Source organism: Humulus lupulus, chromosome 7, assembly GCF_963169125.1.
Source record: "Humulus lupulus chromosome 7, drHumLupu1.1, whole genome shotgun sequence".
Taxonomy (NCBI): domain Eukaryota; kingdom Viridiplantae; phylum Streptophyta; class Magnoliopsida; order Rosales; family Cannabaceae; genus Humulus; species Humulus lupulus.
This window is the reverse complement of record NC_084799.1, coordinates 80,042,042-80,114,130: the sequence shown is the minus strand read 5'-3', so window position 1 is coordinate 80,114,130 and position 72,089 is coordinate 80,042,042. Positions and strand designations below refer to the sequence as shown.

Genomic DNA, 72,089 nt, shown 5'->3' with positions numbered 1-72,089 from the left:
ACTCCTCTTGCATATTCTCTAAGGTGGTTTCTAGCCTTTGATTCTTTTGGTGTAACTCGCATATCTCCTCTTTGTAGAATCGAGTCATAGAGCTCGAGCTTATGGAATGTACCCGTGGAATCTTGTCGGGTCTGCACGTTGATGGACCCGAATCTTGCCAGGTGGAGCTCGGTACCTGCGGTGGCCTTAGGGGCGAAAACTCTCCAGCACCTCCCATAGCAGCAGCTGCTGGTCTTGGACGGTTCTCATCAGGCTAAACAGCTGGGGACGAAGCCTCCATTTCATCTTTAGGAACCCTGGGCTGTTAGGAACAAGTTTTCTGATACGCAGCGGAATGGTGGTGGGGTTGGCCCAGTGTACAACAAAAATTTTGTAACATATTTAAACTACCTTTAAATATGTGAATCCATTAATATACATACATTAATCATAAGCAAGTTAAGAATAGAAATCATACATCTTGAAGCCTATCAAGTGTCCTTGCTATCTTTTCGTAATTAGAACGATCTCCCTACCCAAGCTGCGTACTCACACCAAGATCTTCCAAAGCATTCTCTACACATCAAGAAGTGTGTGGGCACTTAGAGAATGAAGGATAGTTTATTAATGATTCTACTTTATGTACTCAACACATGAGATCAAGAGAATAGGCCTGAGAATTGGTTCTTTATTTTTCAGGGATTGAAAAATATCGTTCTGTTTTTCACAGAACGAATAGACTTAGTTGTCTTGGTTATCTGAGTTATCTGTATATTTTCTTATTAGTCATACTTGAAAGAAAATATTCAAATTTAAAAGATAAATCTGCAACCAACTTACAATTTACTTTTTAATTAATTATTTATTTTTATTAATGAAAATATCAAAAAACTAATTTTTTGAATTATCCATTAATTAATTAATTAAATAAATAAAAATAAAAATCCTATTCCTGAAAAATAGCAGTACACGCCACTGTGTGTGCACGTGTACCACCCCTATTTTTAGGGATATTTGATTTTTATATTTTTATTTAATTATTTATTCAAGATAAGATCTAACAACCTGGTAACTAATTCAAATTTGAATTCAAATTTAAATTAAATATCTTTTTAACTAATTATCAAATATAATTAATTATTTGAATAAATATTAATCTTTTAAATTCAAATCCAATTTGAACTTATCAGATTATTATCTCCCACTCAAATAAAGATATTTAATTAATTCTACTAATTAATTAAATCCAATATTTTCGAAAATAAATATTTAATTCATTACAATTTCGAAAAGTATAATTAATTAATTATTTAATTAAATTTCAAAATTAATGTAATTATTTAATATAATTTCGAAAATTATACAATAATTAAATATTAATTAAATTTTTTAACTACAACTAATTTGTAATTAATTAATTAATCACTATTATCATATAATTGCATATTTCGCCTGAAGAACAAATTTCTTCTTAAATATGTCTTTAAACTTTTTTCCATTCATATCAACTCTTACCTTGAATAATGTTGATAGAGCCGCTATGGGGACCTATGGACCTATAATTCCAAGTTCCAATAAATTTGAGATTAATTAATTAAACTCCTTAATTAAATAATATTAATTTATTAATCTCATGATTATTCCACTATAAATATGATAATGCACTCTTGTAATTATAGACATTTCATTTACTGAGTACTTTATAATTATAAAGCGTCCATTGATATAATCATTGCATACAAATTGACCCTCTAATAATGGTTCATAATTAATTGGGAATAAAATTACAATTTTACCCTTTTAATTATCTCTTGTTTCCTTAAGTACCATTGGCTTTACTAGTGAAGGTTAATTCATAACTTAATTATGAATTTGAGCTCAATAACCTTTCAGTTCCAAAAGTCTACCCATAAGAGAACTATTATTCAATCTCTTACAAGAAGGCATAGATTCCATCTCTGTATACTATGTCCCCAGCCATCTACATTAATGAGTTCCCAAAACAAAAGTTTTTAGCCTGATCATTTTGACAGACTCTAACGAGTGAATCAAAGAACTCATATAACATAAACATGAGTTCATAGCAACTTCAGGATTAAGATCTATTTGTATTTGATTACCAGTTGATATATTTAATTAATACTTCGAAATGGTATTTAACTAAGTATTAATAAACATATCTGGTCTAGTTCTATATATTCTCTAATATATAAAGCACCTCCACTAAAGTGTCGTACCACACTAGTGATCCGGATATAGATCACATATATTCATAATACTAATGGACCATACTTGCAGTAATTAATTTAAAGATTCCATAACTTTATTTTACTGCGAACTATTCAAGTTCATTTATCTCAAACGCAATCCTCCTATACCAATACGTGTTTGAGATCACATATATGAACTTAGGAATTTTTTTGATATTTACTTAATATTATCACAGAATAATATAGTCCATAAAATATATGCATAACATATTCAATTCATTTATTTATTTCATAAAACAATGTCTACTACATATGCTTTCAGGGAAAAATTCCCAACATGGGCTCCTTTGGTGCATACACATTTTTGGGTGGTGGAGGATTCTACATGGAGGCCTTCAGGTGATCTCCATCGAGGTGGACCTCAACCTCTCGTGGTTCTCTCAGACGCTTAGAATGTCTTGGCATCTTTCTCTGTCGTAATCAATAGAAGAACAGTGGCTTGGCACTTATCCTTCCCACAGACAGCGCCAAACTGTTGACGGTAAGAACTCGTCAACTAAGTTAGATCAAGAACTTTTGGAGATGTAAAAGAAGTGAACTTAAACTCACTAAACTTCAGGGAAACTTCCTTACGATTTCAAGAACATAAAATGTAAATGCTGGAATTCTAGAGTGAAAAGTGGAGAGAATGTTGAATATCTCTTTTTATTAGCAATAAATGGTTACAAAATTCTCCAAAAATTCGACCCCCTTCTTAGGTGAAGGGAGGTCATATTTATAAGGGAGAACTATTGGCTTACTGTACATGGTGGTCCCTGGGGGCACGTCCCTGCATATGCAGCCTACAGATGGCAGTGGTCCCAGGATCATGGTGGTCGGCTCCAGTACACGCCATGGGTCTGCGAGTACACCTCGACTCTAGCACCTGGTTGTACCTCCACTATATTCTTAACACCTATGTCAGAAGCTAGCTGGGAAGGACCACATCAGGTACCTTGCGCGTACGACCACCATTTGTCTGGCGTGGAGTTAGGGTCTGTCATCTGGGGTTTATAGGGCTGTACCTCTATATGTATTTCGTACTTGGAGTAGACAAGGTTCGCCACTTGTCTGCGCATTCCTCACACGTACGTGCTCTTCTGGTCATGCGCAGGCTTTCATCCTCACAGTGCATCCTATTCTCTTTCCCTTTATATGTTTAAGTCCCTTTAGGTCCTCATGGAATTCATGACCCCAAGGAGATAAGAGCCTCATGAGACCATTGGCGCGAGGCTCCTGTGCACGAGATAAGGCCGTGGCACGAGGCTCATGCACGTGAGACGAAGCCGTGGTGCGAGGCCCCTGCGTGGAAGACGAGGCCGTGGCATGAGGCTTCTATGCGCGAGACAAAGCCGTGGTACAAGGCCCTTGCGCGTGAGAATAGGCCGTGTTGTAAGGCTCCTACACGCGAGAAGAATTCATGGGGCGAGGCCCTTGAGCACGAGACAAGGCCATGGCACAAGGCTTCTATGCGTGAGACAAGGTCGTGGTGCGAGGCCCCTGAGCGCGAGGCAAGGCCATGGCGCGAGGCCCCTGCGCTCGAGACAAAGTCGTGGTGCGAGGCGTAGGGGTGCGTGGGTGAGATGGTGTCTGCGAGGCCCTTTGGCACGAAACGCAAAGGCGTGTGGGCGAGGCTATCTCCATCCCAAACCTATATTTTGAGGGTCACGAGGCAGGGGCCTCATTCAAGTGGAATTTTGGTATACACAAGGGTGCAACATAAACATTCCCTTACTTGATTCCATTAAACAAGTACCTCGATATGCAAGGTTTTTAAAGGAGTTATGCACAAATAAAATGAAGCCAAAAGGGAATGAAAAGGTGAGTGTGGGGCAAAAAATTCTGGTGGTACTTCAAAAGAAACTTCCACCAAAGTGTAAGGAACCTGCCACCTTCACTATTCCTTGCACTATTGGAAGTAAAAGGATTGAAAGATGTATGTTTGATTTGGGTGCTTCAATCAATGTAATGCCTTACTCTATTTACACCTCTTTGAATTTGGGACCACTTGAAGAAACAGGAGTGATCATTCAATTAACAGATCATTCTAATGCATAACCAAGGGGAGTAGTAGAGGATGTATTGGTTAAAGTAAATGCATTAGTATTTTATGTGGATTTCTACATTCTTGATATGGAAGATGACTCAGTTCCATGCTCTACACCCATTTTATTGGGAAGACCATTTTTAAAGACAGCTAGAACTAAGATAGATGTTCATTAGGGAACTTTGACCATGGAGTTTGATGGTGAAGTGATTTGTTTTAATATTTTTTAGGCTATGAGGTATCCAAGTGATGTTCATGCAGTTTCTTCAATTGATATTCTGGACTCATTTTCGTAAAGAATTCTTGATTTACTTGGAGAGGATGGGCTATAAGTTTTTTTTAGGGAACCAATAGACTTGAAGAAAGAGGATTTCACTATTGAAGTAAAGGAGACAGTGGCTGCACTTAATAGTGGTGGAGAGGTTTCTAAAGAGGTACTGTTCTTAGAGTTGCCTATTTCTCATGAGCAGCTTCAACAATCTGTTAAATCACCACCCAAGCTTGACTTAAAACCACTACCAGAGCATCTTAAATATGTTTACTTGGGTGAGAAAGAGACATTACTAGTCATTATCACCGCACACCTTACCCAAATACAAGAGGATTGTTTTATAAGGGTACTTCGGGAATACAAAACATCCATAGGGTGGACCATAGCAGATATCGAGGAAATAAGCTCAACTATGTGCACACACCATATTCCCCTTGAAGAGGGATCAAAGCCTTCTAGAGAAGCTCAGTGAAGGTTAAATCCACCTATGATGGGAGTAGTTAAAAAGGAGATACTGAAGCTCTTAAATGTAGGTGTGATTTACTCTATTTCATATAGCAAGTGTGTGAGTCCAGTTCAAGTAGTTCCTAAGAAATTAGGCATCACTGTGGTAAAGAATGATCAGGATGAGTTAGTGCCCACTAGAGTCCAAATGGGTTGGTGAGTTTGTATTGATTATAGAAAGTTTAACACTGCAACTCAAAAAGACCACTTCCCTTTTCCATTCATTGATCAAATGCTTGAAAGATTAGCGGGACACACTTATTATTGCTTTCTTGATGGTTATTCAAGTTATAATCAGATTGTTATTGCTCCAGAAGACCAAGAGAAGACCACATTTACATGCCCATTTGTCACATTTGCTTTTCGTAGAATGCCATTTGGATTATGCAATGCTCCCACCACTTTTCAGCGATGTATGGTTAGTATTTTCTCAGATTACATATAGAACATCATAGAAGTGTTCATGGATGATTTTAGTGTGTATGGTGATTCTTTTGATAAGTGCCTCCACAACTTAACTCTAGTTCTTAAATGATGTATTGACACTAATCTTGTATTGAGTTAGGAGAAGTGTCACTTTATGGTGCAACAAGGTATTGTTTTGGGGCATGTTATTTCGGAAAAAGGGATTGGAGTGGATAAGGCCAAAATTGATCTCATTCATTCTCTTCCACCACCATCAAGTGTGAAAGAAATAAGATCATTTCTTGGTCATGCACGATTCTATAGGCAGTTTCTAAAGGATTTCTCAAAGATTGCTTCCCCATTATGCAATCTTCTTCGAAAGGATGTGGCCTTTGAATTTAATGACAACTGTTTGTTTGCATTCATAAAAATGAAGGAATCCTTGACATCAACACCTATTATTTAGCCACCGAATTGGGAGTTACTATTTGATATAATGTGTGACGCTAGTGATTATGCAGTAGGAGCGCTCCTTGGGCAAAGAGTTGGTAAGGTTCCTCATGTTATATACTATGCCTCTTGGACTCTTAATGATGCTTAGTTAAATTACTCTACTACGGTGAAAGAGCTTTTAGCAGTCATATTTACTCTAGAAAAGTTTCGGTCTTACTTGATTTGAACTAAAGTTATTTTTTACACTGACCATGCAGCTATTAAATATTTACTAGCTAAGAAAGAAGCAAAGCTCAAACTTATTCGGTGGATTTTACTCCTTCAAGAATTTGATCTTGAAATAAAAGATAAGAAAGGGTCAGAAAACTTGGTGGCTAATCATTTAAGTAGACTTATTCGGGATGAAGATAACTTGCAATTAAGTGAAAAATTTCCCAACAAATAACTCCTAGCTCTTAAAGAAGTTATTCCATGGTTTGCTAATATTGTTAGCTATTTGGCCACTAAAGAGTTACTAGAGGGCCTTACACCAGCTCAAAAGAACAAGATTAAGCATGATACTGAGTTCTACATTTGGGATGAGCCTTATTTATGGAAACATTGCGCTGATCAAGTCATTCGAAGGTGTGTTCCTAATTCTGAATTTCAATCTATCCTTGCTTTCTCACATTCTATGCTTGTGGAGGTCATTTTGGACCAATAAGAACATCCCATAAAGTACTTGATAGTAGTTTCTATTGGCCTACAATCTTTAAAGATTCATATTCATATGCATATGACTAAGAATAAACTTGAATATCGTCGATAAAGAAGATCACAAACCAATCCAGATAATCTTTGAATACCCCGTTCATCAGATCCCTAAAAGTTGTTGGGGCATTAGTCAAACCAAATGACATGACCAGGAACTCATAATGCCCATATCTAGTGTGGATGCTATGTTCGGTATATCTTCCTTCTTGATCCTCAGCTGGTGATAACCAGATCAAATATCAATCTTTGAGAATACGGCCTTGCCCTGCAACTGATCGAACATGTCATATGTCCTTGGCAATGGGTACTTTTTCTTGACGCTTAGCTTATTCAGCTCTTTGTAATCAATACACATTCTCAGAGAACCGTCTTTCTTCTTTATAAATAGAACTAGGGCGCCCCATGGCGAGAAAGTGGGCCTAATAATACCGAAGTCTAACAACTCCTGTAACTGTCCCTTCAGTTCTTTCAACTCTACTGGGCCATTTTGTACAATGCCCTAGACATTGTTTTTGTCCCTAGTTCCAATTCAATAACAAACTCTATCTCTTTGTATGGTGGCAGCCCTGGAAAATCCTTTGGAAACACCTCCAGAAACTCACAGACTAGTCTAGTCTCTTTTGGTCCCACTGGAACGACCTAAGTGGTATCCACCACATTGGCTAGGAATCTTATGCAACTACCTCGCAACATGTCTCTAGCCCTCAATTTTGATATCACAGGTACACGGGGTCCATGCACAGTGCCAACAAAAACAAAGGGATCCTCACCCTCGGGTTTAATGGTTACCATCTTCTTCTTGCAGTCTATAATTGTCCCATATTTAGCTAACAAGTCCATGCCCAAAATCATGTCAAAGTCATTCATTACTAACTCAATCAAATCAACTGACAACTCTCTGCCATCCACTATCACTGGTAGTGATCTAATCCATCTCCTAGATACTACTAACTCCCCAGTGGGCAATAAAGTCCCAAACCCCACAGTATAATAGTCATATGGTCTACACAGTTTAGAAATTACTTTACTAAAAACAAAGGAATGTGTAGCACCAGAATCAATCAAAATAGTATAAGAGGTTCCAGTACTAGAAAGCTGACCTGTTACTACTGAGGGACTAGCCTCAGCCTCTGCCTGTGTCAACGTGAACACTCGAGCTGGAGTCAAGTTGTCCGCTTTCTTTGGTTCCTCTTTCTTTGCTCTCGGGAAATATTTCTTCAAGTGTCCCACTACCCCGCACAGAAAGTAGGCCTTTGCCCGACACTCTCCCACATGGTGCCTTCTACACTTAACGCACTCAGGGTAAGCCCTCTAGACCTCATTTTCACCCTAGCAGTCTATTTGTATACCATGTGGCCTCCTGTCGAGGCCTGAAGCTGAAAATGTATCCGAAGCCTTCTTTTCTGGTCACTAGGGCCTTTGCAACTACCAGAACCCATAAATGGAGGTCTCATCCTCCTAGTGTCTCTCCTAGCCGCGTTCTCGCACAATATTTTATTCTCTGCGCCCTCTACAGTAAGGGCTTTCTCTACCACCTGGGCATATGTCCTCACAGACACGGTGGTAATTCGGATGTCTTGGGCTATCATAGGCTGCAGCCCTTGAAGGAACCTTTCCTTCCTTGTCCTGTTAGTAAGCACCAAGTCTCATACAACTATCCATTTTTTATATTCATCTTTTTTATTTTCATATTTTTCTAGAATAAACACCCATTTTTTTATTTTTTATTTAATATAAAATTACCAATTTGTATAAAATTGTTTGTACACTCCTTTATTTTATTTATACTAAAAAAATAAAAATTACTTTGATATATACTTCTTAATAATTTTTTGTTGTATCGATATGTCACACCCCAGTTTCACAAATGTGGATAAGTCATGACCCAATTTTTTACATGAAAATGTTCGTTGTAGTTGCAGAAACCCTCTTAGACGTTTTTTGAGAAATTATGAATAATTTGGTATGTCAAAAACATATTTCTTGATATTCCAAACTACCATGCGAGCAAAAAAAAATTTAAGCACACTAAGTTATCCATAATTTCCCGAAAACGAACAGAGGAGTTGTCATAACTACAACTGTAACATCCCATATTTGCTAATCAGGCTTAGTGCCTTAATTAGTGTTCCGGGAGGGCATACACAAATATTATGTGCATTTTTATGATTATATGCATAATTATGTGAATTATGTAAGTTATATTATGATATGACTATTGTAGCATGTGTTAGGTGTATTAAGCATGCATGTGGGCATGTTTCTTATTAGAAGGGTATTTTCGTAATTGTGACCCGTTGAGGGTATATTTGTGAATATATGTGTTTTGTGATGTGGACCACATTATTATGTGGATATATTTGAGTTATTTGGCTTGAGACAGTCCTAGTGAGCAAATTAGTGGTTTAGTCACAACAGGGATTAATACCCAGCTCGGGATGAGTCTAGGGGTATTTTGGTCATTTAGTACATTACTGGGATTTGTTGGGTAATGGGAAGTTATTTGCGATCTTTTGGTGCTATTGGAATTAATTGGGAAATATGATGTTAATTGAGGATTAGTGGGAAATGGTGGCAGATGACCATTTTTCCCTTGAGGGCATTAAAGAGCTAATGTATAGGAAAATGGCATTTTGGTCTTTTCCCTAACCTTGGATAGACTTAGGCAAGTAGAAGCCTTCAAAAGAAACCAGATTACACTAAACACAATAACTCCCTTTCTCCCCCTCGTTATCTCTTTCTCTCTCTCTCTCTCTCTTAGTTGGTTTGGAATTCTTGGAATTGTGAGGAGAATTTCTTGAATTGGAAGCTTGGAGGGGCAGCAATTGGAGTAAGGTGTAGCTTTAGGTCGTAATTACTCAGCTGAGGTAAACATTTAAACACTGGTTTTGATGAATTTTTGGTTTGTTTTAGAGTTATTGAGTTTTGAACTCAAGGTTGGGATTTTGAGTTGTGGTGAGGTTTTGACTTGTTTTTTGGGGTTTATATGCTGCTTATAATGTGTTGTTATGAGTTTAGAACTCAATTTTGTGTTTGGCTGAGGTTTGGGGGACTGATTTTAGAAGTTTTGGTTTGGAGAAAATAGCTGGAAAACGCTGGAAATATGGGTTTGTAGGGACGTGCCATGGCCCTATTCTTGAGCGCCGCGACCCCTATGAACTCAGAGGGACGAGGAGGTGCCTCGAACCGCCTTGGCACCGCGACGCTAGGCAAGTTGCGTCGCGGCACGTGCCTTGTGGTTTTGGACTTGGGACTCTCTGACTTGTTGCATCGCGACCCTTGGTGGGGGGCGTTGTGGCTCAAATTGGGGAAAATAGACAAATGAGGTTTTGAGTTGTAGGGACTCAAACCTAAGGGCTCGGGAAGGATTCTACTACCCGGTTTAGTAGAATTTGAGGTCCCGGAGGCTAGGACTCGGTCCGGAAGCCTTTATTTGCTTGTTATTATGGTTGTGACTAGGGTTCCTCGATTGGCTCAGGAGGAAAGGGTCATGCTCAGGATCGTGATATGTGTCTCATTAAGGACATAAGGTAAGAAAACTGCACCTAGTATGTGTGTAGGGCTTGAGTCTGATCATTGAACATGGTTATAACTATGATTGAGATGTTTTATTAAACATGTCTGATTGTATTGAGCATATCTATGATAAAATAATTTATGCTTGCATGTATTATCTGATTGAAAGGCTTGGCTTATGAGTCAAGGGCGACAATGGTGCGCGAAGCGCAGGTTGAAAAACTTGACTTATGAACCAAGGGCGGCAATAGCGTTTTGAGCGCAGGCCGACATGGTTAGGCCTATCCAGGAGCGTGACATACACTTGAACGACCTAATGGTCACGTGGTAAACAAAGCATCAGGTACACTCGTCTAACCCTATGGCTAGTTATCAGTAAATAGGGCTACGGGCCCCAGTGTGGCTCTATAGTCAATTAGCTGGATTGTATGCATGCATGAGTAGAGTTATACTGCTAGACATGCCAGATAAGACTTTGAAATCTGTTATTAATTGCTTATGAGCTTGTCTATATTTTCTTGTTGAGCCTTGGCTCACGAGTGCTATGTGGTGCAAGTAAGAGATAAGGGAAGTTGGACCAGCCATGCGTTGGAGAGCTTCGATGGTGGTGTGTACATATGCAGCCTGCTCGACCTCCATGGTCGGGGATTCAAGGAGGAACTAGGGTCAAACCCTAATTTTGTCGCTTAGGCCGATGTGTTTTGTATTTGGGTTGTAAATAACTTTTTAAATGTGTATTTCTGGGATCCCATGTATGAACTTAAACTTTTTAATGAAAGTAAATATTTTGTTGACCAAAATTTTTAACCATAATCCGTTAATTAATTCTAGTTACATGCTTATGTCCAAATGACTTGATTAGTAAGTCCGGCACGATTTAAAATACACAGTGTAACAATCTTGACTATCTAGGACGTTACAACAACGAACACTATAATATAAAAAAAAATTGGGTCATGACTTATTTTTGCAAGTTGGTCCTCAAACATTTTTTATTACAAATTGGTCCCTAAACTAACAGAATAATTGTGAACTAACGACGCCAAGAAAATTAAAGTTGGGGGACTAATTTTCCAAAACATGTTTAATTTAAAGACCTGCTATGCAAATAAATCATATATTTTTGTTTATATAAAAGATAAAATTTTATAAGTATGAGATTATATGTCGCATTTTGAGTTGTATGAAGTAGTTAAAGAAATCACTTTTTTTAATATTAATATAGGAAAACACATACGAATACGATCCAACTATCATATTCTCCAGTTTTGGTGATGTAAACAACAAAAATCAACTGAAAATCCAATGACATTGTCTTCTTTGATGAAGCTTAACGAAATTTTTACATATTTAGGACAAAATTCTACTATATAGTAACTAAATTTGGCGAAACCTCATTCTAGTGGCATTATCAATGTACTCTATTAAAATATTACAATTCTTAATGTGATTTTGATTTTTTTTTAAAAAGGCTACAAAAATAAAAATAAAAAAGTCAAGGAGTTTTTTTATAAATATTATATTTTTACGACCCCAAATTTTTTTTTAATTTTAATAACTCAAAATTTAAAAAATATGATTTTAAAATTTTATAATTATAAAAATACGATATTAATTAGTCATCAATCCCACAACAAACAATATTAAAAAGCAAGTTAAAATCAATTAGACTGCAATCCTACAACAATACAGTGTTGAAAAAATAATTACAAATCAATTGACAATTAGACATTAACTCATTACATAAACCCAAAATAAACTAAAAAAAACAACCTCGAAACAAAGACAACAAAAATTAACTAGACATCAACTCACTGCAATAACCTAAAATAAACTAAACATATACTTCAAAACAACTAAACATATAATCAAAATCAACTTGGAAAAAATTACGAAATTCACAAAGTTTTTTTAAAGAAAATATATACTCATGGTATGTCCATAATAAACTAAAAATATATCTAACATATGCTGAAAATAAACAAAATAATATATATTCAATTAAAAATTAATTACACTTTAACCCAAAATCTACTTGAGAAAAACTAAATATATACCCACAATAATCTAAAATTTACCTAACACAACAACAAAAAATTAAAATATAAATATATATATTTATACCCAAACTATACTAAAAGTAAACTAATACTTGAATTAAATTAAAAATACAAAAGTATCACATAAATATAAATATCTATAATCTATTGAGTTCCAAATAGTTCATTTCTCTATTTTGTTACCACCAAATCTTTAGAAAACATATAAATTGGCAATTGTTGGTTAATATGAAGAACTAATCACATCCCACAATATTTTAATAATATTAAATAATTCTTTGTCATTTATTCATATGAGTACGCTGTATAAATATATATATATATATATTTAAAGCTTGTCTAACATTACAATCGCAACACTTTAGAAATGTTACATGCATGTTGACACATGCATAAGATAAATGCCACAATATATTTGCTATTACTTTGACTTGTCAACAAAACTTATTGACTACACATAATATATATATTAAAAAATTAAAGCATTAAACTTCTAAAAAAACGAAGAGAGTGCCAGCTCCAAATATTGTCTTCTGCATCAACGAAATCAAACTCGTACAACATACTGACTTTGGATGGCAGCCACCTCGGAGCTCTATGGAAGAAATCATATCAAGATCTATTTCAAAGTTTATTGAGCTTTTAGACCACCATGACAACCACTATCGAGTGATGGGGGAAGAAATATTTCGAAGAAGGGGTTTTAGAGTCAGAGCCGGAGTCTCATCGTTTGGAATGCTTTTTTTCAACTCTGCTCGAAAGAGGATGTCGCCCTTTGTTCAAGTCTAGTACGATGAAGCACCAAAAAATGACAGATACTATTTTGGAATCTATAGGTGTTGCCAGAAGCATGTACACCGTAAAAATGAAAGGAAAACATTTTGATCGTAAATATTTTGAAATCTCTACCTCCACCTATTACAATGGATGCCATGAGAGCTTGAAGTGGATGGCCGACATCAAGGGGAAGAGCGACAGACTGTGTACATCGAAAAAATGTAGCTTCAACCGTACAAATGAAAAAAATTCCGAATCACCATATTATTGCTATTTCTTTACTTTATATTGTGTAAATATCCCAAAAATCAATAACCACTAGATACTTATCAATTAAAATACTAGTGAACAATTATTAGATATTTATAGAAAATTCTCAATGATTTTTATCCTATTTTTTAAAATACATCACTAAAACTCACTTTTTTTTATTTACATTTAATTTTATAATACATCATATGTAACACCCTACTACCTTAGATTCATTATCATGTGATTTATAATGTGTCACTAACTCGCTAATTGAGGTTTTAGGTTAAAAAGTGTGATTAAATCAATAAATGACTCATTTGACGAACGTTAATTATAAAAGAATTGGACATTCATTAAAGTCATAAAATTTATACACTGAGATCCCAAAATACTGTTTCAAAAATGTATTACAATTCAAAAGTTTAGATACAGTCGACCTAAGTGACAAAATACTCGGCCTTCGTCGTTCCCGGTCTAAGCCGTTCATTCATAAGCATGCACAACATAGCATGACATTTACAGGTTTTCACACACACATTGAACACAAATAATAGAGTCAAGCCCTGCTCTACGGGTACGAACAGTTTTCTTACCTGTGTTCTGAGCTGATTGATTAATGTGATCCCGAGATCCCCTAAACCCGAGGCTTGACGTAAAACCTAGTCACAAAACATCAATAAATAGACTTTCATTAAGCCCTAACCAATTAAGAACTTTGGATTAAAATACTAGCCTTCGGAACCTCGAACTCTACTAAACCGAGTAGTAGAATCCTTACTGGGCCTTAAGATTTGGGTTCCCGAGCTTAAAACCCTATTTTGGTCATTTTCCCTAATTTGAGTCATGTCCCAACCCCTAGGGCCGCGACTCACTGCAAGTCAAAGAGCCTTGGGCTCTCGCCAAGAGGACACGAGCCGCGGCGCGCCAGGGAAAATCAGAGGCTCCCAAGCCTCCTAGGTTCATGCGGGTCGCGACTCAAGCCCCAAAACCAATAAATCCATGCATTTATACTACATTTTCCCTTGGCCAAACTTACTAATTCATTCCCAATTCAACCCCTATAACTAGAATTCAGTCCACTGTTTGTTTCAAAACAACTTAACTATTCTAAACATCCCAAAAACTAACCTTGAGCCCCACCAATAACCAAATCAGACTTAAGGTTTAAAGCTAAACAAAACTTAAATCACAGGAGTAAAATTCAACAGCAATTAGATTAAATCCTTACCTCAATTGTAGTTCCAATCCTGAGCTAACCCTTAACTACTTGTGTAACGTCCCAAAAATGTTAATAAGGTTTAGAACCTTGATTAGCGTGTCAGGATGACATAATTGGATATATGTGTGATTAATTGATTAAATGCGTGACTATGTGGCATGCATGATTCATATGATAATATGAATATATTTATACGCATGTTTATAGGTATTAAATATGCATGTAGGCCCGTTCCTGTTCACAAGGGCATATTTGTAGTTTTGGCCCATTGAGGGCATAAATGAGATTATAAGTGTTAAATAGTTTGGGGCCACATTATTATGTGGATATATTTGCAGTATACGGCTCGAGGCGATCCTAGTGAGCGGAATAGTCAAAGCAAGGTTTAATACCCAACTCTACGAGAGCCTAAGGGTATTTTGGAAAGTTTAACGTATATTTGGGATTTATCGAGTAATGGGTAAGTATTTGATAGTTAGTTGGGCGTGTCGGGATTAATTGGGAATTTGTAGGAAGATTCGAGGAATTAGTGGGAATTGGGTCTAATGACTGTTTTTCCCTCATAGGCAACAAAATGGTCAAGTTATTATAGGGGCATTTCGGTCTTTGTGTTATAGGATATGGATGGATTAAACTTCAAGAATATGTTAGAATATATCAGAAGTCTCTCTGTCTCTCTCTCTCACGTTCTTCTCTCTCTCTCTCTCTCTCTCTCTCTCTCTCTCTCTCTTCATCTTTGGGTGACTTGAAGGCTTAGGAAAATTGCTGAGGAAAAGGGCTTAGGAATTGAAGGTTGGGGACTAGAGAATTGAAGCTATCACGGAGGTAAGGTTGTAGATCTTAATTTGTTAAAATTCTGTTTGGGTTTGGACATGCTTAGTGATAATTGTGTAACGCCCTGGATAGCCAAGACCGTTACACTGTGTGTTTTTAAAGTGCCAGACTTGCTAACCAAGTCATTAGTATAAAATCGTGTTACTGAAACTGTAAAGGAACTAGGGTTAAAAGCGTTTTGGTCTCAAAAGTCACGTTTTCATTAGGAAACATTGTTTATTTACACGGGATCCCAAAAGTATCAGTTTAAAGGCCATTTACAAAAGTTACAAGGTTCAAATACATTAACCAGCCATACTAAGGCAAAACGAGCAGTTAGGTAATTCCTGTCCTGACTCACTCCTCGACCATGGCGATCGAACAGCTGGCTATGTACATTTCACCTCGGAGCTCTCCACCTCAGGCTTGGTCCAGCTTGCCCTTGCCTTTACCTGCACCACGTAGCACCCGTGAGCCAAGGCCCAGCAAGAAAACACAACAACAACAGAGCATGAACAATTAACAGACAAATCAATAACTCACATTACATCCCATAAACTCATATATATCATCAGTCAGTATAATCAGGTATTCCACATACTAGGCATTTCAGTTCATAATATACACAATACACAAACGATAACTAGGGCTAGCGCCCTCAGGCTGCTCCCTCTGTTATCCCGTTATTCCTGGCTCCGAATGGCCAATTCGCGCCCCGTGCGCTAAAATCATGTATGGTACTCTTAGACCGCTTTTACATGCCCCTTGGCGTAATACCAACTTTGACATGATGTAACTCTCGGGAGCACTTAGTCCCATTACAATCATAAATCCGGGTGCAGTTTTCTTACCTTTGAATTCACTGGTTCCCGATGCCACGAAGCCGCGAGCACGGTCCTCTACCCCGAGCCTTTCCAAAGTCCTTGAATGGTGAGTCCAACCTCTAGCTTCAAACCTCCTTTCCCTTTGATTACCCAATTCTCTGAGTTTTCTTGGCCCAAGCTTGGTTGATAACTTCAAACACCCCTTGATTCTCCTTCCAAGAGTTTAAAATTCTGCTTCCCCTTTCTATCTCCCTTTTGCTCTAATTCTAGGTCTCCACAATTCAGCATAAACCTATTTTCCCAAGTGTTATACGTACTTGTGTTTTTCTTCAGCTCAAACTCATCTATACACTGCCAAAAGACCAATTTAACCCTCCATTAATATCCCTTACTAACTAGACCTTAAGGCTTACTTGTCCTTTTCCTAGCTTTACAATTCTACCACTTTCCCAATAAAACTTGTTACTCTCTAAGGTTACTAACAGCCACACAAGTTACCAAATCACCAATTACCATTATCTAGTTTCCTAAGACCGTCTCGGCACGTGCATCACATCGGTAACACCGCACCCACGTGGTACCAATCGCATATCATAATTATCACATAGCATAATTCACATAGTCATATAACATGCTTAAAATCATAATCATGCATCTTAATCATAAAAATCACACATAATTCCCATCATGCCCTCCCGGCACACTAATCAAGGCCCTTAAGCCCTATCAGTGAATTTGGGTCGTTACAAATTGGGTCAGTTTCTGATTTCAGGATTTGAGGAAGTTTGAGTTGATATTATAGGCTATATGTGTTGTTTGTAAGGTAATATTGAGAGTTCTGGACCTAATATTGGCTTGGGTATATGTTCAAGGTTGAATTCCAGGCTTTGAGTTGGCAAAAATGCAGGAAAAACCCAGGGATTTCTAGGTTCACGGGGGTGCGTCGCGACCCAGTTCATGGGCGTCGTGGCCCGCGAGACCCAAAAGGCCCTGGGGGCTTGCTGACTCGTGGGCGCGTCGCGGCCCTAGAGGGCAAGTCGCGGCCCACCTACCCCTGGAACAAGAGGCTGGCACCTCAGATTTGGGGTGTGTTGCGACCCTTAGGGCCAGGTTGCAGCCCGCCTAGGCAGTCATAGCCAAGATTGGGTTTTAGGCACGGGGACTTAAACCTAAGCGCTCGGGATAAATTCTACTACCCAGTTGAGTAGAATTCGAGGTCCCAAAGGCTACTATTTGATTCCAAAGCATTTAATTGGATTATATTTTGATAGTTATCCATTGTCGCTTATGACTAGGGTTACCGTTAAGGCTCGGGATTAAGGATCGTGCTCGGGACCGCTCCACATCCTCTGCTCAGAACTCGAGGTAAGAAAACCGCACTCGAGTTGTGAATGGGACTGAGATTCCCTTGTATGTGAATATATGGAAGGTTATAAATGTATTTATGATTGGAAATATCTAGATGGGCACCTTTATATCTATTTAGTTTGATATAAAAGTCTAGCCTAAGGGAGTCGGGGCCGATGTTAAGCATACTGAACGCAGCTCGGCCTAAGCGAGTCGGGATCAACTAAATAACTAAAGGGCTCAGCCTAAGGGTGCTGACCCCTAATTATTTGTATTGAGATTGAATTATATGTTTGGAAGAATCTGTTTACAGTTGCCTAATTTATTTCTTGTACTCTGTTGTTGATTGGACTGATTTATGTAAAGCTTACTATACACTTTGTTATCTATGCTTGTTGGATTGGGTTTTCTTGCTGAGCCTTGGCTCACGGGTGCTACATGGTGTAGGTAAAGCTAAGGGAAAGCTGGACCAGACATGTGTTGGAGAGCTTTGAGGGTGGAGTGTACATCGGCAGCTACTCGACCACCACGGCCGAGGGATTTACAGGGATTAGAGCCAAAACTTTTATTTTTCCATTTAGGTTGCCCACTGTTGTATTAACTTTTGAGGGTTGTAACCACAATGTAAACATTATTTTTTACATCCCATGTATCAAACTCTTACTTTAATGAAATTCTATCATTTTACGATCAAAATCTTTTAACCTTAACCTGTCACAAATATATCACTGCAATCTTGTGGTATCAAGCACAACACACATATAATTCACATTTATACCCTTAATGGGCCAAAATTACAAATATTCCCCTATTAACCGAAATGGGCTCACATGCATTTTTAATTCACCTAAGCATGCACTTCTAATCGCATAATCATTTAATCCACGAAATAACATAATTAAATCAATTATTGACCTCACGACACGCTAATCAAGGCGCCTTATTAGAAAATTTGGGACGCTACAACTATTCCCTCCTTACATAAATTCTGTCCTCGAAATTTACCTAAATAACTCGGGATATCGATCCCGCATATCAGTCTCAAGCTCCCAAGTTTCCTCTTCCACTTTGTTGTTCCTCCACAAGACTTTTACTAAGGCAATGATCTTGTTCCGCAAGACTTTATCTTTTTGATCTAGAATCTGAACCACTTCTCCTCATAAGACAAATCTTGATCCAACTCCAGGTTTTAATAACTCAGCATATGCGTAGAATCTGGTACGTACTTCCAGAGCATAGACACATAAAATACGTTGTGAACCCCTAATAATGTTAGGAGTAGTGCCTTTAAAGAAATTGTAGTTGACAAATGTTTTAAATGAAATAAATAATTGAATTATTATATATATAGACTATGTCCGATATTATGTTGATACTATTAAGTAAATATCATAAAATTTCAAAGTTTATCTATGTGGTCTTAATCTCATATTGGTATGAGAGGATCGAGATTAAGATAATAAACTTAGAACAGTTCACAGTAAAATAAAGTTATGGAAGCTTTAGATTAATTACTGCTAGTACGATTTGCTAGTATTATGAATACAAGTGACCAAGATCCGAGTCACTAGTGTAGTAGGACACCTTAGTAAATGTACTTTATATATAGTGATATATAGAACTAGACCAGATGTGATTCGTTAATACTTGTTTAAATACTGTTTCATAGTATTAATCAAACACATCAAACGATGATCATAAACACGATGATCTTAATCATGAGGCTGCTATGAACTCCTATATATGTCATTTGATCCTTTGATTCATGCATTAAGGTTTGTCAGAATGATCAGGCTAAGAACAATTATTTTGGGGACTCAATGATATACATGGCTGGGGACATAGTTTAACAGATATGGAATCTATACCTTCTTATAGATTGAATAATGGCTCCCTATTGGGTTGACTTTTGGAACTGAAAAAGTTATGAGTGCTCACGTCGCAAACTTGTTGTGACACAAAATTCACTAGTAAAGGCAATGGTACTCTAGGAACAAGATATAGCTAAAAGGGTAAAACGGTAATTTTATTCCTTTTTAATTATGAATCATTAATAGAGGATTAACGTTGTATGTAATGATTATATCAATGGACACTCTTTATTCTTTAATAAAGTACTCTGTAAATATATGTCTATAATTATCAAGAGTTCAATCTCATATTTATATTTATAGTGGAGTAATCATGAGATTAATACATATGATTATTTAATTAAAGAGCTTTGATTAATAATTTAATATTTATTGGAGCTTGATATTATAGGTCCATAGGTCCTCGGGGTGGCTCTATCAACACCATATCAAGGTAAGAGTTGATACAAGGGTAAAACTATAATTTGGAAATTTGAGAAGAATTTTATTCTTCGAGTCAAATATACAATTATATGATAATTGAGGTGAAATAATTAATTTGGAATTAAATATTAAATTTTCGAAAACATGTTTATTCATTTAAATATATAATTTCAAAATTCATATATATAAATAAATAAATAAAATTTGGAAATTAGTTATTTTATTTGAGTGGGAGAAAATAAAATTGGTAAATCAAAAATAGTTTTTGATTTATTGAATTTTTAAAGATGATGATAATGATGATTATCAATTTGAATTTTGAATTTAAAATTTAAATTTTTAAATATGGTTGTCATCTTTTCCTTAAAAAGATAATACTATATTTTGTGGAATGGCTGATTTTAGTTAAATAAATAAATAAATTAAAAATGAAATATCCCTGAAAAGGGATGTTGTTCACACATGACACAATCCAAGGACTGCAGTCCAGGGATTGTGCCATGCGTGTAACAGTGTACAGATATTGTATCTGTATAGTTTTTATTTTATTTATTTAATTAATTAATTATTTGAAAATAGATATTTTCAAATTTTGTAAGGTATATATTTACCTAAAACAACTCCTATCATCATTATGATATTATTATTATTATTATATTACTATTATTATTAGGAATAATAAGGTAATACAATTATCTCTATATATATGTTATAGAATAACAAAAAAAAAAAAGTCATACACAAGTTAGTAAGAATTCAGAAAAGTTTCAGAGTTTTTGTCAGACAAAAGATTATCTTCTTCTTCTTTATTCTAACCTTTCTCAGACTATAATCCAAGTTCTCATGTGTTGAGAAATACTTGTGATTCCTAAATTACAAACTCATGTTCTCATGTGCCCACACACATCTTGAGGTGTAGAGAACACTCTGGAAGATCGTGGTTTGAGTACTCAAAGCATTGGATAGGAAGATCAATATATATATATATATATATACGAAAAGACTCAAGGACACTTGATAGGCTTCAAGAGGTAAATACTCATGTTCTTGAATATTTATGTATATGTTTATATTATATGTATAAATATATCGTATATTTATATATATATGCTACTTGATTAATAATATTTCATGTTAATGTTTCTGTCTGGATGTTTCTCTTGATCATATAAACTGTTTATATGTGAGATTAAAAAATTTTGTTATATACACTGGGCCCACCACGCCTATTCCCCTGCGCACTCTGATTGTTTTTCCAACAAATAAGGTAGGAGGCATAGCCAATCTGTAAGCCACCTCTCCATCTCGTTCCAGAATCTCAAAAGGGCAACAAACCTAAGGCTTAACTTGCCTTTCATTCCAAATCGCTTTACCCATCTCAAAGGAGAAAATTTGAGGAACACATGGTCACCGACTTTAAACTCTACACTTCTGTGTCTAAAGTCTGAATAACTCTTCTGTCGAATCTGGGAGGCGAGCATCCGAGATCTAATCTTTTCAATCGCCTCGTTAGTCCTCTAAATAGCCTCAGGACCTAAGTACTTCCTCTCACCCGCCTCATCCCAATGGATGAGCGATCTCACTTCCTCCCATATAACATTTCATACGGAGCCACTCCGATAGTTGCCTGATAGTTGTTATTATACGAAAACTCGATCAAAGGGAGATACTTACTCGAAGATCCCCCAAAATCTAGCACACAGGCCCATAACATATCCTCCAGTATCTGAATTGTTCTCTCAGACTGTCCATCCGTCTGAGGATGATAAGTGGTACTAAACCACAACTGCGTGCCCATAGCCTTCTGCAGGCTCTCCCAAAACTTAGAGGTGAAGGTAAGGTCCCTGTCGAATACTATCGACCTCGAAGCCCCATGAAGTCTCACAATTTCCTTTGCATACAACTCAGCATACTACTCCACCATATGAGTTATTTTAACAGGCAAAAAGTGGGTTGATTTGGTGTACCTATCCACAATCACCCACACAGAATCATACTATAACGCCCTCTACCCAGGGACCGTTACATTGTACATTTTAAACAGTGCTAAACTCGCTAACCGAGCCATTTGGTCATAATCGTGTAACTAAGTGTGATTAACGGTTTGTGGTTAAATTTTTTGGTTAAAGATACAATGTTTCACTAAAACGTTTACTGTATACATTGGGATCCCAAAATATATTTTAAAGGTTAATTACAATAAAATATTTACAACCAGCCAACTTAAGCGGCAAAATGGAGTTTAACCCTAGTTCCTCTTTCAACCCTCGGTCGTGGTGGTCGAGCAGCCGCATATGTAAACATCGTCACCTAAGCTTTTCAACTCAAGGATGGTCTAGCTTTCTTTTGCCTTTACCTGCACCACATAGCACCCGTGAGCCGAAGCTCAGCAAGAAAACTCAATATGCTCATGAACAGATAATAACATGTCACTGAATCATAATAGCATGCCTAGCAGTAATAGCCCTATTCATGCATGCAGGCAAGTCCAAATAAATGATTATGGGCCCTGCCCCTGTATAGATGACTATCAAGTCAATCTGGGAATAGATGGCTAATGTGTCCATCTTTGAATAGATGACTAATGAGTCACACACTTGGGCTATGCACCCTAATAAGATATGTGACTAATGATTCACGCACTTGGGCTCCACACCCTAATCAGATAAGTGACAAATGAGTCACACACTTGGGCTCCGCACTCTAATCAGATAAGTGACAAATAAGTCATGCACTTAGGCTCTGCACCCTAAGCCATGTGACATTACAGTCACCTGAGCCTTTTGGCCCTAGCTCTAAGTAACTAACCTTTAGACTAGACAAGTGCTTTTAATTTTCATCGAACTTAGGGTCGGTCAAGCATTTAATGCTTATGTTGATTAGATTTAATCATTTCAGCTCTGCGTTCAATACGCTTATGCCATTCTTGACTCATAGGTCAATTCCATACAACTCGTGTCGTTTCTGACTAATGTGGCAGTACCACTCACAATTAAACAATGCACCCAGGCATATATCATATGTCAAATATCCAAATATATGGCATTCAACATGCTTACTCAACATTCGCTAGCATAATTATGATCATGCACATTTATAGAGACTCAAGCTCTAATCAATCTCATATTCAACATTCATGTCATGTCCTAATCACATGTATCTTATGCATCACATGCATCACATACTAGGTGCAGTTTTCTTACCTTTGGTCCAAGCACAGGTTACCAATAAATGATCCTTAAGACAATCCTATTTCCAAGCCCCTAGCAACAACCTAGTCATAACCATAATATAAAACCTCATAAAAAAAATGGGTAAATAAATACTTCCAGACCCAACCCAAGCCTCCAGGACGTCGAATCCTACTCAATTAGGTAGCAGGATCGATCCTAGGCCCTTAGAGTTAAGTTCCCACGATAAAAAACCAAATCTAGGAAAAAATGCTCAAGCCAGTCGCGACTTGGCCTAGTGAGTCGCGAATTTCCCCAAGTCAGAGATCCCCCTTACCTGGGCTCTAGGGTGGGTCGCGACTTGACCCCTCTTGGGTCGCGGTGCACCCCACAGGCTTCCTCCTCGTGGCTTCTGGCTTCATCCAAGTAGCGACTTGCTAGAACAAGGTCGTGACTTGACCACGAAACCAACCATATCCTTCGATTTTTCCCACTTAAAACATATCCAAATTCAAAAACCAAAGTTCCCAAACATCCTAATTTCCCAAAACCAATAAAACCCAAGCTCCAATTCATCCAAAAACTCATCAAAAAATAAAATCCAATTAAAGCTTAAAAACTTAAAACACTCAGAACTTAAAACTTGGATTGCCTCTGATTAAGTCGTTTTCCAACTAAATCCCCTGGCTAATAATCTTCTAATCTTCCCTAGAATCGCTATGCCTCAATCCTTGCTTGAATCTGAGTCCTAAAACTCGAGTTTCCTTCGAAAATGCGAACGGGTGTCGAAAAGGGAACGAGAGGGAGAGAGAACGTTTTGAATGTTCTTTATATGTTTCTGATAGGTTACTTCGAGCTTAAGTAACCTCAAGCAAATCCTAATGCTCGGGGTCACGAAAACACCACCCGGGGTAAAATAGTCAAAATTCCCATAATTTCCCCCTGATATCACTAACTCCCAATTTATCATCAAATATTTATTCCCATTACCCAGTATCTCGGTAATGTGTTAAATACCCCTTGACTCACTCCAAGTCAAGTATGGATCTTGTAATATCCAACATTTTCATTATACATTTTTTTATTATAAATCAGAGTTTTAATACATAAAATGTACAAGTTTACAAATTTAAGAAATAGTAATAGAAAAATAGTGTTTAAAATATCATTTTATGTTTTTAATGAGAATAAAGAGAGAGAAACTTGAGTAGTCAAGTATTGGACCCAAATGTCATATAATTTTAATTGGGGATTTTTATAAAATTAAGAAAGTTTTGCTAAAGGGCTTATTTGAAAAGAATTTTAGTATTTTGGGTCCAAGTGCAATTTTAAAAATAAATTAAAAAAAAAAGGCTTCAGCCTTTTAACCGAGTCTTTCTCTCTCTCTCCTCAGAAAATCTCTTTCTCTCTCTCTCCTCATAAAATCTCTCTCTCTCTCTCTCTCTCTCTCTCTCTCTCTCTCTCTCTCTCTCTCTCTCTCTCTCTCTCGCGTGCGTGCGTCTGCCCGACCACCAAACATCCACCGGCGGTCACCAATTATAGCCACACGCCGAACCGTTGGATTCAGAGGCCTCCGAACTATCGACCACGCAAGAATATAGAGCTCACTCGCCGATTAAACACCTCAACTGGTCGATTTAAGTTCGGCCACCTCGCGACTTCAAAGTTGTGATTCGGCCACCTCGGGCATCTGTTTGCCGATCCGTCACCACCATCATGTTCCTCGTGTTGTGGGCTTCAAAACCCAATAACTTGTTCCTACATCTACCATAGTTGGGTGGTGGGCCCACCACGAGTCACCGCGATCCACCGTAGACCGACAGTCAAAACTTATTGTTCGAGGTTCCGAAGTACGTTTTGAGTCTCAAAAAATCATCGTTTGACTTGTTGTAGAACCCGATCATTGTGGTATAAATTCTTTAACCAATATTGTTAGTGATTAGAGTAATTATTATTATGTGTATTTATAGTATATAATTATATATTCTTGATATATGGAATATTTTTCTGTAATTACTAGCTATCTGGGATTATCTATATTTCTGATACAGGTTTTGATTTTGGGTTTGTCCATTTTATAGCCGTTGTGCTGTCCAATTTTCTAGAAAATATTAGATATTAAATAAAGTATAAAAAATACATATTTAATTGATTTTATATTAATATGGAAATTATTATGATTAAGTAATTTTAATTATTATTGTTATTATTTTGTTAAGTAAATCAAGAATATAGTTTCATATATATATATGAAAAGTGTGATTTATAGTAACCTATTATTTAACAATTATTCTTATATATTAATATTTTGTTAATATTTGAATATTAAAATAATATCAATATTAGTTTCTTACAATTATTGATATTTGTAAGACTAGTGAATTTTGGATAAAGTATATTTATTATATCACTGGAATTGATATTATGACTAATTAATAATAATATAAATATTTATATTTATATTATTATCATTATATCGATTATTACAACTTTATGTTAAAAATATGATTTCTTTTATAAAATGACTATTTGAATATATACATTCATATATGTATTGTTATTGAAGTATTTTGTTATTAATATTGAAGTAAGTTTATTTATAGACGATAATTATTATTCTTGTTATTATTATCATAAGAGTACATTATCTTATGAGCAAGGTTTAAAGCATGGTTTTATATGAAGAGTTATTTGCATTACGTTGATAATAATTATTATTATCATTTATATAGTTTCTGGTATTGTTAATATACACTATCAATAGTGTATATTTACGGATTTGATAGAATTTAATAAATGATGTGCCTTGAATAGGATTTGTATGGATTTGATTGATTGACTCTTGGTGAGCACTTTTAAAATAAGCTAAGGACCTAAGGCAAGTAAATCTCACCTTTTGTGCTTAAGTGTAAGATGCATGACTACATTGATTGTGTAAATCTGATGAGTTAAGTATGGTATGATGATGATGCATATGATAAGTATGTGAAGAATGGTTATATGAATATCATGATAGTGTTGTGTGATATGAAATTGATGAATTTCGTGATATGTGAAAGATGTCTTACTTGGTTAAGATTGATATGAATTATGTGCAAGTATGTGTTCTTATGTTGATGAATATGTGGATTACTGTTATGTTCATGATTTTGTTATATGTTATGATATATGAAGCGTTTAAGTTTTTAGGCTGGAAACCTTAGACCTGAGCCATAGCTCTACGTTAAGGTATAACAACGCCACCAACCCAAAGCTTCATGTATTATGACTAAAGATGTTTTGAGTTATATGAGATGTGATACAATGCCTTGATTGAATACCATCAACATGAATCATGAACATGAACATTGGCATTTCAGCATCAGCATGTATGCATGGCATGTACAGTTATGTGATACATTATTATGTGATATAAGACCATGCATATGAATATGAGAAAAGTTCTGAAATGCCTTGAAAATTCTTATGTAAAAGTGAACATTTTAATGACACAAGGCTTAAGCAAAGTGATAATAAGATGTTTAAAAAGGGTGCCACTGTTTTGATGAAGCAATCAAGTAAGTTCAGTAAAGAAGACGGAAGTCTATAAGACTTATAGTGGCTGCCCACTAGTGTGGGCTAGGTCAGAGTTGACCATTCAGATATGTTTGCCATGTTTCCATCTTTCTCCTCCATATGTGTAATAAGTATGGCAGCTATGGCAACGATGAAATGAGTGTTATGATAAGCCTAGCTATGATGATGGCTAGCCGGAGGAGAACCCATGGGATTCTATATGATATGTGTTACAAGCCCTGCAGGCATTGGCCGAATCAAACAGTGTGCACAAGTGATATTGGGCCCATAAAAATGTGAAAGTAAAAGAGAGAGCATAAAAGCAAAGTTTGAAAGTGCATGAGAAATAAATGAACTGCATAAGTATATAAGTCAGCATATTAGTATATGTGCACTACAAACTTACGACATTCATGTGTATGTGTATGCATGAGATTTGCTTACTGAGCGTTAGCTCATTATGTTATTTTCCAACATTTTCCAGGTGTGGCTTTAGATGTCGAGCAACGTGTGGAGCACGGACTCAGTAGCAATGCAATAGTGGTTTAGAGTTTTTCATATGGATACATTAAATTTATAGTATTCATACGTGTAATAATTTCTATTAATAAGTTTATATAAAAGTTTTAAATTTTTCTGTATTTCTTAGTATCTTTTTATTTAATTCATTTGGTCAAGTGCCTAACATACTCGTAAACCCTAGAAGTACGAGTATGTGGCGGACGTACCCTACCTTAGGGTCGTCACAGATCTCGTTGTGACTTTCCTACTGGCTTGCCTCCTAGGATCGTCTCATGTTGAGTAACCCTAGCATAACCAAATAATAATGAAGCACCACACACATACCACGTATATGCCAAATATACCCATAACGGGCCAAATTAGGAAGATTACCCAATTAAACATAAATGGGTCCACATGCATATTTAATACACATAAACATGCATATCAAGTCATGATATAATGTTATTCACATAATGATACACATAAATATCACATAATCATATAATTCCAAAATTTTCCATCCTAGCCCCCTAATCAAGGCCCTAAGCCTTATTAGGAAATTTGGGTCATTACACATACTGTCCTACTGTCTTTGGTAATCCAACCATGAAGTTCATGGTGATATCCTCCCATTTCTACTCCGGAATCCCTAAAGGCTGCAACAACCCTGTTGGCCTTTGATGTTCAGCCTTCACCTGCTGACAGGTTAAACACTTGGATTATAATCCACTACGTCCCTCTTCATCCCCAGCCACCAATACAAACTTCTGAAGTCTTGGTACATATTCATCGTACCCAGATGTAAGGAGTAGGGAGTAGTATGAGATTCATCTAGAATCTCTCATCTAATTCCATGATCCATCAGAACACAAATCTGACCTTTATACCTCAGTAGACCCACCCTTGAAATAGAAAATTCCTTAGCCACTCCAGCTAAGACCTCATCCCTGTGTTTCCTCAACTGAGGATCCTCCTCTTGTGCTTCCTTGATCCTCTCAAGGAGCGTGGACTGAAGAGTGATATTGGCCAGCTGACCAACTACCAACACAATTCATGCTCTAGTCATCTCTTCAGCTAACCTCTTTGATATATGCCCCGAACTAAATAACTGCCCTGGGCCCCTCCGACTCAATGCGTCGGCCACCACATTAGCCTTCCCTAGATGGTATAAAATATCACAGTCGTAGTCCTTTACCAATTCCAACCAACGCCTTTGACACATATTCAAATCCTTCTGAGTAAAGAAGTACTTTAAACTTTTATGGTCGGTGTATATTTCACACTTCTCTCCATACAAATAATGCCTCCAAACCTCTAGTACAAATACCACCGTTTCCAGTTCTAGATCGTGAGTGGGATACCACTGCTCATACTTCTTCAGCTATCTCAATGCATATGTTATCACCTTTTCAGCTTGCATCAATACACACCCCAAAACCTGCCTTGAAGCATCGCAGTAGACTACAAACTTTTCATTGTCTGATGGCAAACTCAGTACCGGAGCGGTGATCAGTTGCTGCTTCAACTCCTTGAAATTATTCTCACATCTATTTGTCCAGACATACTTGGTCTTCTTCTGTGTCAGCTTAGTCAACGGTGTAGCTATAACGTCCTCCTAATCCAGGACCGTTACACTGTGTACTTTAAATAGTGTCAGTGTAGCGTCCCAAATTTGCTAATAAGGCTTTGAGCCTTGATTAGCGTGCCTGGAGGGAAATAAGTGATTTATTATTATAATATGTGAATTTGATGAATATGTGATTAAAAATGCATGTTTAGGTGAATTAAATATGCATGTGAGCCCCGTTTGGTTATTAGGGGCATGTTTGTAATTTTAGCCTGGTGAGGGCAGAAATGTGATTATTATGATATATTTGGGATATATCTGTGTTGCACGATCCGAGACAGTCCTAAGGAGCGGTTTAGCTAGAAAGTTACAATAAGGTCGTATAGCTAACTCGGGGCAAGTCGAGGGGTATTTCGGGTATTAGATATTTTATTGGGTTATCAATTTTTGAAAATAATATTTGGAGATATATTTGAAGTTAGAATGTTTAGGAGGGAATATTGGGGAAATTTACCATTTTTCCCTCGAGGATGTTTTTGGTACCTCAAGCCTTTGAGGTAACCTTAGAGACTTAAGTAAAATAAAACACAATTGAGAAAGTATTCAGAAACTAGGAAACTAACCCTCTCTCTCTCTCTCTATCTCTCGGTTCTCTCTTAGAAGCTTGGAGATTTTGGTGAAAAACTAACCAGAGACTAAGGATTCAAGCTGGAACTTTGGGTGCTAGAAGCTTGGAACTTAGGGGATTAATTCAGAGATTTAATTAAGCACAAAGGTAAGCTTTTAAACTTGATAAATTATGTTGAATTTCTGTCGGTGTTTCAGAGTTATGCATGTGAGCTAGGTGAAGAATCATTCTTGAGTTTTAGATGAGGTTTGGGGTTAATTCTTGTTAGGTTTTGTTGCCAAGACAATAGTAGAACTTCTGTGATGATTAGCTTGAATTGTTGGGTTGATTTTGGGGTAAATTGGCTGGGTTTTGGTAGAGAAAATGGAGGATTTTTCTGGGTTCGAAGGGTCGGGCTGCGACATTGTTCTTGCTGAGCCGCAACCCTCTAGAACATTTTGGTGGCCAAGAAGAAGGGCGGGCTGCAGCACACCTTGGCTTGGGCCGCCGCGCATGCCCTGTTTTTGGGGTTGGGGTTTCTGGTTGAGGCGGGCCGCGACATGGGTTCATGGGGCCGCGACACTTAGTGTGTTTTTTGGCTTCAAGGAGGTTTTAGGCTCGGGAATCCAAAAGTTAAGGCTCGGGATGTAGTAAACCTAATTTTGTCATTTAGTCGACTTTAATTATATTTTGAGTTGTAAATATTTCTAAACAGTATTTTGGGATCCCAAATGTTAAACGCTTTATAATTTTCAATGAATGGATATATTTTCAAAGTATGTGGCTTTTGTTTATGGTTTAGCTACACTTTTGTCTTAAAATCTCGATTAGCAAGTTATTTGCACATTCTAAACTCACTTAGTAACGGCTCTAAGGAAGTAGGGCGTTACAACTTGATATCAGAGCGAGCCAAGGTTTATGGTTCCTGGAGATTGACCAAACATGTACGCTCGCTGTCAGTGACAAGCTCGACTCAGGGTTGATTGGTAATGACTGAATTATATGTTTGATTATGTGCTTAAATGCCTTGTTTGCCTATTTATCTTATATAGAGCATGATGAATGAGTTAACTTATGCATGATGCCAAGGCATGGCCCGTTGAGTGTTATATGTTATTTGTATGTTATGTGGATTGTTGTTTACGGTTGGCTGATGTGAATTGGGAGGTGGTTTTGGATGTTGTTATCATGCCTAATGAGCGGCATCATTGATTGCAGGCATATTGTTGAGATGCCTCGACAATCATCGAGACTCCGCAGCAGTAGGGCCGAGGATGACAACCAGGGTCAGAACCCTCCACCTGCCCCACAGAATTAACAACAGATATTTACCGAAATGGAAGCAAGACTGCATCGAATAGAGGAAGAACTTCGATAGCTGAGACATCAGGCTCCTCCTCAGGCCACTGGGTTGTCAGTTCAGCAGGCGGTGGCGCCAGTGCCAGTTCAGCCTGTTATGGAGAATAAGTGGGAACCTTTATATGAGAGGTTTAGGAAGCAGCATCCTCCCATCTTTGAGGGTCGACCAGACCCACTGCAGGCAGAGCAGTGGATGAATATGATTTCCTCCATCCTGGATTTCATGAGAGTGGAAGGGAACGAAAGGGTAGCTTGTGCCAGCTACATGTTCAAAGAGGATGCCCGCATCTGGTGGGATGTAGTGACTCAGAGAAGGAATGTTGCAGTTATGACTTGGGAAGAATTCAGAAACATCTTTAACAAAAAGTATTACAGTGTTGCAGTCCGAGCTGCGAAGGTTGATGAATTTATCAACCTGACTCAGAACCGGTTGATAATTACTGAGTACGCCTTGAGATTTGACCGGTTGGCGAAGTTCACTCCGGATTTGGTGCCAACTGATGCGGCAAGAAGGGATAGATTTGTGCGAGGTTTGAATGTTATGATCGCCCGTGATGTAAAGATTACTTTGGATCCAGAGACTACTACTTATGCCCAGGTAGTGGCCAAGGCCCTTACAGCTGAGGGGGGCGAGGATCAGATATGGAGAGAAAGCACTGTTAGACGCAATTCTAGGAGGACGGCACCTCCTTTTATTGGATCCAGTCGGGGTAGTGGCCCCAGTGAACAGAAGAGAAAGGCTTCAGATTCTTTTGTTCCTCCTAGCTTGGATAGGAAGGCACGGGGTGCTCTTGGCGGCCGTCAAGGCGGAGGTGACAACTGGAGGAGTTTTCCAATGTGTCCTCGGTGCAGATGACGACATCAGGGAGAGTACAGGAACAGGGCCTGCTTTATCTGTGGGAGTGTTAATCATCTGAAGAAGGACTGCCCATAAGCTAGGAAAGAGGAACCAAAGCAGGGCGACAGTCTCGCTCCTGCCAGAGTGTCACCTTGACCCAGAATGAGGCAGAGGCTACCCCTCGGTTGTGATAGGTCAGATTTCTAGTGCTGGGTCTTCTTATACTGCATTGATTGATTCTGGAGCTACTCATTCATTTGTGTCTGCTAGAGTGATAGATCTGCTGTGTAGACCTAGTGTTTTGTATGCTAGGGGTTTTCAGACTTTGTTGCCAACTGGGGAACTGGTAGTCTCTAGGAGATGGATTAAATCATTTCCAGTAGAGATAGACGGTAGGGAATTGTCTGTTGATCTGATTGAGCTAGTGATGGATGACTTCGATATGATTCTAGGGATGGATTTGTTATCGAAGTATGGGGAGACGATTGACTGCAAGCGCAGGATGGTAACTTTTGAACCAGAAGGGGAGGTACCCTTTGTATTTGTGGGAACAGTTAGTGGACCGCAGGTACCTATGATTTCAGCACTGAAGGCTAGAGACCTGATGTAGGGAGGTTGCATAGGATTCCTAGCGAACATTGTGGATACCTTTAGGGTTGTGTCGGTTGGGCCGGGTGAGACCAAATTGGTATGTGAGTTTCTAGATTTATTTCCAGCAAATTTGCCAGGGTTGCCACCACAACGGGATATCAAGTTTGTTATATAGTTTGCGCCAGGGGCGGAGCCAGTATCCAAGACACCTTACAGAATGGCTCCGACAGAGTTAAAGGAATTGAAGATTCAGTTGCAAGAGTTACTGGATTTTGGGTTCATCAGACCGAGTTTCTCGCCATGGGGTGCTCTAGTGTTGTTCGTTAAGAATAAGGATGGATCTCTTAGGATTTGTATTGATTAAAGGGAGCTGAACAAGTTGAACATCAAGAACAAGTACCCATTGCCTAGTATCAACAATTTATTTGACCAGCTACAAGGAAAGACAGTGTTTTTCTAATATTGATCTTTGATCAAGTTACCATCAGTTAAGGATCAAAGAAGAGGACATACCAAAGACCGCTTTTCGCACCAGATATGGACATTATGAATTCCTGGTTATGTCCTTTGGATTAACCAATGCCCCAGCAGCTTCTATGGACATGCTGAATAGGGTTTTCAAGGACTACTTGGACAAGTTTATGATTGTGTTTATTGATGACATACTGGTGTACTCTCAGTCAGAGACAGAGCATGATCAGCATCTATGTTTGGTATTGCAGCGGTTGAGAGAGCATAGGTTATATGCTAAGTTCAGCAAGTGCGAGTTTTGGTTACTGCAAGTCACGTTTCTGGGCCATATTGTCTGTAAGGAGGGGATTTTGGTTGACCCAAGTAAGATTGAGGCAGTGAGAGGTTGGCCTAGACCGAGCAGTGTTCCTAAAGTTGGGAGTTTTTTGGGATTGGCATGGTATTATTGGCGGTTTGTTGAGGGGTTCTCCAGGATAGCCACACCGTTGACTGAATTGATGAGGAAGAAGACAAAGTATGTATGGACAGACAGGTGTGAGAACAGTTTCAAGAAATTGAAGCAGCGACTGATCATCGCTCCAATGTTGAGTCTGCCGACAAACAATGCGAAGTTTGTGGTTTACTGTGATGCTTCCAGACAGGGTTTAGGGTGTGTGCTGAAGCAAGCCAGAAAGGTGATAGCCTATGCATCGAGACAGTTAAAGGAGTACGAGAAGAGATATCCTATGCATGATCTGGAGTTGGCAGCGGTGGTATTTGCACTTAAGGTTTGGAGGCACTATCTATATGGTGAGAAGTGCAAGATATACACCGACCATAAGAGTTTGAAGTACTTCTTTACTCAAAAGGATCTGAATATGCGCCAGAGACGGTGGCTAGAATTGGTAGAGGATTACGATTGTGATATCCTATACCATCTTGGGAAGGCTAATGTAGTGGCTGATGCATTGAGTCGGAAGGGCCCGGGACAAGTGTTCAGTTCGAGGCAGATATCTGATAAATTAGCTGAGGAGATGACTAGAGCGAGTATAGAGTTGGTGGTTGGTCAGCTAGCCAACATCACTCTTTAGTCTTCACTCCTTGAGAGGATCAAGGAGGTGCAGGGGAAGGATTCCCTGATAAGAGGGCACAGAGAGAATATCTTAGTCGGAGCGGCTAAGAACTTTTCTATCTCAGAGATGGGGTTACTGAAGTACAAGGGTCGGATCTGTGTTCCGATGGATTCTAATATTCGGTGGGAGATCTTGGATGAATCGCATACCACTCCCTATTCCTTACATCCAAGTATGACGAAGATGTACCAAGATTTGAGAGTTTTGTATTGGTGGTCATAAATGAAGAGGGACGTGGTGGATTATGTGGCTAGATGCTTAACTTGTCAGCAGGTAAAGGCTGAACATCAGTGGCCAGCAGGGTTATTGCAGCCTCTAGGGATTCTAGAGTGGAAGTGGGAAGATATCACCATGGACTTCGTGGTTGGTTTGCCGAGGACTGTGGGACAGCATGATTCAGTGTGGGTGATTGTGGATAGGTATACTAAGTCTGCCCACTTTTTACCTGTCAGGACGACTTATACTGTAGAGCAGTATGCTGAATTATATGTGAAGGAAATTTTTCGACTTCATGGGGCTCCGACGTCGATAGTATCCGACAGGGACCCCATCTTCACCTCCAAGTTTTGGGAGAGTCTGCAGAAGGCTATGGGCACACAGTTGCGGTTTAGTACCGCTTATCATCCTCAGACAGATGGACAGTCTGAGAGGACGATTCAGATAGTGGAAGATATGCTACGAGCCTATGTGCTGGATTTTGGGGGATCTTGGAGTAAGTATCTCCCTTTGATTAAGTTTTCATACAACAATAGTTATCAGGCGACTATCAGAGTGGCTCCGTATGAGATGCTATATGGGGGGAAGTGTAGAACACATATCCATTGGGATGAGACGAGTGAGAGGAGATACTTGGGTCCTAAGATTGTTCAGAGGACCAATGAGGCAATTGAAAAGATTAGAGCTCGCATGCTCGCCTCCCAGAGTCACCAGAAGAGTTACTGGGACTTGAAACGCAGGACTGTAGAGTTTCAGGTCGGTGACCATGTGCTCCTTAGGGTTTCACCTTTGAGGGGAGTGAAACGGTTTGGTGTTCGGGGCAAGCTGAGCCCTAGGTTTGTTGGCCCCTTTGAGATTCTAGAACGGGTTGGAGAGGTAGCTTATAGATTGGCGATGCCTCCAGCCTTATCAGGGGTTCATGATGTTTTTCACGTGTCCATGCTCCGGAAGTATGTACCAGATTCGACGCATGTACTGAATTATGAGAATTTGGAGTTAGACCAGGATTTATCATATGAGGTGAAGTCGATTCATATTCTCGACCGGAAGGATAAAGTTTTGCGGAGCAAGACCATCGCCTTGGTGAAAGTACTGTGGAGGAACTGCAAGATTGAGGAGGCGACGTGGGAACTTGAATCAGATATGCGGGAGTGGTATCCTGAGTTGTTCAGGTAATTTCGAGGACGAAATTTCTGTAAGGAGGGGATAGTTGTAGCGTCCCAAATTTGCTAATAAGGCTTTGATCTTTGATTAGCGTGTCTGGAGGGAAATAAGTGATTTATTATTATAATATGTGAATTTTATGAATATGTGATTAGAAATGCATGTTTAGGTGAATTAAATATTCATGTGGGCCCCATTTGGTTGTTAGGTTTTGTTGCCGAGACAATAGTAGAACTTCTGTGATGATTAGCTTGAATTGTTGGGTTGATTTTGGGGTAAATTGGCTTGGTTTTGGTGGAGAAGATGGAGGATTTTTCTGGGTTCGAAGGATCGGGCCGCGACATTGTTCTTGCTGAGCCGTGGCCCTTTAGAACATTTTGGGGGCCAGGAAGAAGGGCGGGCTGCGGCACACCTTGGCTTGGGCCGCCGCGCATGCCCTGTTTTGGGGGTTGGGGTTTCTGGTTGAGGCGGGCCGCGGCATAGGTTCATGGGGCTGCGGCACTTAGTGTGTTTTTTGGCTTCAAGGAGGTTTTAGGCTCGAGAATCCAAAAGTTAAGGCTCGGGATGGATTTTATCACCCGGATTGATAGAATTCAAGGTCCCGGAGACTAGAATTATAACCCAAAGTTATTTAATGGATTAGAACTTGATGGATGGATGTTGTTGATGCGTTGTGACTAGGTTTTCAGCGAGGCTCGGACTAGGGTACTATGCTCGGGATATTGGTGCTTGGAAAGCTCGGGACACAGGTAAGAAAACTGTTGTACCCATAGAGCAGGGCGAGGCCCTATAGTTTGAGTTGCAGGGCACGACCCTATATGATTGTGTTGCAGGGCGTAGCCCCCATTGATTATGTTTATACATGTTTAAAGTATTTGTTTAATTATGCTATGTGTGCATATATGTGTGAATGAACGACAAGAGCCAGGAATGGCGAAGGTCGAGAACGACGAGGGCCGGGAACGGCGAAGGCTGAGTACAGCATGGGGCCAAGAGCAGCGTTAAGTGCGCGGAGTGCGAGTTGCCAGGGTAAGACCCTATTGGATACTTGGGATATCCTCACGGTGTAGACCACGAACCCAGGGCCTGGTAAAGCGCCTGGGACAGCATGGCCGTATGTGTTTAGCCTGTTGGTAGTTTTGTTTTGTGCTGATTGATGGTTATGTGTATGTTATTTGCTTGTGTGCAGTTTTCTTGCTGGGCTTCGGCTCACTGGTGCTCTATGGTGCAAGTAAGGGCACGGGGAAAGTCGATCAACCATGAGTACAGAGAGCGTGAAGCGACGCGTACATGTTTGGCCTGCCTGGCTGCCACGTGTACATGTTTGTAAATATTTATAAACAGTATTTTGGGATCCCAAATGTTAAACGCTTTATAATTTTCAATGAATGGATATATTTTCAATGTGACTTTTGTTTATGGTTTAGCTAGACTTTTGTCTTAAAACCTCGACTAGCGAGTTATTTGCACATTCTAAACTCACTTAGTAACGGCTCTAAGGAAGTAGAGCGTTACAGTCAGACTTGCTAATCAAGTCATTTGGTTATAGACGTGTAACTAAGGTTAACGTCAAGGGTTAGGGTTAAAATATTTGGTCAAAGGAATTTTCATTTAAAAGTTTCATACATACATGAGATCCCAAAATATTACAAAAAACCATTTAAAAGGGTGCATATACATCAAAAGTTACAACCGACCGACCTAAGCGGCAGAATAAGGGATACAACCCTAGTTCCTCTGAGATACCCTCAGTCGTGGTGGGCGAGCAGCTGCATATGTACACGCTGCCACCGAAGCTCTCCAACTCATGACTGGTCAAGCTTTCCTTTCCCCTTACCTGCACCACATAGCACCTATGAGCCAAGGCTCAGCAAGAAAACTTAAACATGTGCATGAACAGTAAATGCAGGTTTTAAATACATATCTAGCATGCCTATAAGTAATAACCTACTCATGCATGCATACAATTACAAATAAATGATCATTGGATCATTCTAGGGATCGCTGCCCTGAATAGTTAACCATAGAGTCAACCCCGGGCCCTATGCCTTAGCTATGTGACCATAGAGTCGCTTGGGGCCTTTGCCCTTAGCTCTGAGTAACTAGCCATAGAGCTAGTCCAGCATACCTAGTGCTTTAATTTTTCAACGACCATAGGGTTGATCAACGTAATAGAACGTTCCTGACTAGGCCAAAGCCTTTTGACCAGCGCGCAGCGCGTTATTGCCGCCCTTGACTAATAAGTCAAGCTCTGAGCCAGGTATTCAAATACAGATATAGATAAGCATACTTTAGACAATACAAGTATGCATATATATATTAATCATATAATACCATCAATTAAATGCAAACATAGTAATAATCATGTTCCTTAACGGGGCCAAGCCCTAGCTACGCAAACCATGCGAACAATCACATAACACTTAGCTAGAAATGGAATATTCAAGTATGTTTAATCAACAAGCGTAAACATAATTCAATCACGTTCATTCTCAGGGGCCTAAGCCATATTCATAGTTATAATCAACAACCGGGCCAAGCCCTAATCACATCGTATTGGGTGCAGTTTTCTTACCTCAGGTTTGAGTATAGCGTAATAATAAGAACGACCCTCAAGCACGATCTCGGTTTCGAGCCCCTAGCGATAACCTAGTCACTACCATAATATAGGATCCCATCAAAACGAGCAAATAAATGCTTCCAAACCAAGTCCTAGCCTCCGAGACCTCAAATTCTACTAAACTGGGTAGTAAAATCAATCCCAAGCCCTTAGGGTTGAGTTCTCGCCCTCAAAAACCCTCCTATGGCTCAAAACCCCTTAAGCGACGCGACCCCAAGCATCTGAACCACGACCCGCCCAAGTCAGAGGCCCCAGCCTCTCTTCTCACTGAACACGCGTCGCAGCGCAGCCTAACAGGCGCCGCAGCGCGACCTCACATCAGAAACTGCCCCTGACCTTTGTGTTCAAGAGGGTCGCGACACCCCAAGAACAGGGCCGCGACTCGATCCTACGAACCCATAATTCCCTATTTTTTTCTTAAAAAAAATCAATCAAAAACCACCCCAATCAGTTCCCAAAACCATAATTAAATCCCCCAAACACCATCAACACATTACCAGCATCAAAACCCAACTTAAACTTGATTAAAAACCCATCAAAACTCACAAGCCAACACTTGAACCACAAAGCTCAAGAACACTAAGAAATATTAACAGAATTCAACTAAAACAGAGGTTAGAACTTTACCTCAGCTGTGATTTAAGTCCCCCTAGTTGTAGCTAATCCAATTTGAGAGCCAAGCCTTCAATTTCCCAAGCTTCAGCCAACAATCTTCTTAGTTTCCTCAAGTAATTTACTTACAAAGTTGAGGGAGAATGAGGGAGAGAGAGGGTCGGGTGGTGTTGGCAAGAAAGATTGTTTTAGTGTTTGTGTTTTGTTTCCTTAAGGCTCAAGTAACTTAAGCTAATCCCGAGGCTCGGGGTACCAAAAACATCCCCGAGGGAAAAATGGTCAAAATCCCTGATATTCCCTCCTATTCTCACTAATACTAAATATATCATCAATTATCTATTCCCGTTACCCGATAAACTGGTAATGTATCAGTTACCCAAAATACCCCTTGACTCGCCCGAGTTGGGTATTGGGTCATGTTGTGACTTTCCCGCTAACTTGCTCCCTAGGATCGTCTCATGTCGAGTAACCCAAATAAACCCACATAATAATGTGGTCTCTCACATATATCACATATATGCACATATATACAATCATGCCCATAACGGGCCAAATTGTGAAAATTGCCCTTCTAATAAGAAATGGGCCCGCATACATATTTAATACACCTAAACATGCATATCTAGTCATATTATCATATAACTCACATAATCACAATATTACACACAAATATATCTCATATAATTCCATAAATTTCCATCATGACCCCCTAATCAAGGCCCTAAGCCTTATTGGGTAATTTTGGGACGTTACAGTAGCTATTCTGGAGAATCCCTCAAGGAACCACCGATAGTACCCTAGTAATCCCAAGAAACTCCTAACCTCTAGTACACTGCTCGGCCTGGGCCAATCACTCACTGCCTCAATCTTGCTGGGATCCACCAGAATCCTCCCTTACTCACAATATGGCCCAGAAATGTTACTTGGGGCAACCAAAACTCACACTTGCTTAACTTATCATATAGCCTATTCTTTCTTAACCGCTATAATACCAAGAAAAGATGTTGTTCGTGCTCTGTCTCTGACTGGGAGTACACCAGTATATCATCGATGAATACGATCGCAAACTTATCCAAATAATCCCTGAAGACCCTATTCATCAAGTCCATAAAGGCTGCTGGGGCATTGTTTAATCCAAATCACATGGACAAGAATTCATAATATCCATACCTCAAACGGAATGCGGTCTTTGGTATGTCCTCTTCTTTCATCCTTAACTAATGGTAGCCGAATTGAAGGTCAATCTTGAGAACACCGTCTTCCCCTGTAGCTAGTCAAATAAGTCATCGATCCTGGGCAGTGGATACTTATTCTTAACGGTTAACTTATTCAGTTCTTTGTAGTCGATACACATCCTTAAGGATCCATCATTCTTCTTGACAAACAACACTGGAGCACCCCATGGCGAAAAACTGGGTCTGATGAATCCTAGATCCAATAATTTCTGCAACTGAATCTTCAGCTCCTTCAACTCTACTGGAGTCATTCTATAAGGTGTCCTAGATATTGGCTCTGCCCCTGGCACCAACTCTATGATGAACTCGACTCTCGGTGTGGTGGCAACCCTAGCAGGTCTGCTGGAAATACATCGGGAAACTCACACACTAGTCTGGTCTCATCCGGTCCAACTAAAACATTCCTAGAGGTATCCACTATGTTTGTTAGGAATCTTATGCAACCTTCTTACATTAGGTCACTATCCTTTAGTGCAGAGATCATAGGTACTTGTGGCCCACTCACTGTCCCCACAAATAAAAATGGTACCTCCCCTTTAGGTTCAAAGGTCACAATTCTACGCTTACAATCTATTGTTGCCCCGTACTTTGATAACCAATCCATCCCCAGAATCATATCAAAGTCATCCATCGATAGCTCAATCAGATCCACAGATAACTCCCTACTATCTACCTCTACTGGTAATGCTCTAACCACTACTAGTTCCCTAGTAGGCAACAAAGTCTGAATCCCCTAGCATACATATCACAAGGTCTACACAAACGATCTATCACTCTAGCAGATACAAACGAATGAGTAGCTCCTGAATGAATCAATGCAGTAAATGAAGAACCAACACTAAAAATCTAACCTGTCAAAATCGAGGGACTATCCTCAGCCTTGGTCTGGGTAAGGTGAACACTCTGGCTGGAGTGAGGTTGTCACTCTTCTTCAGTTCTTCCTTCCTAGCTTGTGGGCAATCCTTCCTCGGGTGACTGACACTCCCACAAGTGAAACATGCTCTGACTCTGCACTCCCCCTAATGTCGTTGCCTACACTGATGACACTCTGGGAAGCTTCTCCAGTTCTCTCCTCCGCCCTGACGGCCACTGAAAGCACCCCGTGCCCTCCTATCTGAACTAGGAAGAAAAAAAGAATATGGGGCCTTTCTCTTCTGCTCACTAGGGCCACTACCCCAACTAGAATCAGTGAAAGGAGGCACCGTCCTTTGAGGATTGCGCCTTGCGGCACCCTCTCTCCATATCTAATTCTCATCCTCCTCAGGTATAAGGGCATTCTCCACTACCTGAGCATAAGTGGTAGTCCTCAGATCTAATGTTATCTTGACATCACGAGCTATCATGATGTTCAACCCCCGTACAAATCGATCCCTCCGTGCCATATCAGTAGGCACCAAGTCCGGTGCGAACTTCACCAACCGGTCAAACTTTAGTGAATATTCGGCAACTGTCATTCGGTTCTGAGTCAGGTTAATAAAGTCATTCACCTTTGCAGCTCTGACTACAACACTATAGTATTTCTCATTAAAGATGTCTCTAAATTCTTCCCAGGTCATAACTATCACATCCCTCCTCTAGGACACAACTTCCCACCAGATGCGGGCATCTTCTCTCAACATGTAGCTGGCACAGGCCACCCTTTCGTTCCCTTTGATCCTCATGAAATCCATGATGGAAGAAGTCATATTCATCCACTGCTCTGCCTGCAATGGGTCTGGACCACCCTCAAAGGTGGGAGGGTGTTGCTTCCTGAACCTCTCGTATAAAGGCTCCCACCTGTTCTCCATCACAGGCTGGGCTGGCACTGGTGCCACCGCCTGTGGAATCTGTAACCCAATACCTCGAGGAGGGGCCTGCTGCCTCAGTTCTCAAAGCTCATCTTCCTTTCGCTGAAGTCTTGCTTCCACTTTGACAAACAACTATTGCTAGTTCCGTGGGGCAGGTGGAGGGTCCTAACCCTGGTTGTCATCTTCGGCCTCATTTTCGCGGAGTCTAATCAATCACCGAGGCATAACCTCAATATGCCTGCAATCAATAATGTCGCACATCAAGCATGATAACAACATCCAAAAACCACCTCTCAGTCCCATCAATCAAACACATGCAGCAAATCAACACAATATACACACGACGTAAACACATAGCAATCAAAGGGGTCGTGCCCTGGCATCATATATATATATATATGTGTATACAAACATATGCATGCTCTATCTACAATATTCAGACAAACATGGCAACTCAAACAAGAAACTAAACACATAATTCACTTAATACCGATCAACCCTAAGTCGAGCTTGTCTCTGGCAACGAGCGCACATGTTCAGTCGATCTCTAGGAACCATAAACCTTGGCACGCTCTGATACCAAATTGTAATGCCCTACTACCTTAGATCCGTTACCATGTGATTTATAAATGTGTCATTAACTCACTAATCAAGGTTTTAGGTTAAAAAGTGTGATTAAATCAATAAAAGACTCATTTGACAAACGTTAATTATACAAGATTTGGACATTCATTAAAGTCATAAAAGTTATACACTGGGATCCCAAAATACTGTTTCAAAAATGTATTACAATTCAAAAGTTTAGATACAATCGACCTAAGCGACAAAACCAACTATTTACAGCATAATTCCTCAAACAACCTTGGTCGTGGCAGCCAGGTAGGCCAAACATGTGCACGCCGCTCCACGCTCTCCAACTCATGGTTGGTCGACCTTTCCCTTGCTCTTAATTTCACCATAGAGCACTCATGAGCCGAGGCCCAGCAAGAAAACTCAACACATAGCATATCATAATTCATTCCAGTAATAAACAGCTTAAACAGATAGCAGATTAAACATATAGCAGCCTACGCTGACCCAAGTGCTTTACCAGACACTGGGGTCACGGTCTTCACCGAGTGGGTGAGTACAACACCCTTAGGGGGGGAGGGGGGTCTCACCCTAGCGGCTTGCATTCATCATGCTTAACGCCGATCCCGGCCTTTGCCGTTCATTCATAAGCATGCACAACATAGCATAACATTTACAGGTATTCACACACACACATTAAACACAAATAATAGGGCCAAGCCCTGCTCTACGGGTACGAACTATTTTCTTACCTGTGTTTCGAGCTGATTGATTAATGCGATCTCGAGCACGATCCCCTAAACTCGAGCTTTGACGTAAAACCTAGTCACAACGCATCAATAAATAGACTTCCATCATGCCCTAACCAATTAAGAACTTTGGATTAAAATACTAGCCTTCAAGATCTCGAACTCTACTAAACCGGGTAGTAGAATCCTTCCCGAGCCTTAAGGTTTGGGTTCCCGAGCTTAAAACCCTATTTTGGTCATTTTCCCTAATTTGAGTCGTGGCCCACCCCCTAGGGTCGCGACTCGCTGTAAGTTAGATAGCCTTGGGCTCTCGCTAAGGGGACACGGGCCACGACATGCCTCAACCTGCGCCATGGCGCCTGGGCAAAATCAAAGGCTCCCAAACCTCCTGGGTTCATGCGGGCCGCGACTCGAGCCCCAAAATGCAAAAATCCATGCATTTCTATTACATTTTCCCTCAGCCAAACTTACTAATTCACTCTCAATTCAACCCCTATACCCAGCCTTCACCCTTGATTTTCATCAAGAATCTCCTTTGCCTTTGAGAGAGAATGAGGGTATCGAGTGAGAGAAAGAGGGAGGCTGTCAACTTCTATTTTTTTTCTTCTCCCTAGTTCTAGAGTATTGGCTTAACTCTATCCTTAGCTGCAAAAGTCCAAAATGTCCCTAAGTAGATCCTTAGTCCTTTAATGCCACCAAGGGCAATCCCGCCATTTGCCACATCTCGCTAATTCCTCGAGTATTCCTATAAATACCCCAATTAATCCCGACATACCCAAACGATCGCTAAATCACTACCCATTACTCGATAAATCCCAAACACGTGCTATGTTCTCCTAATACCCCTAGGCGCACCTCGAGTCGGGTATTCAATCTCATTGTGACTATTTCGCTATTCTGCTCCCTAGAACCGTCTCGAATCACACATCACAAATATATCATCGCAATCTTGTGGTATCAAGCACAACACACATATAATTCACATTTATGCCATCAACGGGCCAAAATTAGAAATATGCCTATATTAACCAAAATGAGCTCACATGCATATTTAATTCACCTAACACATGCACTTCTAATCACATAATCATTTAATCCACGTAATAACATAATTAAGTCAATTACTGCCCTCCTGACATACTAATTAAGACACTAAGCCTTATTAGCAAATTTGAGACCTTACATCATACATCAACTTTTCTAATTTTTTTCTTTAAATTATTTTGTTATATATATTTTTTTATTTATTTCAAATATGCAGGATGAGAAAACATGAGAGCAATATTATTAAAAAAAAAAATCAAAGGCGGACAGTAATTTATAAATGTAAAAAAGACAGTGTAGCAATATGTAAAAAAAATCTTATAATAAATAATGGAATTGATTGCTTTTTTGACCATTTTTATTTATATTGTACATAATCCAATATGAGTGTAGTATAATTTTGATTAGTGTGTCAAAATCACTTAAGAATTAAAATATTAGTAACTAGTTACTAAAATTGCTTAAAAAATTGTAGTGTGAATTAGAACAAAAAAACTATTAATTTTGGTAACCAAAAACTATTTGGTAATTCAACAATTAATAATTTAGCTACTAGTATTGCTAAAATACCAAAGAGTATGTTGTAAGTTAAGAAATTAGTTGTGTTGATAACAAAAAAACTACTAAAAAAATATAAACATTAATATCCATTTACTAAAATTGTTTTAACAAAATTCAAATAGTGTGCAAGAAAACTAAAAATCAACAAAATCCCGAAAATGTCAGTAACTAATAATCACTTAGTCATGAAGAATTAGTAACCAGTTACAAAAATAATAACCAATAACTACTCAATATCTAAAACTGATAACCATTTACTTATATTGCTAAAACACACAGTGTATGCAATATAGCAAAAAATCCAAAGTACTACTAATAACCTGAAATCACTTAAAAAATGAAAATATTAGTAATTTGTTAATATAATTGATTAAAATACTTAAAAAGTGTGAATTATAACTAAAAACCATAAAAAATAGCAATATGATAAATAATTAGAAACCACTGAATAACATTATAAGTAACAAATTAATAAAATATGTAAATGGGAATTTAAAAAAAAATATATGTAGTAACATTAAAAATAAAAGGGATTAGTAACCAATAATTATTATGACTAGATGCTGTTTGATTGAAGGGAATGAAAGTGGAGGAATATTAATGAGAATAAGAAAATGAATATAAATGGAATGGAATGGAATAAAAATAAATATAAATAAAAAAATTGATAAAAAATCTATTATTATTTTTTTAAATCTTGCATAGGAACAATATTTCCTTCTATTTTCAAATGAAATAGTCATTCCACAAAAATGATAAAACAATTATTTCATTGGAATGATATTCCAATACTCTAAAATGTAACCAAACAAATGAATGAAATAAAAATTAATTTATTTCCTTTTCATTACATTCTATTAACTCCAACCAAACATCAGATACTAGTAACCAGTTACTAAAAAAGACCTGAAATTTCGTAAATGGTGGAAAAAAATGGAAAAATGGCAAATTAAAGTAAAAATAAGATTAAAAATATGACAATGCGAGAGAATGACAAAGATTGAAGAAAATACAGAGAATTAAAACAATGTAGGACAACGCAGTTACTTGAAAATTGAAATACTAACGAGAATCGTGATTGAAAAATGAAAAATAAAATATAGAAATTTTATTATCTAGTTTTAAAATCGCAAGAGAGTGAGCAAAATTTGGGAAAAACGATGTGAAGGAAAAAGAAAAAGAAAAAGAGATCGTGGGCGAAGAAATTAGAATCATTGATTCATGGGGAGAAGCAAAGAAGCTATAAGTAAAGAAGAAAAAGGGTAAAAAAAGTATTAAAAAATAAAATAAATTAAAATAGATCAAATTTTGAAAATAACAACACAAATATGAGACATGAAATCCCGTATTCTTTGTAAAAAAAATCTACATACTATATATTTTTTTTGCTAGTTAATGGGATATAAACATCAATAAGTTTTTTAAATGATCACATTTAAAATTTATATAATCAATTCGAACTAAAATTATTATATTTTAAAAAATTCAACACATTCTATTTATATCAGCACTTTTTAAAGTCATTTACCTATTATTTTCATATTGGATAATTCTTTAAATGATTTAGTTTAATTTTAATCAAGTTTATTTATTTATGTATTTATTTACTTTGGTCTAGTTTCCATATGAGTTGATAGCGAAGAGTCTTTGCCAAAGACTAACGGTTCATACTCGATAAACTAAGGTAAGGTAGCAACTAGCAAGTAACTAAAGAGGATTAGATTGTGTGAGTTTGAAGAAGAGGGTGAGGGTGTGGTGGCTGTGGCTGTGGCTACTCTTTACATTAAACATAAGCCATATAACTATAACCAAAAAGAAAAGAGAGGTGAGAAGTGAGAGGTGGTTATGACACACAGTAGTGTGAGATGGGTCATTGTCTTATCCGTTTTGTTAGAACCAGAGACACCCAAAGAAGAAAAAGAAGAAATGGACACCAACAACATTCTACTTTCCATTTTTTTTAAAAAAGAGCGTCAGAGAAGGAGGAAGAAGAAGAAAAAGAGAAAGAAGACATTTTAATTAGAGAGAGATAGAGAGCCATGGCAAGGTTGGCCCTCCTCCAACAACAACACAATCATCCTTCTTTCTCCATCCCCCCTTCTTCTCTCTCTGATTTCAATGGCACCAGACTCAACTCTAAACTCCAGGTTTCTCTCTCTCTCCTCTCTCTCTCTTCACTCACAATTTATTATGTTTTATTGCATAGTTCTGGCTCTTTTGTCAATTGTTTGTTGGGTAATTTTCAAATTTGTATTGTGAAAGTGTTGTTCTCACTGGACTGAAGCTGGTTTGGTTTGTTTTTCGCTAACCCTTTTGGCTGGTAATTCTTTTATGAGCAATCAATACTATAAAGATTTATTATATATATGTATGCACATTGGATGTTAGACTAATGTGATGCTTCCTTTGCATGAAAGTTTCCGTATGTATCAGTCAGACAGTCAGGGCCAGACATTGTCAAATGTTGTTGCTATTGAAATTGTTTTCCAAAATATTGGCAAACTTATTTGATTTGTGCTCATATAGAATGCCTACCGACTTGCTTTAAGTTCGATGAGAACATAAGGGGATATTAACCGCTATAATCAATTCAGGAAACTCAAGTTTCTAACTACCTTGGTAACTGTTGTGTGACATAGACACAAGTACACGATTTTTCTTTAAGCAGAATATAATGAAAACATATATGATTGACATATTGCAGTTCAAGAAGAGGATCTCTCAACCAAAAGGTGCACTACATGTTTCTGCATCAAGTGAAAAGAAGATTCTTATAATGGGTGGCACTCGGTTCATTGGTATATTCTTGTCCAGACTTCTTGTCAAAGAGGGTCATAAGGTATTTACCATTCTATGTTAGATTTCCCTATTTTTGGTCTCCTTGGAGTTTGTATCTCAGAAAATTTGATAGAAAAATTAAAATTTTCTCAGGTGACTTTGTTTACTAGAGGAAAAGCACCCATCGCCCAACAATTGCCAGGAGAATCAGAAGAGGATTTCAATGATTATTCTTCCAAGGTATGCAAACTCTGGTGTAGCCTCCCTCAAAAGTCAATATTTCTTCGACTACAAAGAAAATGCTATCTCAAAGTTTTTGTTTCTGTAGTTTTTTTTTTTGTTAAATTTGCTGCTAATAAAAAATTTTAATGCAGATCTTGCACCTGAAAGGAGACAGGAAGGACTTTGATTTTGTGAAATCTAGCCTCTCAGCTGAAGGCTTTGATGTAGTTTATGATATAAATGGCATGTATTTTTCTATCTATAGTTTTGTGCTACTTTTGTATCATACATCTTTTCAACTAGAACAAAGTATCTTGTTAGTTTGCTTCAACATGAATATATTATTTGAATATTTTCAGGACGAGAGGCAGATGAAGTTGCACCAATATTGGATGCACTACCGAATCTTGAACAGTAAGCTCCATTACATTTTGTGAATGAAATCACATTATATTTGCTAAAAACCAAGCATGTAATCATTTTAAGAGTCTTTTGTGGCCTTTTATAACGAAGCTTCTCATCTTCATCTTGTTTTAGTTATGGTTCGGGTTGAAGCACAGATAATAGTCTAAAGTTGGGCACTAATTTTTTTTATTTATTTATTTGGTTTTAGTAGAAGGCCTATGTTTTTAAACCATTTGCAAAATACTATTTTGTGACTGCCCTCGATCATGTTCAACACATGCTCAACGACATTCAGAAGACTTTTGCTAATAACTTCTAAACATAGATTTTTTTGCAATTCATAGTGCAGAAAAGGGGTTTAGAATATGGAATTGATGAAATTAAAAAAATTTGTCCAAAAAATCAAGCTGAAGTTTTGCCAAGTACAATTCTTGTTCACTTCACCTTTTATCCCATTTCCATTTTCATATTGTACATAAAAAGTTCAGCATGCAACAAGTAAGATTTGTTAATGAAGTTATAAATAAGGACAGCTAGATGACATGGCTATGTATGAAAAGAATAATCACAGTGGTACATATATATGCAGCTGTTTGATCATAATGATACTGAAGAGGTTGGAAGTGCCAAGGGAGATATAAGTTTAGATAATATGTTCTTATAAATTTTCATTTGATAATGATTGGAAACATTGGTGTAAAGTTGTTTGATGTAGAAAGAGGTAGGTAAATGAAAAGAAAAGTGAATTTCAGTATAACTCTAATGTTGCTTATTTTCATAGGTTTGTCAAGATTTTAAAGTTAGTCTATAATGTTGTTACTTTAGCTGTCTAATTTTAACATTGTTAATTATGCTGATTCTCAGGTACATATACTGCTCTTCAGCTGGTGTCTATCTCAAATCTGATCTATTACCTCATTTTGAGGTAAGTTTGTTGGTTTACATGGCTTACTCTCATTATGGGAGTTGAGTTATTTACATATATTTATTTGTCACTCCTAACTCTACTTATATAATTGTGCTTAGAGATCATCCAATATGTAAATGGATAGTTTTATTGGTAGCAAAAAATACTAGCTTATAGACATCCAACTTTTCTCATTCAAATTATTATCATCGCGTATTTATTCTCCCTCTTTCTTACTAATAACATTCTTTTGCTTTGTGACAGGCGGATGCTGTCGACCCAAAAAGCAGGCACAAAGGAAAGCTTGAAACAGAGAGCTTGCTGGCGTCTAGAGACATTAATTGGACTTCTTTGAGGCCTGTCTACATCTATGGACCCTTAAATTACAATCCTGTCGAAGAATGGTTCTTCCACCGGTTGAAAGCTGGTCGCCCTATTCCAGTTCCCAACTCTGGAGTGCAAATAACGCAACTCGGTCATGTTAAGGTTATGTCACATTGCAAAATGTACCATATCTCTGTGCACTGCTGTCATAATTCTCAGCATGCTTGCACACCCTAAGCAAAAGTAGATATAATACTTGACTGGTTGAAGTTTGAAGATTTTGGTTTAGTACAGGTACACGAGTGAGTTCTAAATGGTGATTGTGTTATAATTTGCAGGACTTAGCAACGGCTTTTATTCAGGTCCTTGGTAATGAAAAGGCCAGCAAGCAAGTATTCAACATATCTGGAGAAAAATATGTCACATTTGATGGACTAGCAAGAGCATGTGCAAAGGTACAAGTCCTATAATAATAATTGTTTGATCTAATTACTTCTCACAAATTTGCTCAAAACTTGCCTTTTCTTTTGTTAGGCTGGCGGTTTTCCCGAGCCTGAGATCGTTCACTACAACCCGAAAGAGTTTGATTTTGGCAAAAAGAAGGCATTTCCATTCCGTGATCAGGTACATGGATAACCTTTGTATTCTTTTATAAATTTCTATATGCAACTTCTACTACTGTATGCATATACAACACAAACACCAATACCCTTTAGAGAATTTGAATTTGTGTTTCGTTTAATACTGTTTTATCACACGGTGATCATAACGTTTTCTTTGAAATGATGCAGCATTTCTTTGCATCGATTGAAAAGGCGAAGAGTGTTCTTGGGTGGAAACCAGAATTTGGCTTAGTGGAAGGTCTTACTGACTCCTACAATCTAGACTTTGGCAGAGGCACATTCAGGAAAGAGGCTGATTTCTCAACAGATGACATTATTCTTGGAAAGAGTCTTGTTCTTCAAAGCTAGAGCTCTCTCACCTCTCATGATTTTTTTTGTATCTCCTTCCTTGTATCAGTTTCCCTTTCAGGTAATTGACTTTTAGTTTTTCTGATTAAATAAAATAATTCATATGTGGGATACAAATTTCATTAAATTTATATTAGAAGAATAAAGATGTTTTCCAAAGTGTCCTTATAAAAATTTCTTAATGTTCCTTGGATAGCAGGCGTTTGCTTTGACAGTCAAACTACTTTATTTACAGAAAGCAAAATTCAGACTATCTGCCTTGTGAAATTACCATATAATAATATCTGTCTTCATCAGAAAAAAATTAGATATACATATATTTATATGTAATTTATACTTCTTCTTTAAAGTCTTAAAGCTTTCATTTTCCCAGTGAGTGGTTTGATTCAACACACAATCGAAAATGCTATATTATATAAGGTATGCAGTAAGCTACGTGGAAGGTAATTAGAAATTAGTGGCTGAAAGCTCAGTAGAAAAGGAAAGCCAAAAATCTAAGGAGTTTACTCTTAGATCATCCACATCTTTATTTGAAAAGTAAAGAGGTAGCTATCTGCTAAGATAAGAAAGTGATATTAAGATTATAGTGGAATTTTTCTTGCATCAAGTAAACAGTGTCCAAATCTAAGGGCTTTAGTGTAAGAAGGCGATAACATTATCCAAAGTAAGTTATTAGGTTCTATGACTAAACTATAAACATGGACTTTGTAAAGGTAAGACATTATCCAGAGAAAATTCTATGACTAAACCACAACATTATTTTTGTTAATGTAAAAGTTTGAACATTCAATCAATGTTGTGGATTTACTTGGTCCAAGCGCAGTGTGGATACACAGCATCATCAATTCGAAGTTAAAATTATTGAAAGACTGAAAATATTGTGATCACTTTCATCTCTCCATTATAGGTCCCATTCCTTCCAATCAAAAGAGTAATTAGGTATTTTTTACTTGACCTGAGTACTAAAGCCCATTCTGTAACAGTTTAGGACTGAAGCCCATATTGCCCACTAGCCCACTAATGCGTACTGCATGGTAATAAAGACTTGGAAAAGTAGTACCCACATTAATGGCTAAAATGAAGGGTGTGGAATTGGTGCATCTTTTCCTTCTAAAAAAAGTTTACTCAGGCCATACCATTGCTATTTCCTACCCATCCACTGTCATCAAATCCAAAATTTCAGGGATAGAAGATTCACCAATGAAATAACTCGCCCACACAGTAAAAAAGAATAGAATAGAATATTCTCCCAAGGCAGTCTTTAGTCAAGGTTTGAAGAAGTTTTAACGCTAGAGAGAAGGCAAAGTAGGTATGCTTACCTTATAATCCGTAATCTACTACTGATTTGAAAACGTTATCCAAATATTATTAATTTTGGTCGGTTCAATCCTGAGGTCCAACACATTATCCTCGATTTAATTATTGTGTCCTGAAATTAATAAATCAGTACAAAATCTCTCACCCTCTATTACTTTTAGCCAAAACCAACTAACATAACTAAAAGAAAAAGTGAAAAAGTGAAAAAGTGAAAAAGAGAAAAAGTCCTAAATGGCCCCCCAAGTGGATCACCTGGTATGGTTCCAGGAAATTCCATTTTTGTGCCACGTGGCGAGTCGTGGCCCTCTAAATTGCATGGGGACACATGGCTTTGCACCAGTGAGTATTAGAACCCCATCAATTGACACGCCAACTATATAGTGGGCCAGGCTAGTAAATATAGTATTGCCACGAGTTTTGCTCCACTGGGTTTTACGTGGCCCATCTTGGTTGGGCCGTGGGCCCCTTCTTTTTTGCTTAGCAAAGGTTAGCAACTGACGCGGATATATTAAAATGACGGACGTCTCATAGAGCGCCACGCGTCCCCGATATGCATACGTGACCTGCGTCCCTGTGACTTTCGTGTCTGAGCGTTAGAGGAAGTTAAGTGGGATTTGGTCGGCGGGTGTTTGGCGGTGGTGGTTAAGCTGTAAAAATAATATTTATATAAATATATAAATTTTTAATTGGTCTTAAAGAAAAAAAAAACTGTATTCTTACTATCACTTTAACTCTCTAATTATAGGCAATTTTTCTTCTTTCTATTTTTAAATTGTAATTGTTATAAGATATGAAGTTTGATGGGTTATTAGTATTACAAAAAGAGTAGTCAAGATTTGGTATAAAGAAAAAGAAGTGGTCAAAAGATCGTTGGATCTGCAATATTTCACTAGCCAAAATTCGACACGAATATTATTATTATTATTATCTTTATTATTATTATTATTATTATTATTATCTTTATTATTTCCTAGAAACTACCATAAGACTTTTCATCAGAATACCAATATATATACATTATCTGATCACTGCGACTAAAAATAATATTTTTATTTGGATTCAATACCCTTCAAAAGCATATATATATATATATATATATATATCTTCTATATAATAAGTATGTAGATAACGAAATTTTTTTGTTTTAACGATTTTTTATATTTTAATGTTAACTTTAACCAAATATTCTTATATTTAACATAATACTCTTATACGGTAGTTTGTAAACACTTGAACTTAAATAAAATAAATTAAATAATTAGAAAAATTAAAATAAGATTTTTTTTATATATTTTACAATAATAATTATTTAAAAATAATAAATAATTAAACAAATTAAAATTTGACATTTTTCAGATATTTTACAATGATAATTATTTTAAAATAATAAATAATAAATAATTAAATAAATTAAAATAAGATATTTTACAATGATAATTATTTAAAAATAATAAAATCATAAGTTTTATAACTTAAATACAATTTAATTAAACTTAAACTCACTTAATAGAATAATATCATATTAAACATATAATATAATCTATTGTCAATTAGCAAAAAATTACTTTTTAAAAAAAACTAGCAAAAAACTTAAATTTAAAATTCACGTATAATATTTAATATTACGTTAAACATATAATATATAATATATTGTTGTTACTCTCAAATTCAAAAACAAGAACAAACATAAACTTAAATAAAAATAAATAATTTATTTAATTAAAATAAAATATTTATGTAAAATTTATATGACATTAATCTAAATTTAATAAAAATAATTAATAAATTCTATAAATAAAAGTAAGTAAACTTACCTTGCAAGTTAATTGTATCTAGTATATATATATACACACACACAATACAAGCAATGTTAAGAGTGACCATTATATATTATATCTTTAATGTAATATTAAATATTATATATGTATTTTAAATGTAAGTTTATTGCTAGTTTTTTAAAAAAATTAATTTGTTAATAATTGATAGTAAATTATATTATATATTTCATATGATATTATTCTAATAAGTGAGTTTAAATTTAATTAAATTTTATTTAAGTTATAAAATAATTTTATTATTTTTAAATAATTATCATTGTAAAATATCTAAAAAAATATCATATTTTAATTTGTTTAATTATTTATTATTTTTAAATAATTATCATTGTAAAATATCTCAAAAATATCCTATTTTAATTTTTTAATTATTTATTTTATTTTATTTAAGTTTAAGTATTTACAAACTACCGTTAAATATATGAATATTCTATTAAATATAAGAATATTCCGTTAAAATTTACATTAAAAAAAATAAAAATAAAACCGTTAAAACCAAGAATTTCTGTTATCTACACACTTATTATATAGAAGAGATATATATTATAGGTAGAAGCAACGTGTCCAATGTACGTTTGTTTAGTTTTAAAATTGTAAATATGGTCTATAATTTTAATAAAAACTAGTTTACTGTTATTTAAAAATATATATAATAGAATGTGTACGCCCTGGTTTTCCCACGGGCTGATTAGCAGGTCGAGCCTCGGACTAATCATGGTTTAGTCCGAGGACTCCCCCAGGGCGGAGATCCTGTTTCCAGATCGTACCTTCTTAGCTCGAGGGATCAGAAGGCCTGAAGGCTGGAGATCCTCAAAGGCTCGCCAAGGGCCCCCAAGACTGGAGGAAGGCATCAGAAGGCCTAAAGGCCAGTTCAGGGAAGCAGCTCGTGGTACGAGCTGGCCATGGATCTCTGACCCTTTGTAAAGTCAACACACGCAAGATAAACGTGCATATATCTGACATCATGTGTCCGATATCCCCCTGACTTCTCAGACACGCAGCAGGAACGTGCGCGTTCAGACACCCACGGCTAGGTTGGGCCGTGCGGCCCATTATCTCCTTACATACTGATTAGACCACACTTATGTGTCAGGTTTAGGAATTAATCATAAATGTTACAGAGTTGATATGACAAATGGTAAGGTCACGGGATGACCTCCCTACCAACTTCCAGGTGCCTTCTCCTATAAATATGGGGACCCTGGGAGTTGATAGGGGTTGGGAAAAATAGTCTCTGAAGAGCCATATACTTTGTAAACCAAATACCCATAATATATGAATAATATTGACTAGTGGAGTAGAAGGATTTTAACCTTTGAACCACTTAAAAAACGTGTCTTGAGTCACCTAGTTCATTCTCTAAGATTTCATATCTCTGACGGTTCTACCTTCAGTACTAATCACTTTCTCTTCTTCTCTTAATTACCTGTTGCCGAAGAACCGCGTCAACAGAATGAATTATTGTTCTTAGTATATATAAATAATTTCTACATATATGACATCTAAACACAACGTATAGATATATATATATATATTTACATGACTACATGATATATATATATGAAATATAATAATATTTAAAAATAAATTAATAATAGAAATAAAATAATAATAGAAAAAGTCATAGTGTAAATAATAGTATACATGCATCAATTATTTTTAGTTTTTAATGTATCTCATAATGTCCTTTGGTGAATTTGATGAAGAAAAAAAGTTTCAATCACTTGATAAAAAATAAATCATCACACAAATTTATAAGATAAAAAAACGATATGTATGTTTTTATTATTTTAAGGGATATTTGCAGCATAAATACCCAATGTTTTACACTTGCTACAGTTAAATACTTAATCTTTTATTTTTACGACAAAAATACTCAATGTTCAATATATGTTAAAGATAAATACCTAATCTTTTTTCTTTGCGGCAAAAATACCTAAAGTTTTTAAAACATTACTTTTTTTAATACCTCATCTGTTGGAGCTGTTAATTGACTCACCAGATATGTATCACTCTGTAATTTATGTATTTTTGTTATCAAAATATGTATTTTTTTTAAATTTGTATTAATTTAAAATGTCTTTTCAATTCATTTTTCTAATTTAAATTTAAAAAAAAAATGAAATAGAACGATTACACAATGACAAAAGTATGCTTAGTCAATATGCTTAACAGTTCCAATGCATGAGGTACTGACAAGAGTAATGTTTTAGCAACTTTATGTATTTTTGCCACAAAGAAAAAATATTAGGTATTTATCTTTAACATATATTGAACATTGAGTATTTTGGCTGTAAAAATAAAAGATTAGGTATTTAACTGTAACAAGTGTAAAACATTGGATATTTATGCCTCAAATACCCCTTATTTTAATATAAATATTATTTAATTATTTAAAATATCATAAAATATCTTAAAAAAATCATATTTTAATTAATTAATTAATTAATTTTTATTTAAATTTATGTTTGTTCTAATTTTTTAATTTGGCAGTCACAACAAAAGATTATATATATTATATGTTTAATATAACATTAAGTTTAAGTTTAATTAAATTTTATTTAAGTTATAAAATATATGGTTTTATTATTTTTAAATAATTATTATTGTAAAATATCTAAAAAAAATATCTTATTTTAATTAATTAATTTTATTTTATTTAAGTTTAAGCCATGTTTATAATCTATCATTAAATATAAGAATATTTTGTTAAAATTAAAAAAAAATGAAATTTTTTTGTTATTTACATAATTTTTATATTGAAGAGATATATATATATATATAAATAGTATGAATATTATGATTTATCATGCGTTATTAATTATATTTTTTGATAAGGGTTTAAATAATGATATTAAGATTTCCCTTCTGTATTTTCAATTTTTTTTTTTTTAAAAAAAAAATTAGATTTATGATTGCATTGACAATTGTATCAATCCAAAACAATGGAATATTCTAGCTCAATGAATGCTCAATTCTCTCTAATTATGGGGACCCCGAGTTTAATTGTGTAAGCTTGTCAAAACATAAAGCATTACGAATTAGATTTTTTTTTTTAACGAAAAAGGGAATAAAGAAAAATGGAGGAGACTCAAATATATATTTATATATATATATATACAAAATAATGTATATATGTTCAATGTTTTATTTATTAAATTTATATCGTGGTCAAATAAATAAATAATATTATTTATAAAAGAATAACATAAATATATTAAATAAAAAGGTAAACAAAAATATTATTTATGATTATATATATAATATAATAATTTTTTTAAACATAAATGATAATTTTTTTCATAAAAATTAAGATTATATATTATATATTATTATTATAATAATATTTATAATATTTAAATTTATATTAATATAGGTATTAAATTATAAAATATTATTATAATAATATTATATAATATTTGAATTCATATTAATATAATTAGTAGAAAATTATGATTATAATAATATTTTATAACATTTAAATTTATATTAATATAATTATTAAATGTCTAGTTTTGCATTATATATTATTATTATAATGATATTTTATAATATTTGAATTTGAAATTAAATTTGAATTTATATTAATATAGTTATTATATATGTGCAATCTTATATTAAATATTAATATAATAATAATATTTTATAATATTTGAATTTATATTAATATAATTAATAAATATCTATTTTTAGTTAATTTTAAATGCATGTTCTTTTAAATATTTAGAATGTTTCATTAAATTAACTGTTATCCAAAAAACAGGCATGAATGACGTGGCAAGTGATTTCTGAACACGTGGCTGACACCTGGCAGAATTCTGTTAGAGTATCGACCAGTAAGATATTGCAAGCATAACGGTTGAGTTTTCCTTACGACCAGCCTGGTCGTACACTCTGCATATCTCAAGATAATTTTGTAAAGATCTAAGTCAATCCCGAGATTGTCTCCAATAATTCTTGATGATCCAATTAATTAGGAGAGAATATCTGTAACAAATTGATGTAATCCTCCTTGAGCCTATAAATAGAGAAAGATAGTTCAAGGAGGGGAATTTTGGGCTTTTTGCTTACTTGTGAATATAGATTTACGAGAGAATTAGAGCTTCTACATTACAATATATTGTTTATTCTTCAGAGGTTGGTGAAACTCATAGAACCCTAGTTCTTTAATCACTCCTTTGAATCCTATATCAATAATAGCTTAAGTGGACGTAGGTTATTACCAGTTTCTGAGGCCGAACCACTATAAATTCTTGTGTGCTTTACTGTTTTTGTCATTATAATCATTCTAACATATCTGTCCACATCAAGCATTTTTGACTCCGTGTCAGTTGACCAAAATCAGGGTCAACATTCTGGTGCTTTCGTTGAGAGCTTGATACGATATTGTTAAAACAGTAATGGCGAAAACCGCAAAGAAGACTAGGCAGGCGACTGGCGCTGAACCATCTCAACCGCCTCCTCCTCCAAACGTGACCGAAGATGAGCCACATTTGGAATTCGATGAGGAAGAACTGGATTCTGAGACGCTGAGGAATACCCTAGGGGTATTACAGGATGAACTGGTCAATCTGAGGGCCAGCCAGGAAAGTGCTACTGAGATTATGGCGCGACAGCAACAAGAAATTGAGCGAAAGCGCCAGGAGTTGAGTGAGAGGCAGGCGGAGATGGACCGCCGCCAGAGGGAGGCCATGGCAGCCCTCGAAGCAGCCTTACAGTTGGCTAGGAATCAGGCTGCACCTGCCTCACAGCCTGATCAACCTACGAATGGGCCACCCCAAAGGGGCCCTAATCCTAGCCCGCCTATCCAGCCCTCGAGCCCCCAAAGGCCCGAGCAACCACCAATGCCTCAGGAAGATGTCCCTCTAAGGGATCCTGAAGCACAGCCTCCATCCCAGGCTGGTCATGACATTCCCCCACAGCCAAGGCAGAATAGGGCCGGGCAACAGCCTCGCAGTCCTAGACGCCATAGGGGCGAAGAGCCGAACCCTCCGAGCAGAGGACAGCGTTCTTCTGGTAACAGAAGAAACTCATAGATAAGCTCTGCGGTCCGGGCCCCCCCACGGCATGATAATGCACGGGGACCTACCGACCAACGCAAGCCACCCTCTAACGCTCGGGAAGTTCCAGCCCGAAGAGGCAACCGAGGGAATAATCGATCCCACCATAGCCAGTCGAGATTCAGAGATGGCCATGGTTACAATGAGGCCGACTCAGGCAGAGGAAATGTCAATCAGAGAAATGAAGAAAGAGGTGGGGGCAGAAGTCCACCACCTAGGGATGACCAACCCGAAAGACGTGACGCTGGGGGGCAGCCCAGACAAAATAACGTCTTCAACCGGCTCGGAGCTAGTGAGCAGCGGAGAAGAGACGAGGATTTAAGAGATGTACTCAACAATCGCAGGGAACGACACGATGAGTACATTCCTCCAGCAGCAGAGGCCCCGGCGATTCCTGGCGCCGTGCAAGCCCAAATAGATGCCCTCAACCAGGCAGTGCAACAACTGGTCGGGGGAAGAACGTCTTATATCGATCACGATAGAGAAAGGGCACTCCTTTCGTTCAGAGGATAGCTGTGGCAGAGACTCCTAGTAAGTTTAAAATGCCCACACTTCCGAATTTTGACGGGTATGGTGACCTGGTATCTCATGTTAACAAGTTTGAGATACAGATGGAGATCCAGAAAGTGTTCGAAGACGCTCAGTGCAGGATCTTCCCTGCAACACTTTCTAATGCTGCACAAGAGTGGTTCTTTAAGTTCCCCCCTGCGAGTATCGTCTCTTGGGAGATGTTCGTGAAGGAATTTTACGGACAATTCTATGCGGGCCGTGTGCACCCAACTGAGGCAAATCAGCTGGTCGAAATACGCCAGCAAGACGGAGAGCCACTGAAGGATTACGTCCAGCGTTTTATGCGAGCAGCTGCTGGAGACAAAACAGTGGGAGACGAAGGCAAGATGATGGCCATAACTGCAGGAGTTAAGCGCCGCACGCCTCTTTGGAACAGCCTCAGAAAGCATGGGGTCAGGACTACCCAGGAATTTTTGGATCGAGCTGATCGATACATCAAGCTCGAGGATGCCATCGCCAGTGAAGGAAAGCCCCCAAGCAAGGATAAGGGGACTGCCGAGCCCGCCAAACCCGCCAATGGGTCAAAACCCAACGGCAACGACAAAGGCAACGGGAACGACAATGGCAATGGCAAGAATGGGGGGAAACGGCCACATAATGAGCCTTCCACCTCTGACAATAAACGAGCCAAGGGCAATCGTTATGAACCGCGGTTCACTAATTACACTGCTCTTATTGAGTCTCGGGGAGAGGTGTATCAGGCCACGAGTTCTAGTGTGCCTTATAAAAAACCTGCTCCCATTTGAAAAGATATTTTGAAGAGAGACACTACTAAGTTCTGTCGTTATCATAACGACTACAGGCATGATACAAATGAATGCAACCAGCTGAAGGATGAAATCAAGTTCCTTATTAGACAAGGACACTTGAGAAGATATGTACGGGCCTCGGGAAATTCCCAACGAGAGGCTCCAGGTGGCAACGAGCATGCGCCCACACGCCAACGCTCGCCACCTTTGCAGCCTGACCCTGTAGCTAGCACTTTACTCACCATCTGTGGAGGCCCGCACCTCGCGGGAAGCAGTGGAAAGGCGAGGGAACGATATGCTCGGACCCTACGTCATGACCAAGACATCGAGATGATGACTGTGGAGGACAGGGCATCAAAGAAGGCTCGGTCAGAGGATGGTGAGATAACCTTCTCTGATAGCGACGCCCAACATGTTCGGTTCCCACATTCCGCTCCGCTGGTCGTAGAGGTTCAAATCGCCAACATGATGGTGAAAATAGTACTAGTTGATACAAAAAGTTCAATAAACATCCTATACAAATCTTCGCTGGAACGCATGAAGTTGTCCGTCAAGGACTTGGAGCCCTACAACCAAACAATTTACGGCTTCTCTGGCGAGGGACTCACCCCGGCAAGGTCAATCAGACTTTCAGTCACAGCAGGTACAACACCTGCTACCAGGACATTACTCGCTACTTTAATAGTAGTCGATTGTCCTTCGGTGTACAATGTTGTCATTGGAAGGCCCATACTGGTTGATCTTCGAGCCGTCACCTCAGTATGGCACTTGGCCAGGAAGTTCCCGACAGACGCAGGGGTAGGACGCGTGTTGGGAAATCAGAGAGAAGCAAGGGAGTGCTACAACGCCTCAGTTACAAAGGCAAAGAAGGGAACGTTGAAAAGCACTCCCCCAGATAGGTTGCAGATGGCTATTGACACACAAGCCCAATCCGGTGATGGAGTCACTAAATAGGGTGTTGCCCAAAGTGAGGATAGGGATTTAGATCCTCGCTTTGGGGATTTTGAGGAAGATGTTGGACCCGTCAAGGACCTGGAAGAGGTCCAACTTGACGAAAAAGACCCGACCAGAGTTGTAAAGGTCGGGAAAAACTTAGAAGCAACCACGAAGCATGCACTGGTGGAATTTTTGCGAAAGAACCAGGAAGTCTTTGCCTGGTCACACAAAGACATGGCTGGGATAGATCCTGCAGTTATCAGCTGTTATCCAAAAAATTAGCATTGATGATGTGGCAAGTGATCCCTGGGCACGTGGCTGACACCTGGAAACGTTCTGTTAGAATATCGACCAGAAGACACATTAGAAGCAGTGCGGCCCAGTCTTACCTACGACCAGTCTGGTCGATAGTTCCGCATACAAAGCAACATTTATGGGAAGATCTTTGTGAATCCCGAATTTATCTCGCACAATCTCCTGGATATCCGATTATTCAGGAGAGAATATCTGTAACAATCTTTTGTAATCCCCCTTGAGCCTATAAATAGCAAAAGATAGCTCAAGGAAGGGACTTTTTGGCTTTTGAATTATTTGAGACTATAGTAATTCTCCTAGTGATATTGTATTGTTCTTCAGAGGTTAGTGAAACTCATTGAACCCTTGTTCTTTGATCACCCCTTTGATTCTATATCAATAATAGTCTAAGTGGACGTAGGTTATTACCAAACCTTGGGGCCGAACCACTATAAAAATATCGTGTTGTTATTAATTTTTGTCATTACGTTTTTCTCATCATATTCATTCATATCAAGCATATTCCGACTCCGTGTCAGTTGGCCAAATCTTGGGTCAACATCAGCCATGTTCTGAACGTTGACAAGAATTTTCCACCCGTGCAACAGAAAAGAAGGCTGCTCGATAAGGATAGATCGAAAGCCTTAAAGGAGGAAGTTGAAAGACTGAAGGAGAATGGGTTTATCAGGGTGGCGTTTTATCCATCGTGGGTCTCTAATCCAGTACTGGTTCCCAAGCCTAATGGCAAATGGCGAACCTGTGTGGATTTCACAGACCTTAATAAAGCCTGCCCAAAAGATTGTTTCCCACTCCCAAGGATCGACCAGCTGGTCGATGCAACAACAGGACATGAGATCCTCTCTTTCATGGATGCATACTCAGGATATAATCAAATTAGTATGCATCCCCCTGACAAGGATCACACTAGCTTTATGACCGATACAGGGTTATACTGTTATAAAGTAATTCCCTTCGGACTGAAAAACGTTGGTGCGACTTACCAGTGATTGGTTAACCACATGTTTAAGGAGTTGATTGGAGTAAACATGGAGGTGTACGTGGACGACATGCTGGTAAAGTCGAAAAAGGCAGGGCATGTAAAGGATTTACAAGAGTGTTTCAACGTTCTGAACAAATATCAGATGAAGTTAAATCCTCTTAAATGTTCCTTCGGAGTAGGATCAGGGAAATTTTTGGGGTTCATTGTCAATTCAAGAAGAATCGAGGCCAACCCCGACAAGATAAAAGCCTTGATCGACATGAAATCGCCGATGAAAATCAAGGATGTCCAAAGTTTAACAGGAAGAATTGCCGCATTAAGTAGATTCATTTCCAAGTCAACGGATAAATGCGTCCCTTTTTTTAATCTACTTAGAGGCAACAAGAAGTTCGAATGGACAGGAGACTGCGAACAGGATTTCCAGGCCTTAAAGGCCCACATGGCACAACCTCCTGTTTTATCAAAGCCCATAGACGGAGAAACTTTGTTCATTTACCTGGCGATCACCGAATTTTTTGCCAGTGCGGTGCTAGTGCGAGAGGAAGAAAGCGTACAAAAAGAAGTTTACTATGTAAGCAAGAGGTTAATCGGGGCCGAATTGAGGTGTCCTCCAATCGAAAGATTAACCTATTGCTTAATCTTGGCCTCAAGGAAGTTACATCCTTACTTCCAAGCCCATCCCATCACAGTCTTAACTGACCAGCCCCTTCGGCAAGTTTTGCAAAAGCCCGAGGCGGCTGGACGCTTATTAAAATGGGCAGTCGAACTCGGGCAGTTCGATATCACATATTCACTGCGAGCAGCAGTAAAAGGACAAGTCTTGGCTGACCTCATCGCTGAATTCACTAAGCTCCCAGACAACGAGCAGTGCGAAAAACCTAGTGCGCCTGAGCCCCTAGTCAAAGTTCCTTCGTGGAAGTTATTCACGGACGGATCGTCCAACGAATCTCACGCAGGAGCAGGAGTGATATTGATAACGTCTGAAGGGCATCGATTTCACTGCGCTATTAGGTTCGATTTCACCGCATCAAACAATGAGGCCGAATATGAAGCACTCCTCGCAGGACTAAGGTTAGCCAAAGACATGAGTATAAAAGTGTAACGCCCTACATCCTTAGAGCCGTTACTAAGTGAGTTTTTAAGACAAAACAGTGTGCAATGAACTCGCTAACCGAGGTTTTGAACAAAAGTGTGACTAATTAAAAGTTAAGGCTGTAATCTTTGAAAATGCGTCGTTTCATTAAAACTTCTATTGTTAAACATTTGGGATCCCAAAATAAGGTTTGAAAACTTATTACATCTTGAAATAAGGTTACAGTTAAGAAATCATAAAAAAATTCATAGATTATTACAGCCATTTTCGAATAAACCCCCAACCAAAGCAGTCAGGCAGGCCAAACATGTACGCGTCGCTTCACGCTCTCCGTACTCATGGTTGGTTGACTCAGTCATTGCCCTTACCTGCAACACAGAGCACCCGTGAGCCGAAGCCCAGCAAGAAAACTCATGCAGAACATAACATATGCAATGTATACAGTTTACCATACAGATAATCCACAAATAAACAAGTCAACCATTAGACTAAGCAAACACGGCCATGCCGCCCTAGAGCCTTACCGAAGCCTGGGGTATCGGTTCTCACCGCGAGGATAACTCATGTATCCCTTGGGTCCCACCCTGAATATAAGCATCCCATGTGCTGAGTGTTACTTTCGGCCCCACAGCCGCCCCGGCCTACGCCGCACTCGGCCCTTGCCGTTCATTTCATCATAATCACACGTATAGTACATTCAAAATAATCATTCACACACATCATGATTCATTTAAGGTTAAACATTTGCACACAACACAATCTGGGGCCATGCCCTGCAATCATCTCATCATGCAACATGCAATATAGGGCCATGCCCGGCAATCACACTATGGGCCCACGCCCTATCCTACGGGTGTTATAGTTTTCTTACCTGTATTCCGAGCCTCCTGATGCACTAAAGCCGCGAGCACGGTCCCCAAGCACGAGCCTCACCAATAGCCTAGTCACAACACACATAAAACACTTTTCAATACTAACCAAGCCCAAGACCACTTCCCGGGACCAATCCCACACTCCCGGGACCTCCAAATCCATAAAACAAAGTATCGGAACCATCCCTCGTGTCCCCGGGCAAAAGCCCTAAAAACTAAATCCTTGGGCTGCCAAAATGGCCTAGGGCCGCGGCACACCCCTCAAGGGCCGCGGCGCCCAGCAACAAACCCCTCTCCTGATGCAACATCGCGCCGCGGCGCCCAAGAACAGGGCCGCGGCGCTCATACGCGAACCCAGAAAATCTGGGTTTTCTCTTGCGTTTTTCCCGAACTTAAACCTTCCAAATCACACCAAACCAATACCCAAACCCCAAAACCAATTCCAAGCTTCATATGAACAACTTAACCACCTATAGGCACTAGATTCAAGCTCAAAACACAAACATACCCAACAATCCACCCTTAGATTGCAAAAATCAGCAACACCAAACTCAAACACTAAAAACTTAACTCAAGCTATAGATTTCACAATTCAAAACAGAAATCAAACTTAAATGCTCATAAAACCCATACCTCAAGTAGAGAATCCACCTTACAAGCTCCCTTGATTCACCTCCTAAGCTCCCACTTCAGCCCATTTTCCTCTTCTTCTTCTTCATCTTCTCATTGCCCTAGCTCTCCTTCTCTTTATTTTTTTAGCAAAGCCATCATATAACCCCAAATGCCCAAACCGAACCCCTTAAATCCCAGCTGAAACTTGCCTATAACCCTTGCCAAAAGACCATTTTACCCTTTCCTACTAATCCTCCTTAGCTAAACCTCCAAGGACACTTAAGTCATTTCCTTTCTATTTCATTTCTACCATTTTCTTTCTAACACTTGTTACTCGCAGCAGTAACTGATGGTTACCCAGGTTACTAAATCTCCAATAACCATTACCCGCTAAATCTCAACTTAACCATAAAATTCCCAAAGTACCCCTAGGCTCCTCCTGAGCCGGGTACAAAATCCCGTTGTGACTCTTAAGTTAATTGCTCTCTAGGACCGTCTCGGCACGTGCATCACAACAATAACACTACACTCACGTGGTACAATTCACAGAATACAATTATCACATATCAATGCAGTTATGCCCAACAAGGCCAAAATTACAGTTATGCCCTTCTAACACGATCCGGGCCTACATGCATACTAATATACATAGTCATGCATCTCAGATAAACAAATAGTCATATAACATGCTTTAAATCGTAATCATGCATTTAATTCCTAAAAATCACACATAATTCCCATCATGCCCTCCTGGCACGCTAATCAAGGCCCTTAAGCCTTATTAGCAAATTTGGGTCGTTACAAAAAGTGCTTGATATCTACAGTGATTCACAGCTGGTCGTGAATCAGGTCTTAGGGGAGTATCAAGCACGGGGCCTCAAAATGGTGGCCTACTTAAACAAAACTAGAGATTTGTTGGCGCAGTTCGAAAGGTATACCTTCTAGCAAATTCCCCGAGATCAGAATTCAAACGCAGATGCTTTAGCCAGAACTCTTCAAAGACAGGTTGCTAGGTATATACTGGTCGATGGTGTTTTGTACCAAAGGGGATATTCCATGCCACTGCTCAGATGTATTGCACCAGAAAAGGCTAAAGAGCTAATGAGGGAAGTACATGAAGGCTTCTGTGGGGACCACGCTGGGGGGCAGAGCTTGTCGAAGAAGATTCTGAGGCAGGGTTATTTTTGGCCGACTATGAACGAAGACTCAATGGAGTTTGTGCGGAAATGCGATAAGTGTCAAAGATTTTCCAAGATCCCAAGCGCAGCTCCCAACGAGTTAAAGTAGATGCAGAGTCATTGGCTTTTCACAGAATGGGGTATAGACTTGATTGGATCCTTGCCAACAGGGAAGGGTGGATTAAAATACGCAGTCGTAGCAGTCGACTACTTCACCAAATGGGTCGAAGCTGAGCCGCTTGCTACCATAACGACCAAGAAAGTTCTTGACTTTGTCATCAAGAACATTGTTTGCTGCTATGGTTTGCCTCGAAAAATTGTCTCAGACAACGATACCTAGTTTGACAGCGACTTATTCACAGATTTCTACGAAAGACATGGAATCGTCAAAAGCTTTTCTTCAGTCGTCCACAAGAAAATGGGCAAGTCGAAGTAGTGAACAAAACACTTAAAGACACCCTGAAGAAAAGACTTGAAGACGCTTAAGGAGTATGGCCAGAACAACTGCCTGAAGTACTCTGGTCGTATAGAACTTCTCACCGAACAGCGACAGGTCATACCCCGTTTTCCTTAGCATACGGGTATGAAGCTATGTTGCCCGTCGAGTTAGATCCGCCCTCACATCGACGAATTACATACGACCAGGACCAGAATAGCCAACTGATGATGGAGTCCCTATACTCACTTAAAGAGAAACGGGAAAGGGCCCAACTCCGAGTAGCTACGTACCAGCAAAAAGTCGCCCCGTATTTTAACTCAAAGGTGAAAGAAAGAAAGTTCAACGTCGGAGACCTAGTACTTCGACGAGTTTTCTTAAACACCCGCGACCCAACTGCTGGAGTACTAGGACCAAACTGGGAAGGACCTTACCAGATTGAAGAAGTCCTTCATCCAGGCACCTACAAGCTTGCACGCTTAGATGGAGATCTCGTTCCACGCTATTGGAACGGAGAACACCTGCGCAAGTATTATCAATAAACAGTCCTTTTTAAATGACTGGCTTGTATTAATTTTTACTTTTTACAAGTTTCGAAAAAGGGTTAGCCATGTTATATGGCTAATCACTTATAAGTGTAAGATCTTTTAAAGATCACTCGTAAAGACATGATTAGTCCATTTTTAATACGAGAATTATAAGGGACTGTGCGCAGCCAGTCGTTCTTGCCAACCTTTGTAATTTTTTTTACTAGTATTTGTTCATTACGTGTGTTGTTTTGCTGTATTATAAGTGTTACATTTCCCACCAAGCAGTAATGTTTGTACAGGTCGTGGTCAAGGCAAGTGACCAAGGACCTAAAGCTCCTCAGTCACTTGGGGGGCATATAAGATACATCGATAGCAAAGCATACCAAGAGGTATGTAAACACATGAACAAAATGAGTTAAAGCATGCTACGATACTTAGAGTATTTTTCAAAATTTATATTTTGTTAAATCAAGCCAAAGTACTATGCTAAGTTCGGTCATGCGAACAGATGTTATAATAAGCAGAAATATTATAATATCAAAAAAGCATTCTCTTACACCGCAAGCAGTACTGCTTGGATGTAATTGTTTAAAGTAAAAGGAAAGTTTGCTGCCCATACAACAAAATTAAAAATAAAAATATAGTCTTTACATCACGACCCGTGGGTCGTGTAATCAAAGAAAAGAAAAAAGAATATAAATTTTAAGGAGCATTAGGAGCAGGAGGATCTTGGTTAGCGCTCTGGTCGACTACGTCCCCGGTGGCTTCTCCTCCCTCCGCTCCGGCAGCTGGCTAAATGCTTGGGCTAACTCGGCATTCCTGGCGTCATCTGGGAGGTAGCTGAAGTCGGCACCTTGGTTGTGTTTCCAAAAATCGTAGAAACACCGAAGTGTCGCATTCTTATACCTCTCCAGATCCTTGGCGTTGGTGAGCTTAAGCTGCTCCACTTGGCTTTTGAGGACGACTTTGGTCGTGTCCTTAGCGAGATTCTCCTCCCTAAGTTTCTTGACTTCATGCCAGTGGATTCGGCTGGACTCCAGGTATTCATCCCTCTGCTTCCTCAAAGTTTCTTGAGAAGCTTGCTTCTCTGCCAGTTCAGCTACCGCTGCATCTCTCTGCTGGGTGACTACCTCTAACTCCCCGGCATGCCTAGCCTCCATGGCCTTGAGCTCCTCAGAAACCTTTGCCCGGGACTGCTCGATGCTGGCAGTGGCGCGGGTACGAGCAACATTCATGGTCAGCATGGCCTGCAATCAAGGAATAAAAGTTAGGCTATATTACAAGAAGAAAAGATAAAGGCCGAGAGAAATAATACTTACACTGGTCACTTCGTTAAGAGCCCAGTTAAGGATCTGATCGATCCCCATGCTCTCAGCTTCAGCCATTGCCTCCCTGCAATGGTCATGCTTCAGAATATGATCAAGGCGATCTTTAGCTGATCGCAGGGAACGGCTCAAGAGTTTAGCCCCGGGAAGTTCTGCTGGTGGGGCCTGTTCTTTTTGGGCCGCAGGCGAAGGGTTGGCAGCAGGGGTAGTCTCCTTTTCAGCAGGAGCAGGAGGTTGGTCAGAAGGTTGGCCAATAGGCCCGTCCTTGGAAGGATCAGTTGTTCGACCCTTCTTGGCCGAGGGTGCTTGGCTTGATTCGCCATCATGCCTCCTGGCTGATTTACTCCTTCGGACCAGGGGGATCTCCTCTTCCTCCTGGGTCTGGTACAGATCGAAAACATTGGGGGAAGCCATCTCTGCAGATAAAGAAAAACATGCAGGCAGTAAGACAAAGGTAGATAAAAAATCATGGCACATTAGAAAAGAGGTCACAAAGTTTAATACCTAAGCTACAACTACTTGTCGCTATACTACTGACTCTATTAGTCATACACTCACTATCTGGCACGAAGAAGTCTGGCCCTAGATTTGGAGTATACGTAAAATTTCCGTCCCCGTCAAACAAGTGACAGGGAATTGGCAAGCTATTTATAAGCAAGATAACAATACCGTTTTCATCTGAAGACTCATCCAGGTCTATGACAGACTCTGTTGCCTTTTGTTTCCCCTTGCCTTAGGGCGTAGAAGGCCTCTCTGCTGAAGGGTCGCTAGTGGGTTCCCTGATTGTAACCCCCGTTGGCCTCCTTCGGGGAGGAGATGCTGGGGGTTGCTGCTCGGGATCACCCTCGGCAGTGGCATCTGCCACCACGGGTCCTCTTGTTTCATGGCGAGGAGCCAGGAGGCCAGATAGCCTTAGTTTTTCATCAGTGACCAGGGACTTAACGCTTTTTTCAGCGTCTGCCATCCTGGGCAGTGCGTTGGACCTCAACACCATGTCTAGTGTTGGGTTTGGGTGTAACCATGGTCCTGAAAGGCACAATATAATTTAGAGAAGTGCAGAAGAGTTTGCTAAGGAAAAGTAGCGACCAGTAGAAAGTGACATTTACCTCCTCAAGCGAAGGCCAGATTGTTCGTAGTCATGTCTGGCGTTAGGAAATACTCTTGGTTGTACTTCCCCACGTTGGAAATATGAGTAGTGTCACTCAGGAACGTTCGGTTTGTTTCCTGGTGACAAAGATGAAATAAGCCTGTCCCGTATTGTTGAGGGTTGGACTTAAGGTCAAAAAGGAAGTTGACCTCATGAGGGGTAGGTTCTAGCCATTTTTTGAGTTTGTAAAGGATATAGAGTGCGACCAGCATTCTATATCCGTTTGGGGTGATTTGAAAGGGGGCAACACCGAAGTAGTTGGCCACCCCCTGGTAGAATGGATGTAGAGGGAGGATAGCCCCCGCCTCTATGTGATACCTGGACCAAGCGCTATAGACGCCCCCAGGCAGGTTAGCTCTTTGATCAGCAGCAGGGATTTTGAGATTAACCCCGGTAAGAGGATACTTCCTAAGATAATTGGCAAGCATCCGGGGATTCACCTGGCTGGTAGGAGAAAGATACCACTCGACATCAGGAAGGTTTTGATGCCGAGGGCGAGCCCTAACTTGAATACGAGGGTCCGGGGCAATGTTTTCTCGACCACTGGTCGAGGGAACCCTAGCCTGCGAATCAGGCTGGGCAGGTGGATTTGGATTGTTTTCAGGGTTTGGTTTTTTCTTGCCTGGAGACTTAGAATGGGCCATTTGAGGTGGTGATGGTTGAGATCTAGAAGAAACTCTGGAAAATGGAATCTCATGAACTCGGTTGGCCGGTTGTTCTTCGCCTTCAAGTAGTTGCGCAAGAAGATCGTCGTCGATGGGCCGCTCACCTCCCCACAAATCTGGCATTAAAATCTGTGAACAGAAGAATAGAGAGGTGAAGATGAAGAATTTTGAAAGTTTTTTAGAATAGCACTGGTCGAGTATAAAAGTTAAGCTTTTATACAACAACATTCTAACAAAAAACTAATTTTTTCACACGAATAGTTTGAGAAACAGATCAAAAAGTGAAAGCAAAACGTTTTTTTTTTTAAAGTTTTTTCAACTCCTTTTAGGGCGGGAAAAACTTGGTTTTTCAACTAGCATAAAAATCGAAGGGAAAAACTTGGTTTTTCAACTGGCATAAAAATCGAATTTTTACTTCGGTTTTACGTCCTAAAGTCGTGATCTCAACTATCAAACTAACTCGTAACTCCTTGATGGCAAAGAAATATCATCCTATACAGTATCACCCATTAAACCCCCTACTGTCATGCATCTCAACCCATAAACAAATGAACTCAACAATCAATCCACAGAAGCACGCACGACAAAAATATAGAGCATAAAAGTTCTGAGACTTACCAGAAAAAAAGACCGTGGAGATTTGAGAGAGTTTTCGAGCGTCGGAGAAATCACGGACTGAATCTTGAAACGCTGGAAGACGGTCTCTAGAAGAAAATGGAAGCTCTGATTTTAGGGTTTCTTGAAAGAGTGATAGCTTGCGTAAAAAGGAAAAGAAGACCTTGGAGAGACTATATATATTTTTGTCCGTGGCATAAAAGGGGAGTAATCATCAGTTTCCTCTTTTTCGAAGCATGGGGAAGGGTGATAGCTGTCGAAAGGTTACTTGGGAACCGAAAAGCCACGATTAGACAAGGGTAGGTTACTTTTCCCAAGATTGCACGAATTACTCTGACAGGTCCGGTGGGGTAATCGAAGGGTCGTTTCCTTAAAAGTTTATTTATTGCTCGTAATAAATAAACTTGGGGGGCAAATGTTATCCAATAAACAGGCATGGATGGCGTGGCAAGTGATTTCTGAACACGTGGCTGACACCTGGCAGAATTCTGTTAGAGTATCGACCAGTAAGATATTGCAAGCATAACAGTTGAGTTTTTCTTACGACCAGCCTGGTCGTACACTCCGCATATCTCAAGATAATTTTGTAAAGATCTAAGTCAATCCCGAGATTGTCTCCAATAATTCATGATGATCCGATTAATTAGGAGATAATATCTGTAACAAATTGATGCAATCCTCCTTGAGCCTATAAATAGAGAAAGATAGTTCAAGGAGGGGACTTTTGGGCTTTTTGCTTACTTGAGAATATAGATTTACGAGAGAATTAGAGCTTCTACATTACGATATATTGTTTATTCTTCAGAGGTTGGTGAAACTCATAGAACCCTAGTTCTTTAATCACTCATTTGAATCCTATATTAATAATAGCTCAAGTGGACGTAGGTTATTACCAGTTTCTGGGGCCGAACCACTATAAATTCTTGTGTGCTTTACTGTTTTTGTCATTATATCCATTCTAACGTATCTGTCCACATCAAGCATTTTTGACTCTGTGTCAGTTGACCAAAATCAGGGTCAACATTAACAAAACAAACCATTAAAACCAATAATTTCCATTAGTTATCTACACACTTTTTATATAAAAGATGTATATATATATATATTTATACTAGATACAAACAACGTGCAATATGTACGTTTTTTTAGTTTTATTTATAGAATTTATTAATTATTTTTATTAAATTTATATTAATGTCATATAAATTTCAAATAAATATCATATTTTAATTAAATAATTTATTTATTTATGTTTAAGTTTATGTTTGTTCTAATTTTTAAATTTGGGAGTGACAACAAGAGATTATATATTATATGTTTAATGTAATATTAAATATTATACGTGGATTTTAAATTTAAGTTTCTTACTAGTTTTTTTTTTTTAAAAAGAACAATTTGTTGCTAATTGATAGTAGATTATATTATATGTTTAATATAATATTACTCTAATAAGTTAGTTTTAAGTTTAATTAAAATTTATTTAATTTATAAAATGTATGATTTTATTAATTTTAAATAGTTATCATCGTAACATATCTAAAAAATATCTTATTTTAATTTGTTTAATTATTTATTATTTTTAAATAATTATCATTGTAAAATATCTAAAAAATATTCTATTTTAATTTTTTTAATTATTTATTATTTGTAAATAATTATTATTGTAAAATATATCAAAAATATCCTATTTTAATTTTTTAATTATTTATTTTATTTTAAGTGTTTACAAACTACCATTAAATATAAGAATATTCTGTTAAATATAAGAATATTCCATTAAAGTTAACATTAAAAAAATAAAAAATCGTTAAAACTACGAATTTCCGTTATCTACACACTTATTATATAGAATAGATATATATATACATCTTCTATATAAAAAGTGTGTAGATAACGAAAATTCTTGGTTTTAACGGTTTTTTATTTTTTTCCGTTAACTTTAACGGAATATTCTTATATTTAACCGTAAATTGTAAACATGACTTAAACTTAAATAAATAAATAATTAAACAAATTAAAATAATATATATTTTTAGATATTTTACAATGATAATTATTTAGAAATAATAAAACCATATATTTTATAACTTAAATCAAATTTAATTAAACTTTTAATAATTAAATCATATTTATTTAAAAATAATAAAGGCATA

The 72,089-nt window shown here is 38.0% G+C and overlaps 1 protein-coding gene across 1 annotated transcript; it reads left to right on the top strand.

Moving 5' to 3' along the window:
• Positions 1-46,044: 46,044 nt before the first annotated feature.
• LOC133788355 (chloroplast stem-loop binding protein of 41 kDa b, chloroplastic) lies at positions 46,045-49,895 on the top strand. The gene is made up of 10 exons (XM_062225817.1): positions 46,045-46,242; positions 46,800-46,934; positions 47,027-47,113; positions 47,248-47,338; positions 47,455-47,509; positions 48,365-48,425; positions 48,672-48,893; positions 49,070-49,186; positions 49,266-49,355; positions 49,523-49,895. Exons 1-10 carry the CDS (start codon positions 46,135-46,137, stop codon positions 49,700-49,702), a joined length of 1,146 nt encoding a protein of 381 aa, XP_062081801.1. The 5' UTR covers positions 46,045-46,134; the 3' UTR covers positions 49,703-49,895.
• The last annotated feature ends 22,194 nt before the right edge of the window (positions 49,896-72,089 follow it).

Excerpts from the sequence above, each read along its gene's own strand:
- LOC133788355 (XM_062225817.1), top strand. The coding sequence starts at position 46,135 with ATGGCAAGGTTGGCCCTCCTCCAACAACAACACAATCATCCTTCTTTC. Across the intron at positions 47,114-47,247 it reads TCAATGATTATTCTTCCAAG|ATCTTGCACCTGAAAGGAGA; the intron begins GTATGCAAACTC and ends ATTTTAATGCAG. Across the intron at positions 47,339-47,454 it reads TGTAGTTTATGATATAAATG|GACGAGAGGCAGATGAAGTT; the intron begins GCATGTATTTTT and ends GAATATTTTCAG.